This window comes from Anguilla anguilla, chromosome 7 (genome assembly GCF_013347855.1).
Source record: "Anguilla anguilla isolate fAngAng1 chromosome 7, fAngAng1.pri, whole genome shotgun sequence".
In the NCBI taxonomy this organism is placed as follows: Eukaryota; Metazoa; Chordata; class Actinopteri; order Anguilliformes; family Anguillidae; genus Anguilla; species Anguilla anguilla.
The window spans coordinates 25,471,223-25,543,311 of NC_049207.1; positions in this window are offsets into that span (position 1 = coordinate 25,471,223).

Consider the following 72,089-nt stretch of genomic DNA (forward strand, 5'->3'; position numbering starts at 1 on the left):
TGCAAAAACAGGATGGCCAGATTACGGTTTGCTAAGAAGAAACTAAAAGAGCCTGGAGAGTTCTCGAAAAAGGTCTTGTGGACAGATAAGACAAAGATTCACATGGTTCACTATCAGAGTGATGGCAACAGCAAAGTATGGAGGCCAAAAGGAACTGCCCAAGATCGAAAGTATCTCCCTCATCTGTGAAACATGTTGGTGGGGTTTTACGTTTGGGCATGTATGGCTGCAACATGTACTGGCTCCTTTGTTTTCATTGATGATGCGACTGCTGATAGCAGCAGAATGAATAGGACAGGTGTTTGGGGGCGTTTCTTCATTATGGTGAGAATGATTTGGTCATCAACTGTAGAGGTCTTCCTTGGCCTACCAGGACCTTTGCAATTACTGAGCTCACCAGTACTCTCTTCTTAATGATGTTCCAAACAGTTGATTTTGGCGAGCCTCATAATGGCTTCCTTGGCTTTCAATGGCACAACTCTGGTCCTCATGTCGACAATGCCAACAGACTCCAAAGGCAATCAAAGGCCTAGAATCAACACTAGACATTGAAAGCTCTCTTACACTTGCAGTAAAGAGGCAATTGAACACGCCTGACTAATTAGAAACACCTGTGAAGCCATTTGTCCCAAACATTATGGCGCCCTGAAATGGGTGGGCTGTGTATAAAAAGTGCTGCTAGTTCTACATGGTGAAACCAAAATAGATTAAAATACCCTTTAATAAAAACTGAGAATCTGCACTTGAACCACATATGAATAGTTTGATTACCAATCTAAAATAAAGGAGTACAGTGCAGAATAAAAAAATACCTATATAGCTTTGTCCCAAACATTATGAGCTCATGGTAAATATATACATTTTCCATTGAGAGCCAATGATTGGTATATTTTGCAATATATTTCAAAATATTGTTCAGTGCTTTTCTTAATTGTACATTGTGCCTTCATTATTGCACTACAATAATTACACATTTCAAGAGACATTGTCTTATTTCGGGAGTGTCAGTATTATGTCTCGATATCTTTGGTGTGCATAATTGCAATGCACAAATGTAAAATGTATTATTTTCATATGCATATAGGAATCAAAAATGCCAATATATTACATCTCCATATATGGAAAAGTAGATTTTTTGCGTGAAGGGAAGTTTTCTGTTTCTGTGGACACATCAGTCTTATTGCTTATAGAGACGTGTGTAACCATGCAGGGTAATAATTAGGTTTCCGTCCCTTTCAGTACTATAGCCTAAGGCAAGAACTCTTTCCTGTAGAAACAAACAGCAATTAATCCAGATTACTCCGCTTGCATAAATCTTGATTATGTTCACGTGCACTTCAGAGTTGAGGTGTTCAGAAGGGCTAATCTCCTATGCATCATGAGCTTATTACATTTCTTGCACATGTGTTCAGCATCGTTCAGCCTTCGGCGGTGTGTACTTGTGTAGTGGCCATGAACGAATGGGGAGGATTATCGTCCGTGCCGTGCGTAAACGGCGGGAAGAAAAACTAATTTTCTTCTATTTTTCATTCACTAATGAGCATCATGGTTTTATTATTTGGGGGGTTTGAACTCTTTTAGTCATTGTGTTAAGAAGTAAGGTTTTTTCAGATTGCAAACCATATGGAATTAGCCATGTTTGCCGATTGGTGTGTGAACATTACTCACTTCATGATGGAAGAGAGGGTCTCCTGTTCACACAAAATGGCCCCGTTGATCTGCTATTTCATTTGTCAGTTTGCTAACATTTTTGTTAAAAATAAATAAATAAATAAAATATATAATTATAAGAACATTTCCACTTAACATTTGGGTTTTTTTTCATGTGAGCACAATGTGTTCCTAATCTGAGCCTTAATCTCTCCTCCTTTTTGCTACGCCAAATATGGCCACAGCCCCTGGACCTCACGGGCCTCTATTTGATAGCCATGATGGTGAGGTCATTTCCTGCCAAGGTTTTATTTTTTGTTGCAGCAGCGATTGTTTGATGTAAAGCTTAGCCACGGCGTGCTAGCAAATGGGCTATGCAGTAGGCAAAAAGGCTGCTAATGCCTGAATTAACACAAAGCCCCAGAAACAACCTCTGTGTGTCCTTAAGATAAGCCACGGCAAACAAACAACATCATGGCTCCCTGTTTTCAGTGCAGGAGATGGCATGGGGGGGGGAGACATATCCTCTTTAATAATCTGTCCTTCTCCATGATGTTGGACCAGGTCCATCACTTGCACACGGGTTTGGTTGGGGGATGGAGTGGCGGAGAGACCGTGTCTGACTGCAAAGGGGCATTAAACCCCCCCCTCCCAATTCCGCCAAGCTCGGATCAATTAGCTAGGGGAACAAACACCTGGCCACGGGCACAAAAGGAGTTAATTTGGCTGTAAAAGAAAAACAATATGGGGTTGTGCTGATATAAAATTACCCCATGTATAATGGTTATCATTACGCCATTTATCAAAATTGGCCAGTTAAGTAAACATCTGGCTTCAATAGCAGTAGAGTAGTCTGTAGGGTTTGGCTGTTCTTGTGTCCTACATATTTTCTAGCTTTTTTTTTATCAGTGCCTGCTGTCTGCGATTTGATGAAACTAAATAGACTGAAATTCGGCTGATTGTGTTTCGCAAAAACGACGGGAGGAGGGGGCTATCGCAAATGAAATTTCTGATTGCGTTTGGTTTTACGTTCTTCCTCGGACGGACGGACTGAACGACTCAGGGGGAACGCAAGCATGACCTTTTCCTGTGAAAGGCGAAGGGGGCTAGGCGGGGGGTGTACCGCTAGCCACTGTTTGACTGGTGGGAAAAGGGGGGGGGGGGGTTTAATAAGCCAGGCGCTGGAACACCGTGTACCGTATCTCGACTCGGAATTCTGAGCGCCTTCATTGCCGTGGCGACGAGCAGCCCATCTGAGTCAGCCAAGTCTGTTGAAGTACAACCCCCCCTTCTCTCCCCCCCCTCACCCCACAGCCCAAAATTGGAGTTCCTTCTGTGGCTGCTTGGACACCTAACTGCACGTACAGAGCAGACTGGTAATCACCAATGTTACTGGACAAAAGTAATCTGTTATTTTCTAAAATGAATCTTCACTCCTGCTCCTTGTTAATGGCCCTAGAGTCACTATTTTACTTTATATATAGCAGATTAATAACCAGGTTAAACTGTTGAAAATGCGTTTTCTTTGAAGTATAAGATCATGTTGAGGATATTGAGACACTTGCTGTTCTAAGGATATTTCGATGTAGGCTGCATTCTAGGAACAATCAAGGAAACCAGACAATTTATGTTAGACAATTTATAACATTTGCTCTCTTTTTTTTTCTGGAAAGTGCTAGCGACTCAAAATTGCCAAAGATTTTTGGTAGTTGGCCCATTCCTATCCTGTCTCAGACATGGCTGAGTTCCCATGGTGTAGGTCATGATGTCCCTGGTCTGTATCACATACCGCATCAAGCGTACACTCTGATCAGCAATTTGCCTCAGAATACCAGCTGCCCTGGGCTGCTGGGTGGCTCACAGTGTTAGGACAGTGTTCTAGTGCGTGGATGGGCCCCACAGTCAGGTATCTGTTAAGGCGCTGTTCCAGTGTGTGGATGGGCCCCACAGTCAGGTATCTGTTAAGGCACTGTTCCAGTGTGTGGATGGGCCCCACAGTCTGGTATCTGTTAAGGCACTGTTCTAGTGTGTGGATGGGCCCCACAGTTAGGTATCTGTTAAGGCACTGTTCCAGTGTATGGATGGGCCCCACAGTCTGGTATCTGTTAAGGCGCTGTTCTAGTGTGTGGATGGGTCCCACAGTCTGGTATCTGTTAAGGCACTGTTCCAGTGTGTGAATGGGCCCCATAGTCTGGTATCTGTTATGGCTTTATTCCAGTGTGTGAATGGGCCCCACATTCTGGTATCTGGTATATAGTACCAGAACATACTTTGTGTGGACATTTGCAAAATGAATAAATATGGCACATATACTGTATCAAAATTGCTTAGCTAGTGCATTGTTGATGTAACTATGATTTAAAACAAATCATATATATCGCAAGTTGATATTGTGGCATGGTTAGCCAGCGTATGAATTTACAAGGTTGATGAAACCATTTGACTGGCAAATGACCACGTTACAGCTGACTAGACATGCTTAGCTGATTGTTTCTTCTTGGCAGGTTGGCAGGTTGTACACCACCATAGAATGTGCATTCTGCCACCTACTGTACCGGAGTGCTTAGCTGTGGACCACTTCTTATATGGTTACGGTCTGACTCAGTCCATATTGGAGCTCGCCCATCCTGCATACTGCAGCAAGGACCTTCTCAAGAAAAGGGCAGGAAAAAAATCCAACTACAAAAAATATATATATATTTAAAAGACTACCAGCTGTCCTCTCACTCACTCACTCATCTCAAAGTGCCTGTCAAACACCTTTCAACCATGTTCACAGGCAGTGTGTGTGCTTTCTGTGCTCATGGGCAAACAGCTCCATTTGGAAAGAAAAAAGAGAGAAAGAATTGCTAATGGAGATTTATTGTGGGGACTGGAGGCGTGTGAAAGCGGAGGCTGAGATTGGGCGCAGGCAGACACCACGCTAACATCGCGCACTCTTCACAAACCGTCACACGTTTTTTTTTTAGTTTTTTTTTTTTTTAAGGGGGGGCAAGAGAATGCGGAGCTCTCTCATTGGCCAAGCCCCAATGCGAGAGAGTGAATTATTGGCTGCTCATTCATCACAAAAATAAGAGAAAATAAAAAAAACAGCATGAGCAAGTTTAGAAAGTTTTACGTTTTACCCCTTCACACACACACACACACACACACACACACACTCTTCCCCTCCCCCACCCTCTCCAGCCCGCTCCACAGCCCCCGGTCTGCGGCAGCACGTTCACCTTAAAACATCTTTACTGAACATTACACAGCGCTGCGGCCCTGTACGGCAGCCAAATTTCTATCAGGGCCGTGATTTATGGCGCTGGATACATTCCTCAGCCCCACTGGGAGCCATTTAGCACGAGTACAAGGATGGAAAAGCGGTGTGCATGCAGAACTCCAGCGACATGTTTCAGTCTGGCCATCATTATATGTATGCGTGCACGTATGCATGTATGTATTTGTGCGTGTGTGTGTGTGTGTGCGTGCATATATAGAAGCTTGACCACACGAGGAAATTTAATTAGCCTTAGCAGTTAGTCAATTGTAAAATGCCTCATTAAGTCACACCCCCGATTGATAATATTTATCCATTTGATTTTTTTGTCAAGCAAATACCTCCAGGAAATGAAGCATTTCAGCTATGCCTGTGCTGTCTAAAACATCAACAAGGTTAATCAGATAAAAATAGAGAGAGGGGAAAAAAACCTGGCCTGTAACCCAGCTGTTGTGGAACTGTTGAAATGGCCACAAAACCCCCTTTTGTTGCTGCAAACATGCTGTGGTCACCTTCGGAAAATTATGTTGGAAGTTAACGAATTACCCGCCAAAAAAAAAAAAAAAATCTGGGTTCTTTGCCACCCCAGCCCCCCTCGGTTGAATCGTATAGAGTTAAAATTGCATGCAGGTGCACAGCAGAGAGAGAGAGAGAGGCAGAGAGAGAGAGAGAGAGAGAGAGAGAGAGAGAGGGACTAAGTCAGCCACTTCTTTTGTTTTCTGTGTTGTCCACGAGGGCCAACTGAAAGCGTAGCCCCACTGGCAAGGCGTGTGCACTGTAGGCAAGGTTACACCTTTAGGACACAACATACTTGTGGGAGAAAGGGGGATGGGCTGGGGTCGGTGAAACCCACTCCCCACCGTAAAAAGTGTGCCCTGACCAGCAGGTCCCCTCTCACTCTCTCCCAGAAGAATATTTACGTGGGATTAAAAAAAAAAAATTAAATCCCAAAAATATGGAGGGGAGAACAACTATTTAGCAACTGCTATAATGTAGCCGTGCACACGCACAACATCCAGCAATGCTTCTTCTTTTTGGCAGATGTTCTTATCCAGAGCGACATGCGGAACTTACATTCCCTACATACAGTCCGTTTATAGAGATGTATATTTACTGAAGAAATTCAGGTATCTAGTATTTTGCTTAGGGATACAACAGCTGTGGCCCAGCTGGGAATCAAACCTGCCTCTCTGTCACAGAATTCCTTCTATGCTTCTCTTTCGTCCATGTTCTTATATCTAGATAAATCAGAAATAAATCTTTGTAGCCCTACTGTGCTTGCTCAGCGGAGCTGAGGGAGAAATAAAAAATGTAAAAAAACAGCCTTCGCGTTCAGCGTGGCGAGCTTTCGGATCCCGTCTCACGTTCAGGCTTTCTCTGCCCTAATGCATCCCAGTCCTCAGAGCGTGTTAAATACAGGCACGAGGTGGGAAAGGTCCTGCACGCTGTGGGAACAGCCCTAACTCCTGAGCGTAAACGCGTATCGCGGCAAGCTGGGACCTGGTGAGAAATCAGTAGGAGAGAGAGTACAGGCAGGGATTGTGTGTGTGTGTGTGTGTGTGTGTGTGTGTGTGTGCGTACATGCAGGCATGGGTGGGTGTGTGTATGTGTGTGTGTGTGTGTGGGGGGGGGGTTCATACTTTAACAGTTTTTCTTCTGGCTCACGGATTTATACAGAAACACAAGAAGTTGAACACAACAGACCCATAAACAGAGCTAATAAAACAGAAAGCAAGCTGAAAAGTGGTATAACTGCTTATAGAAAATACTCATCGTAACGTCAAAAGAGAGGCCCATTCAGGAATATGCCTCCCAGCAAATCATAATGTTTTGAAAAGGTGAGGTTTAGTCTTGTTGTAAACATCCAGCGTTTCGTAGAATGGGTCTCCATCCGTACCTGCATATTTCTGGCTTCCCTTTTTTCCTGCTTGTCCGCAAAGTGGCGCTTCGGCGATTGAGCAGGTTTCTGACTGGCGTTAAACTGATGTGTGCCTTAACCCCCTGGCATATTCACAGCCCCCCCCATCACCATGGAAACACCGCGTAAGAGACCACTGGTTCTGCTCCATTCCAAGGGGCTCTGACAGCCACTTCCTGTCAGCACCAGGGCCTTGTACTCCAATCTGGGGGTGCAGGGGTTTTTATTTTTTTTATAAAATCAGTAGAAATGTTCACATTCCACAAGGGGACCCTGTTTGTGTTTTGCACTTAAAGGCATATGCCTGTTAAAATCAGGGACCAGACTAAACTATCTGAGGTCAGGCTGCAGGGGTCATTAGTCTTGTGTTCTAGGATAGGTGCAGAGAAAATTCATTGGCTCGCTCTTATTCTATGGTATGCAGAAGTGCACTGTTCTGACCCTGTGCACGCATGGCTTCTGTGTTCCATGGAGTAAGAGTGAGGTAAAACTATGCTAATTGTAATTCTGCTGCAAACATTCTTAGTTCCCTTGCTTACAGCAATACAAGAACACCAACAGAAAAAAAGGCATTCTTTAGAAATTACCAGTGTTTTCGAGGAAAGAAGGCAGGGCTTTCATTGAAAATGTGACTGAATCATTGACTGCTCTGTCGTTAAGGAAAATATTTCACCCCCTGTGACCCCCCAACTCCCCCCCCCCCCTAACATTCTCTGTGACAAAACATAAGGCAAAAAAACTGTAAAGATTAAAACAGAAATAGCAGAGAGCTAAGCAGATTAAACTAATTGTAATTCTCCTGCGTTACTTATTGAACTTGTATTCTCTGGCCCACCGTCATGCAGTAACAAATAGAAAAGCACACTAATGCTCTTTCTGAGAATCAGCATCCACAGGCACAAACAAATAGCCAATAAATAAATAAATGAATAATTCAGTAAAAAATCTTTAGAAAGACTGAGGAACAAAGGGAATCAGCAGTGATACAGTGAATAAAATTTAAAAAAGAACAAAATGTCAGGAAGAAACAGGAGACTGAGCAAGGGAACCAGGTAAACAAACGCAGCCGAACAGTCGCTGTGACAACTGTGGGGAGATTGACTGCACTGGATCTCTGTGGCGATTTACCTGCCAGGAAGCCTGGAAAGTAAAACCCAGATGCGCACACACACACACACACACACACACACACGCACGCATACACACACAGACACACACACACACACACGCACGCATACACACACAGACACACACACAGGCTCTGATCTGGATTGTATCGGTTACATATACAGTACATTCAGGTATATGACATGGCCTTTGCTAGCTTTGATGACAGACTGGCTGGGCGGCGCCGGGGTCCGTTTCAACACCGGGGTTTGAAGTGAATACTTTACAATGCATTATGGGCATTCAGCAGGCACTCTTATCCAGAATGACCTACACTGATTTTACATGGTATGCATAGTATCCGTTTATACAGCTGGCATACTGAAGAAATGCAGGTTGAGTACCAAGGGTACAACAACAGTGTCCTACCTAGGACCCCACGCTACAACCTTTGGGTTACCTGTTCCTTCATCATTATATTAGACTGCTGCCTGCTCCTTTTGTCAGACTTCATCTCCTCTCTCAACACTGGAAGCCCTCACCACGCACCCCCCTCCCCAGCAATGTCCTGCAGGGGAGAAGCCTCTGTTTGTTCAGGTTGATTTGGCAGACCCAGGGTGGGGCCTGGGATTTTTTGGGGCCCTAAAAAAAAGAATGTTGTGTTGTGGCCCTGCAACCACACACCACACCACTTGACCTGCATTGTGTAGCCCAGGGACGGTTGTGGCCGGGTCTGCGCCGACCTCCATAGACCCTGGTGCAAGAAATTCCTCTCCTCCCGTTCTTCGCAAACTCTAATATTACGCTTGTGTCGGCTGCTTGACGCTCGCCCTCTTGCGGATGAGGCAAAAACGAGCCTGCAAGTTTACCTGGAAATACATAAAGGCTTTGCAGAGAACCTGGCTTGCTCAGTATGGGTAATATCATGAATTTTGTCCAAAAATTCTATCATTCACTTCGCACATTCGGGGAGGGCATGTACAAGAGGGAAAAAAAAACTTGTGAAGTATGTTAGACTTTCAGTGTCAACACACCCACTTCATTCACACCGACAGATTATTATTTATTTATTAAAGTTATTAATAACTATTGTAAATTATATTTTTTAACACTTTTCTTGTTCCCTGCTGGTTCTTCCGGCTGCACAAATGTCATAATTCATCATTCAGAAGCAAAATTAATAGACATAACACAGATAAATAAGACATTTTTTCCCCCTATTGTTGTACTAATTGAACATTTGAATACTGCCTCTTGTGAAGTAGTATATCTCTAATTATCGGTGAGATGAGAGCCACTCTTAACCCAAAAGAACCATCAAAGGTGACCATCGGTTCTCATTACCCATCATCCCGCGGGGGTCCTCTCTTTACCTCACGTACCCGTTCGTTCCCAGGCGAACGGACCATGTGCTTCCCATTACGGCAGCCTGTCGAGTCTTTACGCCGCAGCCCAACCGGTGCCTAACGACGGCTACTCTTGAATTTGGCGGAAGCCACAGTCCTGCCTTTCAAACTTCGGTTCTGCTGCACCACATGAACTCACAGCCCGTATCCCAGGTGCACGGTTGCATATAGCCATGTTGTATCAACTCTTACAGAGTACATTTCACTCTGACAGAGTACACATGATCCCGCCTGAGCTCTGTTAGGGTCGTCCCTGTGCGATGTTCCTCCGCCACATTTGCAGACCTTGAGTCTGACCACTGACTGAGGAAGTACTGGACTATTTAACAGCGAAGCACAACAACCTCTGTCTCTGCCCCAGCTAAGGGAAACATCATCATTGTCATTATTAACAGGCCTATCCGGGATTCTTTCTCGAGCAGGCATTTATTTACAGAGTACAACAATCCGATTATAAGGTTTGTTAAGCCCTGGCGCGTTTCTTTGTGTTATTTTTTATTTGCTGTCTAAATGAAAACAGGCTCTACCACAAGTGGGTTGTTACGCATCTTCTAGACTGGATCGCTTACTGCTGGATGAACCCTCGTCAGTCCCAGACGTTATTTATTTGCAGACAAAGTCTGCATGAAATAAACGATAAGGCGATTATGGGATTCACATGTGCGTCAAACATGCGAATCGCTGCCTTCGGTTGCCGTGGCCTCCGCTGACGCAGAAAGTCTCTGTCACTGTGGAGATTGTGGGAGACATTATTCCAATTTCCCCGTTAAATGTGAACATGTTCGCTCTACCCTGGGAACTCCCACAGCATGGTTAACAAATTAAAAATCCAAGGGACGGCTTTATAATGATGGAAAAACCGTTGACCTCAGTCGCACATTTTTTGCACAGGATGCGCAAGCCTCCAATGCATTTCTGACTCAAGATTATGCACATGTAGCTGAGACTCAAGACTCCAGATTCAGGAATATGCACATGTAGCTGAGACTCCAGACTCCAGATTCAGGAATATGCACATGTAGCTGAGACTCCAGACTCTGGAATATGCGCATGTAGCTGAGACTCCAGACTCCAGATTCAGGAATATGCACATGTAGCTTGGGGCGACATAGCTCAGGAGGTAAGACCGATTGTCTGGCAGTCGGAGGGTTGCCGGTTCAAACCCCGCCCTGGGCATGTCGAAGTGTTCTTGAGCAAGACACCTTACCTCTAACCCCTAACTGCTCTGGCGAATGAGAGGCATCAATTGTAAAGCGCTTTGGATAAAAGCGCTATATAAATGCAGTCCATTTACCATTTACCATTTAGCTGAGACTCCAGACTCTGGAATATGCGCATGTAGCTGAGACTCCAGACTCCAGACTCAAGAATATGCACATGTAGCTGAGACTCCAGACTCTGGAATATGCACATGTAGCTGAGACTCCAGACTCTGGAATATGCACATGTAGCTGAGACTCCGGACTCTGAAATATGCGCATGTAGCTGAGACTCCAGAGTCAGGAATATACACATATAGCTGAGACTCCAGACTCTGGAATATACACATGTAGCTGAGACTCCAGACTCCAGATTCAGGAATATGCACATGTAGCTGAGACTCCAGACTCCAGATTCAGGAATATGCACATGTAGCTGAGACTCCAGACTCTGGAATATGCACATGTAGTTGAGACTCCTGACTCTGGAATATGCACATGTAGCTGAGACTCTAGACTCTGGAATATACACATGTAGCTGAGACTCAAGACTCCAGACTCAGGAATACGCACATGTAGCTTAAACTCAATACTTCATATTTAGGAATATACAAATATAGCCAAGATTTTTAAAATAAAATTTAGAAGTTTACATTTTGACATTATTTACAATATTATATTTTATTCATCCTGCTTGAGTTGTGCTAACCCCCAAAGGATGTAGTGCATACCAAGAGGTATGGAACCTATTAGCGCTGAATCCCATGCATGCTGCTGTGCTTCCACTTATATTCATTTACATGCGATTCCTCCTCCCCGGCATTTATGCATCCTCACTAACACAGAATAAGTAGCTTGTGTGTCTCATTATGGTTTTTGCACTTTAAAAAAGTGGCTATCAAGCAACAGAAAAGTAATCCACCCTCGTAATCCATAAAACGCCATGAGGAAAAAATGTTCTGCTTAGAATGTCATGCGCTGACAGAAAATTTAGTAAATAAAGGTCCAGAAGCGGTTTGGGCCAGTTATCTCTTGTGTTGGCAAAGATAGTGAATTAAAAACAGTTCCTGATTGAAGGGTAAGAAAAAAGCCAGCATCACTACTGGCCCTGGAGGGTTGGACCTTGGCTGAGTCAAAACTTGCTTAAGGTTGATTCATTGTCAGTGCTAGCAGATAAATTGCGTATTGAGGTTGAGGAAAGGGCAAATGGTTTCCTGCATGGTTAAATGCTGCTTTTAGATAATTACACTATTGGGAGATCTACAGTGTCAAGAGCACAGGTGAGTGTGAATTCAATTATTTAATTACAGTCCCAGCCTCATACTTTAGACCAGGGGCCACACACCTTAACCCTGGAGCCACACACTTTAGAGCACGGGCCACACACATTAAAACCAGGGGACACGCGCATAGACCAGGGACAGAGCTTTCTGGAATAGTGGTGTCTCTGTGAGGACATTTTGGTTTCAGTCCCCTAATGACAGAGGACAAAATAAAAACAGGGATCAGGGATTCTGTGCATCTGAAGAGGACACGCACGCACACACACACGCGCACACACACATGCATACACTCACACACACATACAGGCACAAATGCACAATGACATTCTCCCCAGGTTTATGAGATAGAAAGTGTTCCCTCTTTCTCTGTGAAAGGGCTCTAATGGGCTGCTGTGGCTCCTGACCAAGTTTTCAGTGATAAAGTGAGGATTTGGCAACCGTGCTTCTTTGGGGGAATGAGACCAAGGTGTGTGTGTGCGTGTGTGCTGGCGTGTTTATGTGTGTGTGTTTAGGTGTGTGTGTGTGTGTGTGTGCAGATGAGCCAGGTGTGGAGCTGCTCTCAGGACATGGTCTCCTTCACACCTGCACTGCATTAAGCACAGAAGCCTGTTTAATGAGCAGCAGGTGTGGCGCGCAGACCTGACGGGATTTGCTGATCTGCTGTGTGTTTGTTTGTTGGTGCTCGGTTGGCGGGTTGGCGGTACACTGCTGCTGCCAGTCCTCCCTGCTTGATTATTTTTTAATCCTGTTCATTTTAGACACACACTCATGCATACGCACGCGCACGCATGCACGCACGCCAAAAGTTAAATAAATTCTGGAAAATGAGCTTTGAGCGCTCTACAGCACCCCTCTCTCTCCCTCTCATTTTCCCTCTCCTTCTTTCTCTCTCTCCCTCTCTTTCTCCCTCTTACCCGTCTCAATCCCTTTCTCCCTCTGTTGTTTTCTCTCTCTGGTTTTTGCCACTAATTATATTTCATGATTTTAATGATGGAATTGCTATATTTCAGATTTGTAGAGATGAGAACTGTCCTGGCAAGAGTACCTGTGCATGCAGACGCTGGGCTCAGGCTAAATGAGATAGTGGGTAAGGGCTAATTGACATCATATTCAGCTAATTGCCTGATGGATCGCTCAATGTATAGATCTTGTCATCGGCATTCTGCATGGATCGCTGTTCTCCTGATAACAAGGCCAAAATTCTACAATTACAGTTAATGTTCGAAGCACAAATTGTCTTTTGGCATGATTTGCCCAGCACACGTAAACAAGTTGGACTCACTCTTGCTCTAAGTGTACTACAGTGAACATAAGCCTAAAGTAAACTTGAGTGAAGGGAGACCTGTGAATATGTAAGAGGCCACGTACAGAGCTTCAGTACCCAAAGGATGTGATCTGTTGTATCGGCCCAGGCTCTGAAGGCTAGTGCTTTCTCCGGCACAGACGTTGGGCAGGGGTTCAGCACGGGGTTGTGGCCTGCCACTGTGTCTTCTCCACATTTTTGCTGATACGCATGAAGAGTTGGTGGAGAGGACTGCTCCAATCAGAGTTTGAGTTTAGTTTAGTCGCAAATTTTGAGCTTTGCTTTTGTTCTCAAGGGCTCCTTGTTGGATGTCTCTGGCACATTAGTGTGAATAGTCTCAGTGGCCATGCTTGATCTTGGCCTGATTTATGCAGCTTCAGTCATTTAAAAAAATGCAGTCTCCTCTAGTGAGGCAAGTCTCCATTCCGGAGGGATGTGAATTATCAAGGAGAATGGTGGCTGTCAGTTCGTCAGATATATATCAAGCAAATGAACAGATTTCCTGTATGGGTTGCCTGGCAACATCGCCAGACCCTGTCCATTCAAGATTTACCACTGAAACCACAGTGGCAAGGGTTCACTTTTAAAAGCACCTGTAATGGAGATCGAAGACAGCCTACCCCATGACAGTCCTGCGTAGCCCGATTACCAGAGGCCCGAGATGGACCAACTGCAGTTTAATCGCAAATGGAATCCGCATGCATGCTAGAGGAGGGTTTTTTTTTGGGGGGGTGGGGGGGGGGGGGTGCAGGGAGGGAGAGATTTATTACTCCAGGAACAATGGTCGTCCATAACTTCTTAGGTCTCCATGGTGATAAGTTTAACCTGGCCACAGCCACAAAGAGAGTGGGAGAGAGGGGGAGAGAGAGACAGGAAGAGAGGAAGAGAGAGGGAAAGAGGGAAAAAGAGGGAGTGAGACCTTTATCTGGCTGATAAAAATCTGGCCAGTTTGAGAACATACTGTTCTATGTGTGTGTGTGTGTGTGTGTGTGTGTGTGTGTATGCGTGTGTGCATGTTTGTGCATGTGTGCACGCGCGCGCGCTATGTGTGCTACCTAAAGATGGAAACCTGTGTTTGTACATGCTGTTCATGCGCGCTGTGTTTGTGTACGCTGTGTTTCTGTAGGCTGTGTTTCTGCAGACTGTTTCTGTACACTGTGTTTCTGCACGCTGTGTTTCTGCAAGCTGTGATCAGAGTTTATACCTATGAAGTCATATTTTCATAGCACTTAGGTTACCTGGCTATCTGTCCATTACAGCTGGAACAAGGCCTGTAGGAATGAAGGCTTGATGAAGAGAAAGAAGATTGTCTGAAGACTGCGGTAGTTTTGGTGGTATATAAAGATATTGCTAAATTGGAGAGGAGAAAAACATGCTCTGACTAACAGTAATTCAATCTGTGATTGGTTTGATCCATTTTTTCTTAAAGTTTTTTAATTGACCTTTTCTTTTGATCCCTTGAGAGAGCTGAATGCCCATGCAGCATGGCAGAAGCTAGCCCATTTTAGCATGTCTTCATCCATACTTACAAACATTTACTTGCAGGGGTTGGTTGAATTGTAGAAAGTAAATATCTGAAAAACACCCCCCTGAATGCCGTCTCCATACAGTTCAGGAGAAGTTCCCCTTGTTAGAACACAGTGTTTCCCTGTGCTAATGAAATGATGCAAAAAAACCCCAAAAAACAGCCATTCTTACATACCCATATTAAGCTCTTCAACCATTTGCTGCAATAGGTGACCCCTGACTTTTGACTTTTGTTTGCAATTTTTGTTATGATTTGAGAACACATACTCGCAGGACGGAGTCATGCAGACGAGCGATCGCTGCTGAAGGTCCTACCGATTGAGAAGATACTGATTAGGAAATTTGTAAAAAATGTCTTGTGTAAACTGCGGAGTGCTCGTAGCCATACCTCAGCCTCATTATCGCAAGGCAATCAAGCAGCCGGCAACGCGGGACCTTCGCTTAATGCGATTGTTGGCAGGACGGGCGGTGAATAATGCCGGTAATTACCGATGTCATATCAAACGGCTCGGTGGGACATGAGAGAAAGGGCTCTCGTCCTCTCAGGAACAAACCACATCTCGCAAACCTCGCCGCGCCATAATGACCAGTATGATTCACAAATACGGTCTTTCAGGGTGTGTGTGAATCTACCATAACAACTACTACTACTGCTATGTGTAATAATACTACTGCCACCACTGCTATTACTACTACTGTATCTGCTACCACTGATACTACTGTTATTCATATCCCTACAACTACTACTGCTGCTGTGACCACTAATACTTCTTCTTCCACCACCACTACTTCTAATCATAATAATAATGGTCATCCTAATCATAGACTTTAGCTGTAGTCTACACACAAACAAGCAACCAAAAATTCATACAGAGGGAAAAATACTTTGTAAAATTAGGGTAAAAATACATAAATATTCAAATGAATGAATCAAACTTATAAAAATGGGGGTATAATAAACAATAATTACATAAAAGCCATTTTCTTTTTAGTATTTTGTTGTAAATTTCTCCATAATTTTGGTTTCCATAATTTTGGAACCATAATGTTCTTGTATCTAATTTGGCTGCACCTCTATACTTTGACAGACTTACAAGATTTTGTGAGCCTAGCTTAACATTAACTTCCTGTGGTACTATATTTGTAAAGAAAATATAAAGATATAAGAATGGGAAAATTGCATTGATAGGGAATATACAGTAGGACACAGAGTGACACTCAGTAGCCACTGTTTTAGAGACATATGCTTGTTTATGTCAACATGGTGAGGAGATTTAGTTGTTTGACCAAACATTAGAATGGGCATGACGTGTGATCTAAACGACTGGGACCATGGTATAAATGCTGATGCCAGAAGTTGTGGTTCCAGCATCTCAGAAACAGCTGCCCTCCTGAGATTTTCACACACTGTTTACAGAGAATAGTGCGAAAAACAAAAATCATTCAGTGATTGGCAGTTCTGTGGGGAGATACGCCTTGTTAATAAGAGAGTATAACAGAGGCCGCCGAGTGTGTAACAGTTTGCACAACCTCCTATTAATGTTTTCAAATTCTGATAAAACCAGATTCTGAGCATCTTCTCTGATGATGCTCTGTCAGCCCCTGTACTTCAGCCATCTTAAGCTCTTGCTTCTTTTGGGGACGAGTTGCCTTCAGCATATGAAATGCATGTTCATTTGGATTCAGGTGAGGTGGAAGGCTTGGCCACTCGAGAGTTTTCCCCGTTTTTGGCTTTGAAAAACTAATTTGTTGCTTTGGAAGCATGCATTTGGAAGTATTTGCTTGAACTTCAGCAGATGAATTCTGAAGTGTACAGAAGCATCTCATCTTCTGAAGTTCAAGGAAATGCCTCCTGAAGAGTATTTCTGATCAGTCGGAAAGGGGTTTGAGGGTTTTTTTTCATTATGGTGAGAATTCTTTGGTCAACTGTAGTAGTCTGCCTTGGCCTACCGGGTCCACTGCTATTATTGAACTCACTAGTGCTCTCTTTCTTTTTAATGATATTTAATGATATGCCTAGTTCTTTCATTTAGGTCAGAAATGACCTTTCATGGTCCCCATCTGAAGATCAGGACCTGCTTTCAGAAATCTCCTCAGAATAGGAATATTGACCTGAGATATGTGATGCTAGGGTCTGTTAAGTTTTTAAACACATAAATGTTAGAATAAGGATTGGGATGACCTGAACCTAGATCAGCACTCCTTCTCTAAGACAGAGAGAGAAAGAGAGAGAGAGCAAAAGAGGACAGACTGCACTCTGTGGAAAATAGAAGGGAAAGCTTCCTCGCATCTCTTTGCTCGCGGCCAGACCTGCTTGCGCAGGTGATCCAGGTAAGACGCATTACAGGGTGCTCTGTTTCTTGGCTGTACACTTCGCAAATTTACATTCTTACGGGCTTTTTGGAAATAACAGCGCAAGCCTAGACAAAATGCTCCATTCACAAAACTCTGCCACTCCAGGGGTCTGGTTACACAGCCGACCGTGACTCATCCTGAAGGAGTGGCCTGAGCATGACATCGCTGGAAGGCTTTGACGTGCCAGCTTTGCATCGGACCAATTTTACAGGGTTTCGGGCATGAATTGGAGCACTGATTTGGATCTTCCTCAGTGCCGCTACGCATCTGTGGTCAGGGTTGATTGATTGCCTGGTTAGTTTGCCAGGCTAGACTGGTCTGGGGATTAAGGCATGTGCTGTGTTATGTTTCAGCTGAAGGGCTGAGGGCAGAGCAGCCCCCCCCTCCTTCCCCCTCCCCCCCCCCCCTAATGTGCAGAAAAGGGGCCCTCATTATGTTTCCATATCCTCTTAAGACCTGGCAATTCATTCTTGTCCCCTGTAGGAGACATGGGTTTCTGGTCTTAATCTCAAGAACCATATATTCTACGATGCTGAAACCTGCACTACAAGGGACAATCAATTAAATTAAAACAAATAATATTTTTGAAAATATTTTGACTGCAACTTGTTTCTGTAATCCAAGGCACTAGCATTATGTCAAAAATGTTTTTTTTTTGTTTTTTTAAACTGCCAGGTCTCAAGAGGATATGACCTGGACCTGATCACATCTGGATCGGATACCTGTATGAGCCTGAAATACAGTTTTTTTTATTCTTTAAATACTGGTAAAAATCTCAAAACACTCAGAACCCATGGGAAATTTCAATGTAACATGTTGCAATATGCATTGTCAGTAGTGTATGCCTGTGTCTGTAAATTTCAGTTTCATTTTGTGTGTGTATGTGTGTGTGTGTGCATGTGCATGTGTGTGAGTGTGTGCATGTGTCTGGGGGGAGGCACATTTGCAAAATTCTAAAAATAATTGCATAAAGCATTTAGCTCATGTCCAAGTCTGACCTTGAGCTTTGACCTCTGCCCCACACTGCGCACACTGGCCCTCTCTCAGAGGGAAAATGCTGGAGAGTGAGGCGAGAGGATGCCTGCTCCTATAAATAATCCCCACCACTGCTCAGGACCTGAGGCTGAGGCACTTTCGATGATGGAAATAACGCTATTATTATAGCCGCTGATAAAAACAGGAAGAGACTGCGGAACAGTCTGAGGAGTTTAAACAGGAAGTCCAGAAGAGAAGGGGCTAGGGTGGGAGGTTGGGATTAGTGGGTGGAGGGATGGGGGGCTGGGAGGTGGTGGGGAGGGGGTTGGTTGGGCGATGGGGAGGGGGTACTGGGTGGGAGGATTTCACATACAAAAAGCAGCCTAATTATTAGCGCTCCATGTCCTGGTGTGTCCCCTTTGAAGAGATCTCTCCCTGGAAGCATGCCAAAGGGCTTTGATTTCTCTTCCTTTAACAAAATGATACACTATCCGCCGAGCAAAGTTCTCATATACAGTATAAGAGTGTGTATGTGTGTAGTGTGTGTGGGTGTGTGTGCGTGTGTGTGTCTCTGTTGTGTGTGTGGGTGTGTGTTCGTGTGTGTGTCTGTGTGCGTGCATAGGTGCATGTGTATGTGTGTGTCTGTGCACGTCTATGTGTGTGCAAGTGTGTGTCTGTGTATGTTCTGCTTTTTATAAACCTACTCCCAGCCCCCTTTCTCCAGGTTTCCTAATTAAGACAGATTGCAGGGCTTATGGAAGCTAATATATTTTAATGCCTTTAGAATGACAGCAGCTCTGGAAAATGCGGCTGCAATCGGTCCGTCAGGCAGAGTGACATAAGACAGAGTGACGAGCACGGAGCAACGAGCATGGAGCAGCAAGCGGTGAGCTGCGGGAGCCGAGCAGCACACTGGGAGAGCAGCATGAGATGCAGCCAGTGGGGGTCTGGGAATAGCAGCTGAGACTGAACATTTTCACTGTGTACAATGACTACTGAACATTTTTACTGCCTACTATGACCACTGAATGTTTTTACCATCTACTGTTGACCACTACTTCTCACTGTCTATTACTGGTCATATTTACTATATGTACTATAACTAATGAACATTTTATGGTGCATTATGACTACAGAGCATTTTTAGTGTGTACCATGACTATTGATCATTTTTACTGTGTACTATGACCACCAGTTTGGGAAATGCCCACATTACGAATGAGACCAGTTATATAGCATTTAATTAGCATAAAAACGAGTGAAATAAAAATGTATCCATGATTCAACTAATTGACTGATCATGGTCTTCAATTAAATTATGGGTTTTTGTCCCAAGTGGTCCAGTGCTCCAAAAAACTTCTGTTCAGTTTGGAGCTCACTGTCCTGGCAGAACTCTTGTGCCCCCACAAAGGAACACCCTTACGTCTGCCTTACCCTTACTTACCACCAACTGTATATATGCTAGCGGGCACTCACACACAGACTGGTCTCACTTGTGTGCAGAACTGTACATGACCATACCTACAGTATGCACACTTAGATAAACCACACACACATCACTGACTGCACCGCCCGGCTGGAATTCAGCTAATGAATTGAAAAACCCTTGTAGAACCCATAGGGTGCCTGGAAGTATATCCACCAGTCACCATCGGCATTGCTATATCAGATTATAGTTAAGTACTGTGTGATTGGTTGAGCTCCTTTCTTTCTACTTCCAGCATGTAACTCGCAACACCTCTCCCTAAAGACTTATCCCAGCACAGTTTCACTCCTAATGATCTCTGATATCATACCACCCGCCTCCGCCCTCCCCATAATAAAGACCTGGAACATTGCTGCGATTCAGCCTGGCTCAGGGCTAGGAAAGAGAAGGGAGGGGGCGCATTTTTAAACGCAGCCATATGTTTCTCTACGCGGCATCGAGGTAGGAACCCCCCCCCCGACTGTGCTGTGTTCACCGGGATCACGTTGCCTTCCCCTAAAGTCTCTTGTGATTTTTGCTTTTTTTTTTTTAAACTTTAAATTTCGTTCTCCTGCTTGACCCCCCCCCCCCCCCACCCCCCGGCCCCCCACCCCACCCCCCTCCCCCTCGGGTGTGCCTTGAAAGACCTGCTCTGTGCCCCTGACTCTACGCATGTGGAATTAATACAGCTGCCTTTGGCAGGGCTCCTTCCTTGCAGGGGTGAAGGGGTGCATGCTGCCCCCCCAGAGTGAATAAACTGCAGGAGAGCTGATTATGCTCCTTCTTTTTTTTTTTGGGGGGGGGGGGGGGTGAGGGGGTGGGGGATGAATAAAAGAAAGGAGAAAGGAAGAGGAAGAGAAAGACTGTCCTGGAAGATAGAGAGGACTGGACGTCAGGCAGATTAGCCTGATTACCGTACAGGGGGCATTGGGGCTGCTCCTTATTGCCCCATTAATGTTCCCTTGTCAGTCAACATTTTGCAGCTATATTATACAATATGGTTGTGTATGTGTGAGTACATATGTATGTTACTGGCCAAATTCACAAAATTTTCTGTAAGTTTGTGGTGAATAATGATGTGTGTATTTTTTCTATTGATTTGCATGCAGGTTTGCATCACTGTTCATTTTTTAACCATCGCTCCCCAAACCACAAACTTTCCTGCCATTGTGAATGGGTCCAGATTGCACGCATTCAGTTTTACCACAGTTTAAAAGGCGTGTAATTGAAAATGTTTTAAAATGTTATGTGGCTAGCTGGGTACAGCATGTTCTGTATGTGTATGTATGCTGGCGTGGTTGCCAGATTGATTCTCCGAGTCCGGCATGCAGTACAAAGGTGCCCTCGGCCAATGGTTCCCAAACATTTTTGGTCAGGCCCTGTTTTGGTAATAGGGCCCTGCCCCCCCCCCCCCCCCCCCCCCCCATCCTGCGCTGTACAATTTTCCTTCAACCCTCTCTGCACCCCACACTTTTGGAACCTCTGCTATAGGCCGGGAGGAAGCAAGGGATTGTGGATAGGTGTGGTAGGTACTATGTGATGGCAGCTGGGAGTAGGGGTGATAGTTGGGGCAGTTGAGTATGGGAGAAAGGAGTATGATGAGGACTGATCCAGTATTAGCTCAATTATAATTAAGGATGGGTTTTTGTCACAGAAGTCACGGATGTCAGGGATTCCGTGTTGTTTTGGCAGATCCATGAATTTCCACATTTTGTTTCAATTTCCTTGATTTTCTCAGTTTTTTGTGCTTTATATGATTTTTCAGCAGTTCTGTATGGTGACTGTCAACATTATCATAGCTTGTAGTGTTACTTGTATAAACTGAAGCAGTTTAACACTATTGGCAAAGTTCAGCAATGTATACAGATTCAGGAATGTGCTGTGATTGAGATTCAAGTCCTTGTCAGTTGTTGCAATCAGATGTTTGACAGCCCGTCAACAGTTTCGATGCCCAGTGCTCCTTCCCCCATTGTGGAAACACTGTCAGTGACAACAGACTCTGCATCAAAGACTCAAACCTCACAATATACAACGTTATACTAAAACATGCCAAAAAAAGAAATAAAAATGAATGCAGTTAGCATATTTTATTTATGTAATTTGAGCATCCTCTATTTCTAATAAAGTCCTGTTAAATTAAAGGCAAAAAAAGCATGCTCTCTCTTTCTATGATGGACCAAATTAAATGCACCAACCTTTCAATGTGTTTTACTTATAGGCAGAGGTGTGTTTTGGCCGTTTCAAATGAATGAACACCGGTGAGAATTTTTGATAAATTTTAAAAGTAAGATTTTTTTAAATTTTTTTTTATGCCTGTCTTATCATAACTCTGGCAAAAAGAGACCATTAGAATTTTTTTAAAGAGACGTAAGCCACTGTGTGAACAACAGAACATGATGATTGGCTGAAGCTGTTCACACGTACCCTCTCGACAGAAAATAACTGAACATATGCGGTCCCCGATATAAAATGCAAAAGCGTCGCAAGAGAAACACCAAACAGAAAAATGACCTTCACTTTCATGCGACTGCAAGGGAAAAGGTAGGGAGATGAGCATCTCCTGGCTTCAGTTTGTAGCTTTCATCAGGACTGAGCATGTATTAGGTGTAGTCTTCTTTACACTCACCCACTCACATATGGCGTGTGAATCTGCGTGGATATCACTGAGGAGAGGAGGGAAAAAAAACCCATATGTGTGCCTGTTTCTTTTCATTAGCTCCAAACGAACAGAAGCCCGGCCAACTTTGGCAGATTTATTGAAATTTATGTCATGTACGATGTCCAGAAATGCAACCACATTTGTGTACGCTGGTTCAGTCTCAAACAGTACGATATGCAAGTGACGCTCTCACATTGAAATGTAATTCATTTATTTGGATTTTTATAAACGTGGAGAACATATTGGGAGGGAAAAAGACTTAAGGGGTTTTAGTTTTCTTCAAGGTAACTGCTGCAAACATATTTTCTGTCAAATAAAATACTACTGTATGAGCTTTTAGTGAGCTTTTTTGCAGCCTACTCCATGGTCTGAGGTAAAGGCTGTATATTTTATAGACGACTATGGAACCAGCATGTGTGTGGAACTTTATGCTGAGAAGATTTGAGAGTGCCAGAGGAGGGCAAAATGCCCCACAGCAGAAAATGTATTCAGATTAGAGAAAAAAAAAGAGAGAGAGAGAGAGATAGACAGAGAGAGAGAGAGAGAGAGAGAGAGAGAAAGAGAGGGAGAGAGAAAGAGAGGGAGAGAGAGAGAGAGATGTGTCAATATTAAATGCTCTGTTGCAGCCATCTGTGCAGCAGCCTGCCAGACATTTGGTATTAACACCTCTTCCTTATTTCTTGGCCATATTGGGTTGTTTCACGGCATTTCTAACACTATGAAGCATACATTCAGCGCTATAGATGAGGTCATAAAGTTCGCAGAGATAAATCTGCCAGTCTTTCTGAAACACAGGAAAGTGTGAGATGTGTTTTTTTTTCACTCCCATGTCTCTGGAAATCAGAGCAAAGGCTTATGTACTCAAATCTTGTTTTTTTGCTTATAATAATAATAATAATAATTTATTTCATTTATAGAGTGCCTTTCATATCATGATTTCATCTGAGTGTTATGGTGATTGGGGGGACATCGTAACACGGTAGCCATTTTCCACCTGAATGTTTGGTAGCTGCGCTGAAGAGCATGCAACAGATATCTAAAAGCTTATTATAGTGTACATTGCCATACATTAATCATTCTGAACAGTAGGTGAACTGTACGTTTTCTGTACATGATGAGTCTTGTTTTTAGATCCTTTGTCCTCCTGAATGAAACCTAAACAAGGGATGCAAAGAGGCGGAGGAGGATGAGCAGGTCACGAGGAGGAAGAGTTTCCCAAGACGTGGTTCTCTACCTGCACTTGAGGTGCCAGGACGGGATGCAGGCATGCTGATAGAACCACGTCCGAGGGCAGGCCCATGGGGCTGGAGGGTTGGAGATTGTTTTGGTGGGGGTGGGCAGTACTTCATTTAAAATGGCTGATCATCCTAATGACAGTCCCCTTATCTGAGCAGGTTCAACAGACTGTGACAACAAAATGAAGATACAAACAGAAACACACACACACACACACAAACATATACATATACACACATACAAGCACACACACATATCCACCCCAACACACACACACACACACATCCACCCCCCCCCCACACACACGCACACAGTCTCTCTTTCTCTCTCTGTCTCTCACATACACCTACACTCTCTCTCAAACACACTTGCGCTCTCTCTCTCTCTCTCTCTCTCTCTCTCTCATACACACACACACACACACACTCCATGCAGTTGAAAGCGGTGTGCTGCTCTGACACCTGCGTCCCTGTTCTGTGATGTGGGAGAAGGCCGCCAATCTCTATTGATCAGCCCCTATTTGGCATTGCTAGGGGGGCTCCAGTTCATTTAGGAGCCCTGCATACACATGAGCATTTTCATAAATACACACAGCTGAGGCCGTTAAACCAGGGAGAAACGCAATTAAATTTTTCACCATGCCCGAATTTAAAGGCTTAGGGTTGGGGCTCATAAATCTCCTCCGGCATACTTTTTATTTATTAAATTTTTTTAATAGATGCCTTTAACATTTCTGAGGCTATTTCATATGGGGTTTGTTTTAACAAGCATATCAAATTTAACAGACATACAGTTGGCAGTAAGACGTCTTTGGAAAGCTATGCTAGAGAAAATGTGTGTGTGTGTGTGTGTGTGTGAGAGAGAGTGAGAGAGAGAATGAGAGAGAGGGGGGGGGGGGGTTATTTTTAACAACCTTTTGCAGTTATACATATGCCCGCAGAACATTCCCTCATGTTCACTTGACCATGGATCCCTCACTGGCTCCCCCCACGTCAGCTTTGATTGTTATTTGTGAGCTTTGAGGTGCACACTGTTCTTTTTGAGCGAGGACCGATGGCAGAAACACACCAAAAGGAATACACTGGTTGTAAAACGATGATTTATGTGATTGCTCTCTATTTCTCTCTCACTGTAACTGTAACTGTAGAGGTTGAATTTTTTATGAGTATCAGGACTTGATGTGACTTAATCAGGGGTATGGGAAAGTTGGAGAGCTCATCTCCACAGATTGTCATTATTATTAATGAACAGAAAAACAATCAGAGATATTGATTGGCCATGAGATACAAGGTAGGTTGGGCCCGTTCACTGTTTCATATTCATCATACACCTGCAAATTGTCTATTGTCATTTAATTCCACACAATGAACAGAGAAACCTTTTCCACAACACAGCCTTTGGGCTGAGATAAAAATCCTGCTGTCTACATAGTTAAATATGAATTAAATTCTAAATAAACTCTTACACAGTTAATACAAAATTCTATAAGAATGGCGTACTAAATTACAGTTACCACTGAACATTTCTTTGAGTAACTCCACAAGGGCAGTGGTGAATCTCCCGCCAAACTTTGATCTTCCATTCTACAAACAATAATATGCGACCGATAAGGGGATATGCTTGCCAAACTAAGATAAACAACAGATTACTTCTAAATGTGTTCTATAATCAACTGAACGAACATCGTAAGGCAATACACTGAATAATGACTTTACAGATTGGATTTTGATGGAGTCTGTTGTGATCACTGATGAAACTACAAGAAGGTTTTTAGCTGGTATTTATAAATTTATAACTTGCTCCGTTATGCGGAATGGTGACTTTCCTGAAGGCGGTTAAGGAATAAGGCCAGGGCGTTTTCTTCTGGTCCCGAGCATCACCAATGTACTGCTTAACACCACCCGAACATTATTCTTCGCATTACAAATTGAGGCCCATAACACCGCCTGCGTCGCATTGTGATGCACAATCATGTGCCGCGGTGCATTTCCAAAAAGGATCATGTAAGAGCAATAACCCCCCCCCCCCCCCCAAAACTTTTATTAACAACAGACGCCATTCCATAACTTATTTAAGGGCATGGTGTTTCCATAGCTGCTTGGTTACATGCCATGCTGAAACCCTGAAGGCCAGAGGCAGCCATACAATGCCTGCAATGTTGGTCTCAATGAAATATTAACTTCTCCTCGTTCGCTCCGCGCTTGACAGCTGCTGTCGATCGTACCGCCGTTTAGCAGGAGCGCTCTGGAGCTCTGGGCAGGGAAGCGCTCAAATTTAAACCTGAACTGTGTGGCCAGGGATGGCTGTGGCCCTTATTGACTGCATGGAGCGTTTATCCCAGTCACCGGCTCTGGTGCCAACTGCCTGTCAGACACTGTTCTAAACCGCAGATCGCTTACACGTCCCCACAAGAGATCCACTGTCCATGTACTGCTTAACTCACCTCCATGCGAGATCCACTGTCCATTTACTGCTTAACACGTCCCCATGCCAGATCCACCTTCCATTTACTGCTTAACACGTCCCCACACAAGATACACTGTCCATTTACTGCTTAACACATCCCTGTGCGAGATCCACTGTCCATTTACTGCTTAACACGTCCCCATGCCAGATCCACTGTACATTTACTGCTTAACACGTCCCCACGCAAGATACACTGTCCATTTACTGCTTAACACGTCCCCACACGAGATCCACTGTCCATTTACCACTTAACACATCCCCACACAAGATCCACTGTCCATTTACCGGTTAACACTTAACACATCACCATGAGAGATCCACTGCCCATTTACCGCTTAATGGAAAACAGGACTTCACAAAGGCCCACTCTGCTGTGTCCTGCGGCTCCTTGGTCTACCGCCATTCAGCCGCCATCACTGGTGCCTCAAGCAGATCTCCCCGGTGTTTGGATGCGGTGTCGCATCTTTGCCCGCTCTACATCAACCGATATCTACCGTGTCCGGGTGAGCGCTTTCGATTGGGATGCCGGTCACAGTACCGCCTCGTTATCGTTTCCTTTTTTTTGCAGTAGATAAGTGCACTCGATGTGTCAGTCATGAATGTGCAGCAGCTGATCACAGCTATCTGGTGTCCTGCGCTCCTATTCGGCTTCATTTGCATGGATCCATTTGCACATTGCTGTTGTTCTTGTTTAGGAAATTAACAAAATAAAAAAAGTTACAAAAGAAATTTTGTAATAAAAACATTATTCAAAGGATTTTTAATGGTTTGTCGTACACCTGCTTATTGATAGCCAGTCCACATTTGGCTGTTCAAAATAGAAATAGAGGCACGGAAGGCATATAAAGGCATAGAAATGATCAAGGATGGCAAATAAACAGTACAGCCCTCAACAGAGCTGTGGACATGATGTTGCATCGAAGATCGATCCATTCAGGAACGCTCCGGAAGGCCCCCCTCGACGCTCACTGCCTGCTTCACTGCCCCCCCCCCCCCCCCCCCACCACCACCTTCCCTACCGACTGACCTCCCAGGGCTGGCGGAGATAAAACAGACGAAGCGGATATTGACCGTGACACTCCCCAGCTCAGTATTTACCAGTGTGGAGACCAGCAGGGAAGCGGCACTGTTGGAGGAGGAAGAAGGGACTGCAGGCTGCCATTGCCAGCGGAACAGCAACACAAGATGGCGGCAGGGGGCGGGGCAATGGGGTGGCACAGTCTGATTGGCTGGTGGGCGGTGCCTCAGCCTGATTGACTGGAATGGAGGCAGATCCCACTGTTCTCTCTGGTAATGTGGCAGAGCCAGGCAGCGGTTGGCAATACGGGCCTGGCACCACCACAGAGGGCTGGCTGACGGCACCCTAATTTAATTACCCCGGCGGTCGGGAGCCCGAGCTCGAGCCCTGCCCCCTTCCTCACCCGAACCGCACTGGGCATCGTTCCTGAGACAGGTCCTGGGCATGCATGCGCTGTCAGAACTAAAACATGAGATTTCGCTGTGGGATGCGCCTTTTCATTTGCAAATGCAAAGGACAAAGACAGACAAGTAAGTCTTCTTTCGCGGCAGTGGGCGTGTCCCAAACTCCCGTCGAGTTTTTTTTTTTTTTGTTTTTTTTTTTGCCAGAGTGCTCTCGGATTACCTGTAATCTCCCGCGGAGCGGTGGCGTCTTAAATTTAATCTTGCGTTTGTATTCTTACAAAGAGCTCCACAAAGGCAGACAAATGCCAGCGGCTAACATGCTTTCCCTTCACGCTGAAGTTCTTTTTCTGTTTTGTCTTCTTTTAAAAAGTTAAAGAAAAAAAGGGAACGTTTTTTTTTTTTTAAACGAGATTTGCTTCGCTGGCGTGAAGCCTTTAGAGTAACCCCGGTCTGAAGCCCTGGCGCGGTACGGACATTGTGTGCTTCCCGCAGGTCCTGAAAGCTCTGCTATAACTCTGTTAGTCCCCCACCTTGAGCCGTTCGGCTCTCTCTCTCCATCCAGAGCAGCCACATTCACACTTCTCCACTAAAAACAATTTCTGCTGAGAAGCTAATCTTCGGCAAACTAACTCTGTCAGGTTGGTCTGATGTAGTCTGATGCCTGCATAAGTCATGTATAAGACAGTTTAATGATGATTTAAATCATTATTTAAATTTATTTTCATAAATTGAAATTGATTGGGGAAACTCCCTATTCAGTCTCAACCCTCCCGTTACAAAAAAAAGAAAAAAAAAATTTGTTGTCATTCTAAGACAACCAATAGATTCTCACGTCCTCAGGCCCCGAATCACACTTCGGGTTTCGTGGATGGGTACACAGAACCACGATGGCACCCAGGTCCCTGGAGCAGCGCCTGCCATCCCCCAGAGGGCCCCCCGTAGACCGCACCCCACCCCCTCCAACCCTTCACCCCTCCAAACAAAGTCACCGTTGTTCTGACACGCCCGCTCATGCATGCTACCATTAATCAAGCCTCTCCCCTGGAGGAATTCCTCTCCGCTTTCTGACACCAGGGCACGAACAGTCTGTCATCAGTGTCAAACGATCCTAGCCTAACACACAGGCACACTACACACACACACACGATAAACACACTCACACACACACACACACGCACACACACACACACACACACACACTGGTGGTTTAAGCGGGTGCAGGTAAGGTGAACGTTGCGGCAGGCGTGACCAGGCATGAGTGAGTGACAGAGAAGCCTCTCATAGCCAATCAGCTTTGAAAGATTTCAAAACTTTACGGTTCCCACATACTGCCACTCGCTATGATACCATACTGAAACCAGTGCCTCACCCACCCTCAAAGCCACAATCCTAACCTAACACACGCGTGCACGAACGCACACATGCACTTACGCACACGCGCGTGCACACACACACACACACACTCACACGCATACCCACACACACGTGTATGCATGCACACATGCACTTACACACACGCTTGTGCACACACACACACACACACACACACTCACACGCATACCCACACACACGTGTATGCATGTACACATGCACATACCCACACACACGTATGCATGCACACATGCACTTACGCACACACGCGTGCACACACACACACACACACACACTCACACACACTCACAAAGACATACAAACCACACACACCCAGACATACACACACATAAAAAAAAAAACAGGTGATCGAACGAAAGGAGCAACGACCGAAAAGCATGAACATTTTGGCGTAAACGTACGTCAGGTTTTCCTTTTTCCACAGAAAGGGGAGGGAAAGAGAGCGGATAGATGAAAAATGACTACTTTGAACAATGAGATTATGTCAACTGGTATCATATACCACAGAAAAATTAAAGGGAAACAAAATGCTGTTTTGATTATGTTGGATTTTCATGACCCGTGACACTATTCATGACACTAGTCTCCTAAGACCCAGAAATCCATTTTCATCCTCAGTAGGGAGTCTCTGATGTACCCTACAAGGGACATTAAATAAAAACATAATAAATATTATTTTTGAAAACCTTACTGTACATTACAGGCATTTAGCAGATGCTCTAATCCAGAGTGACTTACACAACTTTTCATGTACCATACCAAACGGTTGCCACCAGAGATGGGCCAAGCCTCGGCATCTGTGCCACATACAGCCTGGACCTCAATTAACGCAGCCTAGCAAACATCACACACACACAAAAAAACTATATTAACACCTGCAGCAAACAATGCGACAGAGCTGTTCCCCCTAATGCCACCACCAAGCCCCACCACGCAGAACACAGTGACCTCTAATTGATGACCTCATTCATTTTTTTGGTACAACCAACACCAATGGGCAAAAAAAAAAAAAAAAAAAAAAAAAAAAAACCTGTTCCCCACACTGGAAGATTTTGCTTGGGGAGATGAAAGAGTCTGGTGTCATGGAGTGCATGAATCCCAGAGTGACTCGGGGGAAGGGGGATGGGGATGGGGATGGGAGAGGGGAGGGGCTTTTTCAGACTGTACATACTGTACTGTACTAGCTGATGGAGTCACATTCCAGATTAGCTCTAAGAGGATCTGTTAGCCCACCGGCTGAGTGCAGAGCACAGAGAGTAAGTCACGCACAGGAGGTGGGAGGCGAGGGGGGGGGGAGAAACGAGCCCGCGTTCTCTACCTGTACCTCCCCCCTTCCCCCACTCCACCCCCCGCCCTGTCCAGACTGCACTGCGACGCCCCTGAGGCGCTGCCCACACCCCTCCCCAATTTAAAACAGATTATCCAACCGGAGCTCGGCTTGGATAACTCCTCCAACAGATCCTCTTTCAAACCTTTCTCATTCACCTCCTCTTTATTTTGCCCTCTTCTTGTCCTAGAGGGAGGGAGGGAGAGAGAGAGAGAGAGAGAGAGAGAGAGAGATTGGGTCTTCTTTATTACTGTGGAAAAGAAACTGAGACCACAATACCCACTCACAGACACATACAGAGCAAAAAGAAAAAAATAAATAAAATAAGAAAAAAACAATTATATATATGTAACTATGTAATATACACACAAGGAGAGACTATTGTAAGAAAGCTGAAGAAACACAAAAATGGTCATGAAAAAAAACTACACAATCACAAAACAAAAAAAACAAAAACCATAACACAATTGCAGAAAGACGATCTTATCACAACTTCAAAACAGCAATTCTAATTACCCCCTCACTCACTGTACATAAACAACCCTCCACTCCCCAAGTGTCCCAGAAACCCCGAAAATTATCCACCAAAGTCCTCCTAGTGCAGGTGCTTGCAAACTAGTCCTCCTAAAACATGTACAGGTTCCAATGAGCCCATGCCACTCTCTTTGTTTTTCTGAGTCAACAAAATGGCTGTCTTTGCCTAACCCAACAAAAAATTCAATAACACAACCTTTTTTTGGCGACACTACGCCTGTAGATAAATATTTCACGAGAATACTCGCCACCCAACACCATACGCCACTCCCTAACTAAGCGCAAGACACCGCCATTCCTGACACCCTGCAAAAACAACACGCCTCTCCCACTGCTGGATCCAGGTGTGCCTTGTGTCTGTTTGTGGCTGAAGTCCACATGTACAATTCTTCACTACAGATCACCTGATCTTTTGAGTATTAACCTGAACCAAAGTGATGGAAAAAGAAAAGTGTGGAAACAGAAAGGAACTGCTCAAGATCTAAAGCAACCCCCCTGCCCCCACCACCCTCATATGTGAGACATGGTGGGGGCAGTGTTAAGGCTTAGGCATGTACGGCTGCCGCTCACTCGTCTTTGGTGATGATGTGACCGCTGATGGCAGCAGCGGGATGAATTCTACAGTGTGCAGGAACATCTTATCTGCTCAGATCCAACCAAATGCCTCAAAACCCATTGGACGGCCAATACCTCAGGACACCTGGCACCTCCCCCTCTTCGCACCTGCGCTTCCCGAACACGTCTCCTGTCTGTCCTGGCCCCACGATGGTGGAATGACCTCCGCGTGGAGGTCTGAACAGATGAGACACTGACCTCTTCAGGCTACACCTCTCCCCATCCCTCCCTACCTCCCGGTAATCTCTAAACTAACTGTAAGCTTAGGGTTGTAACTAGGTAGCTGTTTCGTAGGTGACTTAGTTAATGCACTCGTCTGTATCGTCTTATAATACTGCTTGTATTTTTGCGTAGACTGCGTTGTTGCTGTTCTCGTTTGTGTTAGTATTAATCAGTTCATCCCTTAGTGTCCAAGTTGAACTATGCGGTTGTTCCCTGCACTTGGAACGGTACTTCTCTCTAGGGTTTTTCGACACACTTGTTCCTGGTTATGGTTATACACTTTGTTGTACGTCGCTCTGGATAAGAGCGTCTGCCAAATGCCTGTAATGTAATGTAATGGACAGTGCTTCACCTTGCAACAGGACAATGACTCCTAACATTCTGTTAAAGGAGCCAATGAGTTTTCAGGACCCAAAAGTGAAATGTTCTTGACTGGTTAAGTCAACCACCCATTCTGAATCCAATTGAACATACAGATGCCCCCAATATAAACTGGAACTGAATATGGCTGCAGTACAGACCGGGCTGAGCATAACCAGGGAAATTGCCCAGACTGGTGATGTCAATGGGTCACAGACTTCATTCAGACAGCCATCAAATTTGCAACCAAATATTAAATATGACGTCGTTATTTCTGATTATGTTGATTAGTCCAATTACTTTTACTCCCATAAAATGGCAGGAGTATGTATAAGAAGGGAAGTTATTCCTACACAGATCACCCAATATGCATGTAAATGTCCTTGAATCAAAGCTGAAAAAAATATTAATTGTTTCATTGCAAATCCAGTATTCTGAACAAAACACAAAACTTGTGTTACTGTCAAAGTACTTACACACTGCATGTTGTATATAGAGATAAATTGAAAGAGAGAGAGAGAGAGAGAAAGAGAGAGAGAAGGGATGTGAAGAGACAGAAAACCTGTGCAAAAATTGACTTTGATTTAAAGGACGGCAGCCCCCTTCCCCCCTCCATCTCCAACCGTCGGAGGTCAGGTAACACGTGAAGGCGTGTCTCCATCTGCTGACTGCGCTGGCGAGAGGTGGCAGAAGGTTCTGCTAATGAGGCTTGATTTCCAGCACCACCTGCTACTGATCTGGATCCCCGTTCAAGGTATAATCACTGGGTACCTCTACAAGAGAGTCGCGGGATCGCAGCCGAGGGGAGATTCATTAGGGAAGGAGAGGAGAGGATAGGCTGCAAAATGCTCTGCTCCCAAAACATCTCTCTCTCTCCTCTCTCTCCCCTCTCTCTCTATCTCTCTCTCGCTCTCTCTCTCAAATTCCAATTCAAAATCCAAGAAGCTTTATTGACATGACATATATATATATATATATATATATATATATATACATACTGTACACACATATTGCCAAAGCATGTGAACAACAACAAACAAAATAAACATATAAACAGAATTCTTTGTGTGTGTGCTCGTGTGTGGTATTTGTGTTTGTTAGCTAGTGTAATGGCATGTGTAAATTAGGTGAAACAGTGAAAATGACATTGAACAATAATTAAGAAAAGTACACGAAAAAAGGAGAAGGTGTCATTGCTTATGTGTTATCATTATTCACTGTAGCTCAGTTTGTGGCTAGTGGTAATGTATTGTGCAGCCAAAGCCACGCATTCCCCCTCTCTCCAAAGAGGAATGGCAGCTTCTCTACCTCAGAAAGTGTCTCGAATTCAGGGCAGATTTCTTTCATTTTAAAGAAGCTCTGTCTCTACCTCCTGAATATTGCAGAATGAGCACAACGTGTCGTCTCTGGGCAGCCAGGTCTGCTGGTGTCTACTGGAAGTGGTTCTAATCTGGGCTCATCTCTTGGTATTTGAAGTATTGATAGGAGTGGGGGTCGCTGTTTTTGAGACGATTCCAAAATTTAACTGCCCTTTTTTGGGTGTTAATCAATAGTGGATATTGGCATAATTCTGCCTTGCATGCATTGTTTAGTACTTTTCTGTGAACATGGAGGATGTTTTTATAAAGTTCTGCATGCAGGGTTTCTATGGGGTGTTTGTCCCATTTTACAAGGCTTGTTTTGTGTGTGGACCCTACACTTCACTGCCATATAATGCAATTGGTTGAATGACTGATTGGAATATTTTAAGACAAATTTTGATTAGCAGTGTAATTTGGGTAATTCTCTTTATGGCATAGAATATTCTACATGCTTTCTCCTTCAGTTCATTTACTACAGAGTTAAAGCTTCCTCTTGAGCTTATTTTCAAACTTAAATAAGCGTAACTCTTAGCGTTTCCTATTGTTTTATTTGCTAATGTGAATCAGTATTTGCTTCCCTGAGATCTGGATCTTCTTTGAAATGATGATGATTTGGTTTTAATCATATTCACTGTCAGGGCCCAGGTTTGACAGTGTTTCTCTACCAGGGCCAGGCTCTGCTGCAGTCCATGCTTTGTGGGCGACAGCCGAACCAGGTCTTCTGTATAGAGAAGAAATTTTATTTCTTTATTGTCAAGGGTGAGTTCAGGTGCTGTAGATTGTTCCAACACTAACACCAATTCATTGACATAAACGTTGAATAGAGTGGGACTCAAGCTGCAGCCCATGCCTCACTCCCTGCCCCTAGGAGATGAATCTGTTCTTTTTGTCCAAGTTTGACTCTGCGTTTGTTTCTGGTGTATATTTGTTTCTCTAAACAAACAGAATGCACATATAATACAGAATACATATTTGTGTGTTTGGGTGTGTGTGTGTGTGTGTGTGTGTGTGTGCATGTGTGTGCGTAGTATGTGTGTGTTAGCATATATAATGTCATGTGTGTAAATTAGGTGAATCTTCAGTGAAGAGAGAGGTGCTGCGTTGTTCCTCTATCTTTTTAGTCTCTTCTTTCTCTGTTCAATTTTTAAGTTTCTTTATTGGCATCACATATATCTGTACTGCCAAAGCATATGCGCACCTTTATCCTATACACCCTCCAGCATAGCTCAAGCATAAACCATAAATGCTTCATTAAGGTATTGCTAAGCAGGCAGACTTTCAGTAGGAGTTTGGCCAAGCACACCATTATAATTAATATGCCAGGACTCAGAAATCAAACCATGAGCCATTTCCTCACTTCCTGTACGATATATCTCAGTCAAAATGAATGTCGGTATAAAATAAAGATTAACCCCAACCTCCAAAACAGTCACCATGTCCAGGAGATTACTGGTTTCTTTCCTTCCATAAATACAAACTCTGACCTCTGAACTCTGACACTGCAAGTCTCTCTAAAACCAGCCTGTACAGATTAATGTGTGGCCACTTACCATATAGTAACCTCATACTTCTCCCGGTGCTGCTCAGCTGTTGTTACTTTACTTTGCTAGCATTTAGCAGATGCTCTTATCCAGAGTGACTTACAATGCATATAAATATCGGGGTTTGAAGTGCAATAATTCCCTAGCCGGGCAAAGTGTAATGCCAAGAGAGATGGCAAGCACAATTTGTCACCTACCGTATCTACACTTCATACTGCAAAAATGCAGAGACCGTCCCTCATAGCAGTATACACTGTATGAAAGGGGAAGTACGCCAGAGGCAGCCATTACTCTGTCTGTTTCCAGTTCCCAGCATGCTCTCCTGCAGGTACTCAGAAGCTCGCTTATCTCTCATCTGACTTTGATAATCTCACTTCAGATGGGGAGAAGATGTGGAGGCTGTGGAAGTAGGGTTGCCAGATTTAGAATTCATCAAATTTCAATCAATTATTCGGACCGAAGATTAACATTGTCCGGTTGGGACCACAAACCAGACCTGTGCAAATACTTTGAAAATTTTGAAAACTGGGCATCTGATAATCCTATGTGGAGGACAGGAGTGCTTTTCATACCGTGTTTATTCTGTTTCTCTCGCATAGCCCTATTGCTGCACTGCCTGCTTCATCAAATGCACAACTATTACAGTATATATTTCAAAAATATATCACGGTTGCAGCTGTGGCTCTCAAGGCTGAGAATTGTTGAATGGAATGAAATAAGATAAAGATACCCTGTTAAATATTTTAAAATGATATCACAGTTAAACAACATTATGTTTCATATATTGGATAAAACTGAACTTGTACTTGTAACACCCCCAATCCCCCACCCACCCAACAAACAGGCTCTAAATTCAAATGTATACATGATCATATGCACATACAGTACATGCATACACACACTGACACTCAAAGCACACTCACAAGCACACTCACATGCACATGCATGCACATGTATGCATGCTCTCTCACACACACACACACACACACACATGCACGCGCACACACACACGCATACAAACACACACACACATGCTCAAGCACAGTTCCTCTTAATAGCCCACACAAATACTTAAAAACACAGAAACACACACAGACACAGAAGCACACACACACACACACACACTCACCCTCTCTCTAAAAGAGTATCCTCTAAATGGCCTGCAGTTAGAACAAGCACTTAGGCACCTAACAGGAACAGTACCCATCTACCACGTCAGCACCTTTATAACAAGTTGAGTGTTAATAAAAACGTTCAGGAGAGACGAACGAGGCACTCCAGAGCAGGACGCATAATGTGATTTAGCAAGGTTGTTTGGGACACTATGTACCAGCTCTAGAGCACTCCCTTGTGGTTCTGTCTCCCAGGAGACTGAAGCAGAGTTCTGCAGGGATCTGAAGGCAGGTTAGAGAGCCAGGGATCACACACCTGTCACATTCAGGTAAGGTGAAAACACTCAAAACATCACCAAGAAGAACACACACACACACACACACACAAACACGCACACACACACAGACAACATACACACACACACACACAAAAACACGCGCACACACACATATACACACACACACACACACAGATCCTGGTCAGATCTAATGAAGACCCTACAGAAACAGTGTCTCCATTTTGTATGAGATTTCACCACGGTATGAAGCATTACTGTACCAGTATGCAGCCTACTGCTCCCACCCTAAGGTCAGTATATCTGACATCCTCAATTAACAGTGCCCACCCTGTGAGACTTACTGACCTTAATGTGCGATCAGCAGTAATCTAAGATGCATGAGCTGTGTATGCCTCACATCCTAAATTAACAGTGCCTACTTGCTTAAATTACTGTTGCTCCCACTCTAAGGTCAGCATATCCCATGTCCCCAGTTGGGACAGCACCTCTTGACTGGGCAGTTACCCATCACTCACCACCCACTTTAAGGTTGCTCCCAGGCCAGGGTGGCAGAAAAAGGAAATCAATCATGCCTGTGTCATAAAGATACGCCATTGTAAGCCTCTCTTGTGTTGGGCGGCCATATTCCCATCTCAGATGAGGGAACTGGGTCAACGTACCTGGTCACAAAAGAAACTTGCTTTTACAACTGACCCTCCAGGAATGGAGTTCCCGACACCTGCCACACATTTATAAAAATGTTCTTAGATTCATACTTGAACTTAGTCTTAAGATAATTTCCGATGGTGTGCTTATGTAAGATACTGAGCATAAAAAACCTTGCTTACGCAGGTTCTAAGAAGCCTATTTGTAACTTATGTGCCTATGATCTATAAATCTCAAATTAACTTAAAATTGACAGCACCTGAACGTGCCTTACAGTCAGCGATTTCCTCTTATATAATGCTAGTACAAATGAGGGTTTAGTCAGGAATAACCATGGGCCAAAAGAGAAAAGCAAACTTTTTGGAAGACGAGATCACGGCGATGGTAGAGGAGATTGAAGACAGGCAAAACATGTTATTCAGTGGACTAAATAATGGGTTGACAAACAAAGCCAAACAGGTAGCTTGATAGTGTGTTGCCACTGCAGTGAACAAATTGTTCATAAAGCTAATGCAAAGTTCACCACAGGCTTGCGTCTCAAACTGCAAAACCCCTACATAGCCAGAAGGAAAATCACTTACATCAAGTCTAGACTTTGTGTAGAGACAAGATAATTTCCACATCAAAGTAAGGTTTTATAAATAACTACTTATACGTGATTTTCTGCATAAGTCATACTTAAGATCAAAATTGATCGTAAGTCCGTTTTACGAATGAGGCCCCAGGAAGAGCGAGCCTTCTCATGACCTAAACTCACCTAGACCCAGAGACTTGACGAAGGGCAATGACCTGTTTTCACCCAGCATACTTAATGCAACAGGATTCTGATATTGAACCCAACAGCAGGGATATGACCCTGAGTAACTGCAGTGAAGTCACAGGCTCAGAGTTCACTTTCAGGGATCACTGGGTCACTATCAATAGAACCAATACTAAATAAATCACCACAAATGTCTCTCAGATAAACACATAGATTCTGGATTAACAATGAATATAATTGATTCATTTAACATATACTGTGTATGTTTCTGGGTATGGGATGCCAAATGTAAAGTATAAAATGTCACTTTTCCCTGTGTTTTTCTCAGATTTAGCCGAAATATGGCATTACCCCCAAAATTTAAGCTAAATATGAGACTTTATTCAGATTAATTTTTTCTCAGACATGCTAATTAAACCTTATAGTTCACATTTTCAGATTTAATTGACACATCTCAAAATATACAGGCTAAATACATAGCATCAATACTATATCTGATAATAAAAAATACATATTTAACTTACTAATCTTATATCTATCTTTTATTTATTGTATATCTCTGTTTCAGGTGAATATTTAGTAAAACATAAATACATAATTTAAATCTTAAACTTTCAAGAAGGTCAGCTAAATATTTAGTTTACAAATGGAGATTTAAGATATGACATAAATATCTAATTTGGAGCTTAACATTTAAGATATAAATAAATATTTTCAGCTAAATATTTACATTTTTAGCCAAGATTTGTAATAAAATAAATATTAAGTTAAATGCTAAATCTTGGTTTTAATAAAAAAAGATTTAATATATAAATACATAATTCATAAACCTTTAAACACAGATTTGCGGTTAAAAAATGAATTACATATTAAATCATGGTTTTGAAAAACTAAAATTTAAGATATAAGCTAAATCTACATATAGTTAAAATATTTACTGAGGTTTAAGATTTAAAATAAATATTTATATTACTAAATATTTGCATTTGAAGCATATTAAATATACATTTTTTAAGTTAAATATTTATATTTTTAAAACAGATTTAACATTTAATAATGCTAATGTTAAATGTATTTAGCCAGTATGTTTTGAGATTTATCAATTCAATTTTAAAATATGAACTAAAAGGTTAATTTAGCATGTCCAATAAATCTGACAAAGCACAACTCTTTGGGAGAACTCCATATGTAGGCTGAATCTGGTTAAAAAGGCAAAATAAGATGTCTTTTACAGTTAGTACAGTTAGTGTAGCAGGAAGAGAGATAAACTGTTTGATTATTAGATTATATTGCCTTCTACAAGTTTCAGTGATGCAGTGTTTTGAATTAACTTTATTTGTCACAGTGCCATGGAACATTGACAGAAAATAAAGGATGAAGGCTTATATTTATGTATCAAAGTAAAAAAAGAGGTGAAAATAGAATATACAGGGTTAATTTTATTATTTTGACAATATTCTGTATTACATATATATATATACACATAAGTTGTCTCTTCAGCATATGAAACATATATTCGATTGGATTGAGATCAGGCAAATGACTTAGCCAGTTTTTGGCTTTGAAAATCTCCTTTGTTGCTTTAGCAGTAGATTTGGGGTTATTGTCTTGCTGTAGAATGAAGCACCATCCAATGAATTTGGTGGAATTTGTTTGAACTTGAACAGATGATTTCAGAATTCATTCTGCTGCTACTGTCAGCAGTTACATCATCAATGAAGACAAGTGAGTCAGTACCAGTAGCAGTCATATATGTCCAAACCATAACACTCCCACCACCATGTTTCATGTATGAGATGGGGTGCTTTGGATCTAAGGAAGTTCCTTTTAACACTTAGCTCTTGCAATCACTCTGATAAAAGTGAACCTTAGTTTTCCCTGTCCACAAGACCTTTTGCTAGAAGTCTACTGGCTTTTTTGGGTACTTTTATGCAAGTACTGGTCATCATGTTTTTACAGTGGACTTGTGTTGTGCATCTTGCAGTGTAGCTTCTGTAGTTCTGTTCTTCTGCGGAAAGTCACTGACACATCCACGCCTGCCTCCAGAAGAGTGTTTCTGATCTACCCGACAGGGTTTTTTTTCTCCATTATGGTAAGAATTATTTGGTCATCAACTGTAGAGGTCTTCCTTGGCCTACCAGCCCCTTTGCAATTACTGAAGTCACCAGTGGACTCTTTCTGCTTAATGGTGTTCCAAACATGTAATTTTTGTAAGCCTAAAGTTTGGTCAATATCTCTGATTGTTTCTTTCTTATTTCTCAGCCTCATAATTGCTTCCTTGACTTTCATTGGCACAACTCTGGTTCTCAAATTGACAAATGGCAATAACATACTCTCGCATACCTGCACTAAGGAAGCAAGCAAGTATAATGTATAAAAATGTTCTGGAATTTCTACATGGTGAAACCATTACCTATAAAAATATTATTTAAAAAAAGGTGAGAATGTGCAGTTTAACCACATGTGAATTGTCTTATTATACATCTAAAATTGTGGAGTAGAGTCAAATCAAGAAGAAAATGTCTATGTCCCCAAACATTTTTGAGCAAACTGTATATACTGTATATACTGTATATATCCACTTCTGTAAATTATTGAAAGTTGAAAGGATTCTAAAACTTGACAGTATAAAATTTGTCTATTGTCTGATGAGGAACAACCACAAATGTGCTAAATTATGCGATGGCTTCAATCACCGTATCGCACGCATCAGGATACGTTAATTTTATAAATAAATGGACGAGAGTTATTTTCACGGGATCGTAATTTTAAAATTAGGGCTGCCGCGTGCGAAAAGAGATCCATCATGCAGAGGGGACCGAGAGGGGGCATCTTTTGTGCAGTTCTGCATTTCAAAGGTTCACTTTTGACCTGTTTTTTTTCTTGGTTGTCGGAGCCAAAGCTGGGAGACTTTGCAACAGGAGGCTCCGGTTGAACGCAGAAACCTTGGAGCGCGGTAACGCAGAGCCGGAACTTCCTGCGCTTTAACAATGAGAAGGGCGCCGCGGTGCTCTCGTTCGGGGCTCCTTTCCCCGGGCTTGATTTCTCGATATCGGTTACGCGCCGCCAAGCAGCGCCGCCGCGCAGACGCGCGTTCGGAATCCTTCCTGTCGTTACCGACTGTTAAACGAACGTCGGCCTCCAGTCAGAAGGGCTGTCTTTGAAAAAAGATTTGCCCTGCCCTCTACTGCCTGATATTCATAGTGCAGGCAATAACAGCTCCACAGGAATCACTAGGAGACGGAAAGGAACACAAATACATCCTTTGAAAGGACATGCCCTCCCTCCTATTCTGGATTCACTTCTCTGTATTGACTTTTTTTGGGGGATGATCCTATTTTTTCCCCAGAATATTATGTGTCTAATTTTATGGTTGACGATAATAGTGTCTCTCAATTAAAGCTACGAGTCCATTCATACATTTTTAAACCTGTTTATTCCTGGTTAGGGTTGTATGGGGACCTGAGCCTATCCTTGCATGCATTTGGAGAAATAAACCCTAGACAGGTCAGCAATCCATCATAGGCACAGTTGGCTCCTAAGTTTTTTGGAACTAGCCAGCCAGGCTGGTAGTCAAAAAATTCCACTAGCCCAGCTGAAATGTGCTTGCCCTGTTTTTAAAATCCATAAATGTTTACTAATGTTATTATGCTGCCATGAAAACATATTTTGTGGCTAGAGATTTGATTAGGCAGGTTTCATTCAACTGTCTTAAGCTAAACCCCGCCTATTTTTTTTTTACGGTAGACTGATCATCACTGATTATGATCTTCAATCATGTCGCATTACAGAACAGACTCCATTAAATTGCTGCTCAGGAAATCTCACTCGCCTAACAAACAAAATATAAATTACTCGCCTCTGGCAAGCGGGTGAGCTTAATTTCCAACCCTGGTTAGTTGATATACTTCATTATTGGTTGTATTTACCGTAAAATGTTTTCTGCTATAAATTTACTGATCAACAACGATTTTCACAGTTCAACAGGAAAATGTTGACTCATCCATCAGTGCTTCTAAATTGAATTTTATACTCGCACTTTCAAACTTCAAGGAGCATCTGCGAGCAAAACACTCTGCACAACCCTGCATAATTAAACGGCCTGTGCATAGCCAGTCCCTACCAGTCATCCAGTGATCCGAAAATATTCTCACTCTTGTCCTCATACTTTCTCGATGAATAGTTTTTTGGTTGATGTGGTGGCAATGGCAGGGGCACAATATTTGCAAACATATGATGCATTTCATAGCTTAATGTTATTACTGACACAATCGTAAAGAGTAGATGACAGTAGATGAAACCGAGGCTAAGCCCTTCAGATTGATTGGTTCACTGGGAAACAATGGAAAGCAGCATGCCAGGAAGAGCTGGCCTGACACACGTCATCATGACACTGAAAATTAAGGTGACACCACAGACAGACATCGACATACAGAGACATGAGAGATCAATGCTCAATTTAGCATGATGCTGTGTCTGTAGTCCGTTATGCACTTTGTAATTGCTACTCACCCAATGGGCTAGTGCTCTTTTTATGGTACTCACACAATGTCTATTCCACCTTCACCTTCATTTCTGCTGGGGGCAGGTTGGGGCTAGACGAAGGTTAGCAAGGTAATAATCTACTTGGGGGGCCATCTCAAGGTCAGAGGATCCACATAGCTTTGGCAGAGAGAGAGAGAGAGAGAGAGAGAAGCAAGAAAGAGAGTGACAGAGAGCAGGATTTTAAGAGAGGGCAGAATGATATAGAAATGGAGTGACAGAAAGAAGGATGATGAGAGAGGAAAGAGATACAAAGAGGAAAGTGAGATATATAGCAAGAGAGTGAGAGAGGGGAGATACAGGCTGGTCACACTGCCTGCTTACTCTGGTTAATTGGGTCTGTTTTTTTGTAAATGGAAGCCTGGAGCAGCACTGGTTAGTTATTAATTTATATAGTGGATGGTAACCTTTCATTCAACTGTCAGGGGAAACATAGTCTAAGTACTGTATGTGTGTGTGTGCGTTGTGTGTGTACTGTCTATGTTACATATGCACATTGGTGTACAACACATGTCTCTGTGTGTAGAGCGCAATGGGGACACTCCGTGGATGTTGGAATCTGTGGATGTGGACACTGCCATCCTGAAAGATGCTGCTCTCTGCCGATGGTGAATGCTGTAACACAGGTGAAGATGATCCAATCAGTGACAAATGACATTGGTTGTGCTTCCTAAGAGTATGAGTATACCCAAGCCATGTCAATATACAGCCCAAAACCTTTACAGAACCGCCAAGAACCTGCACCGTTGTGTTTCCATTTCACGTGTAGAAGGGCTGAACAGCAAACGCTCTTTTGTTCTTTGATTGTCCGTGCCCTCGTCTTCGCTCTCTGTGAAACCGCTCGGCAGCTTCGCTCACAGCCCTACTCCCGTCAGGGACACCTGCGCCCCAGCGCCCGCAGCGGTGACGTGTCGCGGCAGCCGAGAGAGCGGCCCCCGGTGCAAATGTACTGTCCGTCGCACGGCAACGACGTGCCTCTGAGTCCCGGCTCATTGGTCAGTGACACTGAAGGAACCCTCACGTCGAGAGATTAGGGTATCTGAGTATCACACAGCGCCGACACAGATGGGGTGACACACGTGTAACATTAATCTACGTGTCAGAGAAAAGCTCTCTCTCTCTCTCTCCGTGTCCACAAGTGGCATCCAATGGTTTCTACTGGAAGCTACTGGAGTTTTACAGGGACACACAATGCCAGGAGTGCAACTGTAAGAACTCATACTGTAGGTATGCGTGTGCGTGCATGTACTTTAGTATGCGTGGGTATGCATGTGTGTGTGAGTTTGCGAGTGTGTGAGTGTGAGCATGCGCACGTGTACATTTGTGCATGATGTGTGTCAGCATTGTTATTGAAGGTCCACAGAAAGTGTTTTGGGGCGTGAAGGTTCTCCCATAGCTAACTGCTGACTCTTCACTCAGAGGTAACTCCTGCGGTTTGCGTTCCCTAATTGAGATCAGTAGGGGCATGCGCAAGCTATCGTGAAACAAGCCGTGTCCTCATACCCCCAGCTGAACCACTGCCCCATGAGCTGGGAGGCCCACGCCGTCCCACGAGTCACTCTTTCATTTATGTGCTCGAGAGGGTCCCCGCCTAACCCCCCACCTCGCCCCGTCTCTGATCTACGCGCTCTGGTGACGTAGCGGCGGAGGTGACGTAGCTGCGGAGCTTCAGATCTGGCCCTGAGGCTGTGTTTTAGAGTCCCGCCTCCATCTCTCTCCATTTCTCCTTCCCTCCAGCGTTTTTGTGCGCGAAAAGGCGAGAATTTCCGCTACCAGCTGACACCTGCGGTTATTACTGAACACGCTTTTCATTCCTGTCCACCTATCAGGGTAAATTCAAAGAGGAAAAGAATTTTGCCTGTCTTTCTTTCTTTCTTTCTTTTTTTTTTGTTTGCGCAATTTAGAAATTACTTGGCACCGCAAATTCATTTCCTCGACATTTATGGAAAACAGATTTCAGCCATCGTTTTAGCCCCCCCCACAGCCTCAACATGCCTGAGATCTTCTGTTCATACTCTCATAAAGTTTTAAAGAGTGAAATCATAATGGGACATTCCACAGCTGTTGGATTATAATGACAGAGTGTGTTAGATGGAGGCAAGATGATACACCTGTTTTCTCGTATTGAAGGAGGGTGTATTGAAAGTACAGTCAGATAGAACAGATTATAGATCATACCTGGAGACATAGTACCCTATAACTTTCCAGCTAAGCAGGGCTGGGCTTAGTTGGCACTGAGGTTAGGCAGGGCTGGGCTTGGTTAGTACTGAAAGTAAGAAGTGCTGGGCTGAGTTAGTATTATATTAATCAGGGCTGGGCTTGGTTAGTACTAAAGGTAAGCAGTGTAGGGCTTGGTTAGAACTGAAGGATAACAGGGCTGGGCTTGGTTAGTACTGAAGTTAAACAGGGCTGGGCTTGGTTTGTACTAAAGGTAAGCATTGTAGGGCTTGGTTAGAACTGAAGGATAACAGGGATGGGCTTGGTTAGTACTGAAGGTCATGAGGGCTGGGCTTGATTAGTACTAAAGGCAAGCAGTGTAGGGCTTGGTTAGTACTGAAGTTAAACAGGGCTGGGCTTGGTTAGTACTAAATTTAAACAGGGATGGGCTTGGTTAGTACTGAAGGTCATGAGGGCTGGGCTTGATTAGTACTAAAGGCAAGCAGTGTAGGGCTTGGTTAGTACTGAAGTTAAACAGGGCTGGGCTTGGTTTGTACTAAATTTAAACAGGGATGGGCTTGGTTAATACTGAAGGTCATGAGGGCTGGGCTTGGTTAGTACTAAAGGCAAGCAGTGTAGGGCTTGGTTAGTACTGAAGTTAAACAGGGCTGGGCTTGGTTAGTACTGAAGGTCATGAGGGCTGGGCTTGATTAGTACTAAAGGCAAACAGTGTAGGGCTTGGTTAGTACTGAAGTTAAACAGGGCTGGGCTTGGTTAGTACTGAGGCTGAAAACCAGCAGATACTGTGGCTATTCCATTGCATTACATTTATTAGGCATATCCCATTATCCAGAGCGACTTAAAATGCAAGAGATGCAGTGTAATGTAATATACAGTATGCAATGTACCGCACTATGGCTATTGAGGGAGTGACATGCTAGAGTGCACTCCCTGCCCCCTCCCCTCCTCCCCCTCCCCAGGGGCTTCAGTACATCAGCAGCTTGTGTTTGTTAAAAAAGCGAAGAGAACATAAGCACAGGACCACATGCTAACATGCTGCACATTCTTTGATTACGTGCGTGCAGTTGTTCATCAGAGCTGCGGCTGCCGGCTCAACCTGTCTCCCTACCTCACCTTTCATCCCCCCCCCGCAACACCACCCCATTCCCAGTCCCGGAACGTCACCGCGGCGACAGACTGCATCCATCTGTTTGCTTTGTGCCGGGCCAGAGCCTGCCGAGAGAGAGAGAGAGAGAGAGAGAGAGAGAGATTCAGATAGTGAGAGAACATGGGTGAGAGAGACAGAGAGGGAGCAAAAGATTGATAGAGAGATATTAAAATCTTCAAAACTCATACAGTGACAATTGTTTACATAGTTATTGGTTTCACTTTTACTTACCTGTGTTAGTCTTTTTGTTTTTTAAAGTATCATAACAGTAATATAATTATTGTTATGTTCATGTTTGCATGTTCGATAATCCTTCATGATTACGTATTTTATGTTTTGTGCTTTTTGTGCTTTGGACATTGCCAGCATTTTGTTTGGTGGCAGAAAGGTTCTGTTTATGCCCCTTACCTGGTGAGAGGCTGTCCTAATATCAGGATCCTTGGCGGGACGTCCCGTAGCGTTTGGAGGGTGCGTGACCAAAGAACAGGGATCGTTTAGCGACCGCGGTCCTAAGCACAGGGGGTTTGGGGGGGGGTGGGTACACTGAAGCAGATTGGAGAGAGAGGCCTGGACTGTGTGGGTAAGGGGGGGGGTGGGGGAGAGGGGGGGAATCCCAATATGTTCTTGAGGAATTAGAGCACAGCCAGATGGCACAGCCTGCCCGTCTCTTGGAATCGCACCCGGCAGAAGGCGAGAGGCGTTGGGCACCATCACGGTCAGAGCTTGATGTTCCTCTCTCCTCCCTAGAGCCGTTCATCCCCCCATCCTTCTCCTCATCCTCATCCGCCTTTCAGCAAGAAAGCGTCTTTTTCTTTATTCCTTTCTTTCTTTTTTTACGCCTTTGGCAGCTGCTTCAAAAGCAAGAATCCCCCCCTCTTCCCAAATTAATGATTATGTTACTTAAAAAAGGAAAACAGACAAGGACTACATTTCAGACTAACAGATAACTATATGCCGTGTGAGGATACACGTGCTGTGCATTAAAATTCCAAACGTGTTTTTTTTTTTGCATTTTTTTAAGTCTCGCTGCTCGGGGCCTTTATGGAAGCGTGTTTTTGGAAAAGTGTGGCAATCGATTTTGAGGGGCATCGACATGTGCAGCTCCCATGGATTCCCAGGACAAGCGGCGAACAAAAGTTTGTGCACCTGTCCTTGCTTTGCGCACTGCTGTGATTCCTGCCTTCCTGCCAATTGGAAGAGGGGAAAAAATGGAAAAAGTAGAAGCATGAAACCATCTGGATGCTAAGATGTAGCTTTGAAAGCTAATTGGATTTTTCTTCTTTTTTTTAAAGTGAAAGTTACCGTAATTTTGAATGTAAGGATGAATAACAAGAGAAACTAATCCAAATGTTTAGAAAATTCTGAAATGAATTTAATGAGTGGAGTGAAAGAGTCCCCTAAAATGATCCTAACGCACGTTTCCTGTGATTTGAGGGCGGGCAGGGGTCATTTTTAGGTGTAGGGGACAGGTCTTGCAGACTGTAGAGATGCATTAAGCTCACTGTTAATTTAAGTTGAGCCATCCCATAATGCGTAGCGATAACACCGTTTCTGTGCATGCTCAGAGTTTGCGTAGGGTCCGGGTTGCCCAATCCTGTTCCTCGAAATCTACCATCCTGTAGGTTTTCATTTCAAGCCTAATTTGACTCACTTGAGTCTACTAATTATTAGCTCAAGGAGAACTGTAGCTGTTGAATTAGGTGTGCTTTGTTAGGGTTGTAATGAAAACCAACCGGACGGGTTTATAGTTTAAGGTCAGGATTTATGCATGTGAAACAGTGCCTAAATTTTTCCCGCTCTTTCTGAAAAGGATCAGGATTTAGGCCAGGGGGTTACATTTTTTTGGGTCTGAAGGCCTATGCTAATTTATCCTGCTTGGGACAGCTGAGAAGCTGTGGCTGTAGATGCCCTGCTTGATAGGACCAGTGGAAAAAATCTGTTTCCTCACTTCAAGTCTCAGCGCCTCTCTGTGGGTACAGAGGCAAAACCAGGCAAGATAGGGGGGTGGGGACCATGTTTGGTGAAAAATTCCTGGGAGACGGGAGAGTGAAGTTTTTTTTTTGGGGGGGGGGGGGTGGTTGGGGGAAGGGTTGGCAGACCTTGGCAATCTGCAGCCGTTGCTGAGGCGATAATGGCGGGATTAGCGGGAATGCTGAGAGAGCGTACCGTGGTTGGACAGTACGTGATGCTTTCTCTCTCTGCCTGCAACCCCCCCTGCTTCTACTCATCCACCACTCTCATCATTATTCATCATGTTTGATGTGAGGATTAGACAGGCAGGTTGCCTAGTGACAGCCACAAGGAGCCCCCCCCCCCCCCCCCCCCACCCTCCACCCAACCCCCAGCACACCTGCGCCAAAGCAGACCCCCCACCCCCGCTTCCCTCAAAAAAACTGACATAGATTTGGCACATCTCAGAGGTCCTCTACTGTGGGAACAAAATTGGATTTAAGGCTGAAGAGACTAGACAACCAGCGGACTCTGTCCTGTGTCCCTGTGTCCATCCCAGCCTTGGGAGGTTCCAGTTGATCACTGAGGGTTTCCAGCATTAAGAGTTCACTGATAATGTTCACACCAGAGCCGCTCAGCTCTAGCAGTCACAAGGCCGTAGGCAATACTCGTCAAAGTCTCCAAACTGCGTCCGTGCAGCATGGCTCCTTCCTGTGTTCCTGCATGGTCGCACAGATACTCCAGATCAGGGGCGTCCAATCTTATCCAAAAAGGCACTACCAAAAAGGCACTATGACAACTCATTTACCTAATTAACTAATCATGGTCTATAATCAAGATCTTGATGAGGAGAATCGGGTGTCTTACTGCTGGGCTAGAAGAAAAGCCTGCACCCACACCACTCTTTTTGAGATAGGATAGGACACCCCTGATCTAGACTGAGCAGATACTCAGCTCATGTATTTCTTCCTGTCCCCATTTTCTAAACTATCGATGATACAGAACTACCATCAATTACAGTACAGGACACATGTTGCCATGACACTGTCCTTCACCAAGGATCTTGGTGAGATTGAAGACATATCTTACTAGAAGTTTTCGGCTCAATTATCTAGAGAAACTTTCAATAAGAGCATGAAACTGAATTTGTGTGTGTGTGTGTGCGCAGGACAGTCTATGTGCATGTGTGCACGTGTGTGTGGACACACAAACATACTGTATATATATATATATATATATATATATAAACATACAGTAACAGTACAGTAACAGACACACACACACACACACACACACACACACACAGATATGCCACATTTGTAGTTCCATTCTGATATGTTGTTTTTCCTGGTGCAAGTGTAATAGAGCTGCAACAGTGGTCCACTTAAACTCGGCTTGGCATTGAAATGTTGAATGCACGCAGGCAAACATTTGCTATTGCTGTTGCAGAGGATTAATCAGAATTTCAAGTACATTTTATTTTCATACCAATTAAACCTTTGGAACCCAGCAACAAAGAATGTGTAATTATAGGCTTAAAAAGTAAATAACCACATGTGTTCATTGGGGGATATAATGAAATGACAAAAGTAAGAACAACGTTTTCCGCAGCATCATAAAATGTAGTTGCATTTAAAAGAATGAATAACTATACAAATTTAGTTGTTGTGTATTAAATAACAAAAAATATTTTCTCATTTCTGTTTATATGTAACACAAAAGAAGATTACGAAAAGTAAAATTTGTCATTAATTTGTAGACAATGTTACACTAAATCCCAAATATGAACTCCCTTGTCTATTGTCATTATCGTAAAAACTTAATTCCACTTTACATGTATGCTGATGATTCAATACAACACATTTTCCCTATTCACAGAAAACTTTGGGTATAGGACTGGCATGTAGCAATTTAAGAAACCTTTAAATGTCATAACCCATGAATATGAACTTTTGCATATCCCAGCAGTGTCCATCTTAAATAACATCCCTAAAAATGCCAACAAAAATATTTAGGGCTGACGACCAAGGTTAGCAAACAGAACAGCTGTGAGAGCAAACGTGAACACGTGTACGGTGTGCAGCTGGATCTGAGCAAGGAACAAAAGAGCGTCTTCAGATTTACAGGATGTCTGAGGGAGGGGGAGAGTCACTTTCCGCGTAAACTTGAAATCTTAAGTAGCAGGGATCGGGATGCGTGATCGGTAAATCGGTAAAAAACCAGATCTGCATGGTGCCCCAAAACGTGCTTTAAAAATGTAAATGGAGGAACGAGATTTCCTGTGGACTCACTGGTCAGTTACTTCTGTGTCTTTTCACAAATTCACTGAACCTCAATTAGTTTGAACTCAGCTACTCAGTTTATGACTGGTGTAATAAACTACTCAAATTGTTTATTCCAGGTGTAATTGCTCAATTAGTTTAATACAGGTGTAATAAACTACTCAGTTTACATCATGTGTAATAATTTGTTTATTACCAGTGTAATAAACCACTCAGTTAGGTTATTGCAGTTGCAATAAACTACTGAATTTGATTAGTGCGGAAGTAATAAACAACTGGAATAGCTCACTTACAAATAATATATTTGAACATTTGGCAGCATGCAGCTTGCTGTTATAGGACATAGACAATCCTCATTTAAAGGGGTCTGATTGAATTCATCACCATTACAAATGACAGGTTGCGCCAAGCCTCTCTCAGTGAATTGCAGGTGAGAGCTGACCTTCAGTTGCTTTGACAAGGGACTTCAACCACAGCATCAAGGACCAGTAAGACATTCTCCTTTTCCTGTGCCACATTTCTTAAGAAATGTTACACACTCAAGGCCTAAATTGCACAGTCCAAATACAATACAATTAGCATCAGCAGCATTCAGGTTACAGGCAGGTCAGATGAAAGTGAATTCATTTTCACAATGTTTTCAGAAGTTGGAGAGAAGGCGCGTGGACGTAGAGGGGACACTTGAATTGGAGGTGTGCATGCGTCCTGCAGCATGCTTTCGCCTGAACAAATGCGATTAAACCTCACAGTATTGCAGCCCCCTTATTCATGCAGGGATCCGGTCGCAATCTTGACTGCCCATCTGTCAAAACGGGCAACAGCCACACCATCTCACGTTTGTGATTTAACGCCGGGCCTCAGCGGCGTCCGGTCGATACTCTCCGCGCGAGCTTCAGAATTTAACATCCAGCTACAAACCTGCCACAAAACACAACGACTGAAAGGCTCCCGCCGTCTGACACGCTATGAATCTTTTCTGCGATAAATATCAGCACCTGGAGTCTCAACGTATGCAGAAAGGCTGATATATGACATCCCCTTTTGTCACAAACTGCTGCAAACTGTAATAAATGGACAGCCATTGATTCCTCGAAGCACTTTCCATGATTGTGCAGGATAGCCACAGCTCTGGTTTATTTCTTTAAAGCGCAGTGCACATCAATCCAAGGCAGATCTGATTAGAACCTCTCTATCGCTATCGACTAGCCTGGGTAACCCCGTGACCTTGCAGTAATATATCTGTACTGGACACTGGCAGCAAATATTTACAACCGCTATTCTGAAAGACACTCTAGCAAACGTTGGATCCAGCATGATAAGAGAACAATATTTGTGTTTAATATTGAAATCTAATTTATATGAGTGATGCACGAAATTAGCAGCCCTATATTAATGACCACAGCCTTATACAATGCCTATTCGAGTCTGAGTGCCCTAAAATACTTGGAGAGAGAGAGAGAGAGAGAGAAAAAGAGAGTGAGAAATTAGTGAATAATCACACAAATGTCTCATTTTACTCATTTTAAGTGTTTTTGGAAAATTATAGCCTGAATTGTAAACTATTTGGTAGTGCTTAATGTAGCTCGAGTGCGTTTTCCCCCAGACTCCCCCAGCCAAGCAGCATCTCGGGGGTGAGCAAACAAAGATCCCGTCCCTCTCAAGGACAGGAAAATGCAAGAGTCCCAGCCAAAATGGACCTGCAATAATCTATCTCCTGATTCTTTTGTTTGGTTTTTATTTTCATGTGTGTTTTTGTGCGTGTGTGTGTATATGTGTGTGTGTGCGTGTGTGTGTATGTGTATCTGTGCGTGTGCATGTGTGTGTGTATGCATGTGTGTGTGTGTGTATGTGTGTGCGTGTGCATGTGTGTGTGTTTGTTATTTAAATAGATCGCAGTCCCCAACAGATAGCCGTGAGCTCATTATTAATGTGCGATATATGGCTCAGCATGAATTGAGTTGTTGGCACTCTTTCAAGACTTTTGTTAGCACGACACCCATTATGGTAGTCTCTGAAGGTAGAGGTCTACCAGGGCAGGGCTAAGCTGGGAGCTTCATTCTAAAATAATGAGGTATATTGTTAATGTGATCTAAACACTCTCTTTGAATGGCTGGGTGTCACTAAGACAGGTTTCTCTCTCTCTCTCTCTCTCTCTCTCTCTTTCTCTCTCTCACCCACACACATTCCCTTCTCCCAAGCCCTATACCATAGAAAATTATGCATAATCTATACACATAAAGTGCACAACGCTAGGCCTCCAAGGGCCTCCTTATTAGCCGAACGCAGAGCACTTTCCACAATGCAAATTGTAAAAGCTTCTTTTAGATTTCATTGCGAGCTGAAGCGTTACAGCGTTGTCCTGTAGTGGCTGCATATTCCCCACAGTCCAAAAGGCTATATTCTCTGTTTTCTTCTGGATGAACCCTCAGCCTTATTCTCACGCACTCATGCAGTGCCAGTAGTTCTCTAATGTAAATTGACAAAGTGTGCAGACAACCTTGGCACAAGGTCCCTTAGCATCAATTGTGCTACTGCAGGAGCCCACGTACATAGCGCCATCGTGTCAACACTGACAGAGGAGCGGAATAAATGTTCAGTGCAGAACTGAAGATGAAATCTTTAGTACATCAATAACACTGGATCAGTGTTGAGAAGATGGACTGCTCAGAAGAGCATTAACACTTGCGCATTGTTGAGAAGATGGACTGCTCAGAAGAGCATTAACACTTGCGCATTGTTGAGAAGATGGACTGTTCAGAAGAGCATTAACACTGGCGCAGTATTGAGAAGACGGAATGTTCTATACAGAGCTATGACATCACTAGCAGGGTGCAGAATCTCAAACAGAGAGCACAGCTCTAATACGACTGTGGCACTGCGTGCCAGCCCAAGTGCCTGGCAGTCCACTCAGCTGATGATCTCACTGTGACAGCAGAGTGGTCAAGGTCAGTGCGGTCTTTGGGAAGTGTTGCGGTGGCCTTCGTCAGCACATTTCGGGGATGGGAGGGGGTGGCGGTGGTGGCGGGGGGGATGGACGTGCTCCCTCCCGTTGGCAGCTGCAGTGCCGGCGGTTATCCCCTCCTCTGATCCTGTGCCACTTGGCTGCCTCCGTCAAGGTAGGGCTGCAGTCCGCATTGCTCAATTCACAACAGCGCCCTCTTCAGGATCACTGTCCCCCCCCACAGCATTGTCCCACTCCTGCCTGCCCCACCCCAAGAGACTCATCTTGTCCTCTGGTCCATATGGTCGTCTGCTCGAGGAGTCCCATTTATACCCTTCATTTACACATTGTTTCTACTCTAAATGCTCAAACACCCTCATTAGTTCTGGTTCCCCCCGCCGTGATGGAGGGATGGTTTCTGCTGCAAATTCTCACACACCATTGTTAATAATGGCCGCCCCTTGCGTGAGGGAGAGATGGTTTCTGCTGTAAACCCTGCTATACCATCATTAGTCCTGGCTTCCCCCGTAGCGACTTCTTAAAAACGCTCATTTACAGGGCTTGATATTTTTTGGCTCACTAGCCACTGTAGTTAGTGGTTTTTCGAAGTCACTTGCCACGCAGCATTTTCACTAGGCAAAATCCCCCCCAAATAAAAGTAAAAAGTATACTAGAGAATGTAACTGCATGCTCTTGTTTGGACATATTTTATTTGTAAAAAATGGCAAAAACTATTATAGCTATCTAACTTGAGTAAACTGTGTGTGTGCATATGAGAGAGAGAGCGAGAGAGAGAGAGGGAGAGAGAAGGGGAGAGTGAGTAGACAAATCACTAGTCTACCCTTACTAAAGCACAACCTAAAGGTTATCTTTAACAAAACATGCACTTCAAGATTGTTGAGCACTGCGTTCATCTTTGCCATGAATATACTCATGTGTCAGTGCAAAGAACGAAGAGCACACGTGTCCACAATTTTTAAAAATGGCTATGAAATGTGTCCAATTTTGTGTTGCAAATAATAATTATTTTATTACTTACCTATTTGCCGAACTGAGGACAACTGGCTATATTGGATGGTATTGAGCCTTGTGTGAATATAATGTGCTTATATTCATTTAATAACGTCAATGTTCAAGCTCTGCAGATGCCCTTTTATTTTTATTTTTTTACTTTAACTTTAGTTTTAAATTGCAAAAGCAAAATACCACTGAGAAAATAGCCACACCTGTGCAGGCTCATGCATTGTATGACATAGGGTTAAACCGAACACTGCGATTAGCCTACTTTCTTCTTTAATTTTTTTTCTCACAGCGCTAAGTAACCTAAAGTGACTCTGAAATAATGGATGTCCATCTCAATGTTTATGCTCCTTTACCAATTTATTGCTGTTTTCTGTGTTCAGTGTGGTAATCGTTGTCAATTCTTATCACAACCGCAGAATCTGAATCTGCTCTCTCCACTAGCGCGGAGTGTCACTAAATTAAGAGTATAAAGCCGTAGAGTATATGCAGTTTGTATGCGTCGCCGTGTTTGGGAGTGGTTCAATTTCAGCTGAGTTCTCCTTCTTATCAATTACACTCCCAGCTTTACTGAGGAGGCAGGACACAGGAGAGCAAAGAGGACGGGCCAATGGGATGAGCACACCGTGTGCACCCAGTGGTTATGGTGATATCACCTCAAGTTGATTCATTATTTCAGATGTCTTTTGTAACCTACAATGATAAAAAAAAAATGCAAAAGGTCACCCGCCAAAGTGGGTGGTAAAAGTGACGCACGCCACCGCCAAATTCTACCCGGGTTTGGCGGGTGGTGAGTGTTAATTTCAAGCCCTCCTCGTATACCATTGTTAGATCTGTGTCCCCCCGCGGCGATGGGGAGATGGTTTCACAGCTTTTAGGTGTTTTCACTTCCCCTTCCTATTGGGAACAGCTGTGCAAGCCGGGTGACTCATCTCATTTTTTTGGGGTGGGCGCCTAGTTCAACATCATTTTATGATTAATGGTTTGCAGCACAGGAAGCAGAGAACAGAAAATTTTGAATGAATCACTCACAGGAAGTTGTATTTATATCCATCCTGGACTGAATATTCCCCATCTTTAAGGAATTAAATTGGAGGGGGAAAGATGCAACTTGTATAGCAGTATTAGTTGTGCAATACTGATATAGCCAAGATTGAACTCAACTGACTCAAATTTGAAAAAAGTGGAATTATTAATTTTTCAAAGTGTTTTTTTTTTTTTTTTTTTTGCTTATTTTATTGTTTTTGTAGGGAAGCCTACTATTAGCATGTCATCTGCAATAACATTTTTGGCTAAAATAAAGATAAGTTTAAGTACCTATCGCAATTAAATGACCAAAGAAGAAAATGTGAACATCTTATGAGTACCTTGGGTGGTATTCAGAGCATGTTAAGCGTTTAGATACCTCCCAGGTCCCAAGTAACATTTCAATAGCACTTTCCAAACAGTCCCGTTCACTGTTCCAGAAAATTCTACCAAAGTTAAGGAGGGTTTTGGTTATAGCCTTATTTAGTATCCAATAATATGTAACCTATGTGTTGATGTCTAGAAGACTTCAAGAAGGTTAAACATTAGTTGATCACTACTAACATAGGTAAAATTAACATGACTAACCATCCCTAATTCAAATGATCTTTCACCATGAAACCAAATCAAATAATATTCTAAGATTGTTCCTTTAATGTTCAGTCACAAGGCGGTTTTGTAGTTTTTTTTTTCTTTTTGTCTTTAGGGCCCATGGCATGGTTGTAAAAAACAAATGGTTAGTTTCATTCGCTGGCCTCAACTTGTGGTGGAAACGGCATGCAGAAATAATACTGAAAAACTGAATAAATTCACACATAATTCAATAAACAAGATATTTCAGAGTTCAGATTTCAGAGTTCAAGACAAGCTGCTAAGGCAGTGAAGAGGATTTCAGTTAGGAGAAAACAAAATGCCCCTGACAAAAAAAAAAAAAAAAAACATTGTGTAAATTAACTTTAACTGAACGCACAGATTAGCAGTGACTCCCATCCATTTTGTAAAACTGAAGGAAACCAGAGCAAGAAGAATGTCTCATTTGGCTTATGGGAATTGCAGTACCTCTCTGAATACCCCTGAGGAACAGTACCGGTACTACTACAAATAACAGTTTAAATAAATTGTACTTTTCATACTGTCCTTATCATGTGCTGAATATCCAAAGAATAAGATTCACAAGGAGTGGGTAATTCCCGCCAGTGTGCATGCAGGCACCTATCATACTGTACCACCATCAGTGCTAGCTCTAGGTCCCCTAGTGTTTTGCCAATTGGTACTATGGCGGTCTGGCTAGACCACTAACCAGCTACTTTGCATTTCCTCGACAGCCGATCCTCATCTCCGCCACCTCGGCTCGCCTGTCCGCCAGCAGACCCACGCAACACCGACTTCTAAAACGGCTCGCGGCTCACTGTATGCCAGATGGAACGCGTTTCCTCATTCTCCATATACAGAGTGTTTTGTGGTTTTTTCCCTCCCCAGGTAAGAGATGAATGAAGTGATTTAAATGAGACAGGAAAGGCTGAGAACACACTGATAAACTTCATGTAAGGAGCCGGGCCCCTTAGGTTTTTATGCCTGTCTGCTGTCACCTGTACTGAGATCCAGGCCACCTGTGGCCCAGCTGTTCAGAACATTAAACATTTACATGAATGCTGAGCTGTGACTTTATCTAATTGCATGGTGTGTAGTGTAATTGTTATTATAATTTGTCAATTTATTGCTGTATTAATATAAGATACCCTTGCCCGTAACAGCTGATATTTTTACAATAATGTCCATTTAAACAGCTGGATGGCTATTTTCTGTAGATTTAAGATGTGTTTGATTTTCAGTGAAGCTCATCAGAATGTTAGTGGCATGCCATAGAAGCGAGTACTGTCACCATTACACAGAATTTGTTTTACTTTTATAATTACGCTCATATTAAAAGTAAACTGCCAGCATACAATATCATGCACACACACACACACACACACACACACAATGCACGCAATTTCCGAAATGAAATCGCCCTTATCTTGAAACGCATGTGACGTGACCAGAACCTTGGCACATTAAAACTTGTTATAAATGAAATAAATTAAAAAGCTGTGTTATACTTTCCAATCCCTCAGTGAAGCCCATGGGTAATCTCAGAAGAAATGTGCCAAGAATTACCGCTTAATTAAAATGTGCACAGTTCATGACGGCAGGGAGAACAAACATAAATACGCCTGGGTCGCCCAGGAAACACGGAGGAGAGGGGTCCCAACAGCAGAACTGTACCCCAAATTAAATCTCAACTCACTGGAGGTGATCAGGACTTTTTAAAGGTTCCACTCTGTGACTTTGGGTTATGAAACCCTTCTTTCCCCCCGGCTGTTTGAATAGTAATGCCTGAAGTTCAAGCCAAAGTACTTGAGCGTTGAGCTTTGAGCTTTTTCTGAACGGAAAAAAAATGCTTCATTCGATAAACCTAAAATTTTACTTCAATTAGATTTTCTCAACTGGAAATTTTTAGGTTAATGCAAATGAGGACATTCTTTTTCAGCGTGTAGAAGAAGCGCAATATTCCACCACAAGTAAGGTCAGTCGAGAAGCTGTCATTTCAAAACTGGGATGGAGGAGAGGAGACTGTTGCTTGGCGGCTAGGAAGGGGTTGGAGTCCATCCAATGGCTTTGTCCCTTCAAAAGTTGGGGATGAATAATGTTCTATTAAAAGGCGATAGGGTCTCCACCCCCTAAAGCTACGCCCATGCTGAAGTTTGTAAATTAAAGAGCACATGCTGATTTGGAAAAATAAAATAAAAAAAATATGAAAATGCCCTCCTATGAAGAACGCACACGTGACCATGTTCTTTATATGACATCACTGCGTGGTTCACAGCAGAGGTAGGGGTCAGTGCCATCGTCGCTTCTTTTATTGCCATGTAGTGCTGGTCACACAGAACATGTGTGTAGAACATGTTGTTGCAGTCGTTTTTTATGGGCTGTATATTTTATTTTAGTCCTGTAATTTCACCTAACCCCCATTACATTACATTACATTTATTTGGCAGATGCTTTTATCCAAAGCGCCGTACAAAAATACGAAAAGTCATTGGAACAACTACAAAACGGAGGTCCGATAAGGTACAATACTCATTTTTCACAGTTATTCATAGCCAAGAACAGAAAGTCCAGTTCACACAGTGAACATTACTCAGACCCAACCTATGCTAAGTCAAACTAGGGGACAGTACATTCTACAACATCAGGACAATGATACAAAGTACAATAAGTACTGGAATGGAGGTACATGTAACATGAGTGCCACGAAAGAGAGGAATTTAATGGTAAACGGACTGTATTTATATAGAGCTTTTATCCAAAGCACTTTACAATTGATGCCTCTCATTCACCCATTCACACACACACTCACACACCAACAGTGAAAGACTGCCATGCAAGGTACCAATCAGCTCGTTGGGGGCAATTAGGGGTTAGGTGTCTTGCTCAGGGACACTTCGACACGCCCAGGGCGGTGGATCGAACCGGCAACCCTCTGACTGCCAGACTAAGGCTCTTACCTCCACAGCTATGTGATAGAAATGATCTGCAGAGTGGTGATGGTTAGTTAGTCCAGGTACAGGCTGTACCTGCCATAACCTGTAGAAATACGAGTCAATGCCAAACCAACATGATACAATGTGAAACCAATTCAAGCTAAATATTACAGATTGTCTAAAAGAAATGTAGTCACTACTGCATCGCTTTTGACGCATTAGTCAACACACCTCCTTCGTTTGCCATGTAGGAGCTGGCTGGCAGACGTCAATGTATAACCTAATCAATAACTAGCTAGGTATATGAGAGTGAATACAGTACAGTATGTGTGCCAAGTTTATGCCCACCTTGTGCTGGTGTTGTACATATGCGTAGTTCCCGCTCTTAAAGGGAATGAAAAAAGGTCCTTTGATTGGCTATGAAAGAATTCAGGTGCAACAGACCCACTGATAATATATATTCATCGACCGCTGCGCAGTGCTTTGAGCAGTGCAATTATCGCCCCTTGTGACGAAAATACCGACATTCAGTAGCCACGCCTAATGCACCCACGTGCCACGCCATTGCACCCCTGTGCCCTGTGACATCGATTCCGGAAAATAAAGCCCCCTATGTTCGTTTCAGCCACAGTCGGTGAGAAAATGTAATCACTGTTGTTTATTTATTTTGGCTATCTACCTCACACTCAGCTGGGTGCAGAGTGCACTTACTTGGGCTGGAAATCCTGCGCATGTTCCAAAAAGATCCGCATTCATTTGGAGCACTCCATCAAGGTCAGCCATCTTAGAACCACTCACAACCCAAAGGCAAAGTTAGATCATCAGAGTGTTTCATTTTTAAGCAGCTCATCTGACTAAATATTCGACACCCTCATGAATTACTTCCAACATTAACTAAGCTGCGCTGGATGCTTTTAAAGTGCTATTTTTAAAAGTGCACCTGTGCTTGTTCTCAGTGTAGCACAGCAGTTTCCTTTAGCAGCACTATGGCTACAACCGTAAAGATTCCTGGGACTGTTTCGGAAAACCACGTACTGTTTTCACCTAAAAGTCATGTAGAATAATGGCAATAACTCATTATTTAATGGCCATCCCATAAAATAACAGGATTTATTTGTTTTTTTCCCCCTTCATTAAATGGTTTTTCACTGGCGACATTTCTCCCAGTCTTCTTAGCATTTTTTACAGGATCTTTTACAGTGCAGTGGAGTGGAGTGTGGATTGTGATTGGCTGGAATTGAACAAGTGGTGTGGAACATGGATTGTGTTTGGCTGCGGTGAGTAAGAATGAGACAGAAGAGTTAACCATTGGTGATTAGTAATAGAGTAATAAAGTTAACCATAATTATGTATAACCTTTTATTTGTCTTTCCATCATTCCCTTAATCATATTTATTATTTTTTTTCATTCTGACCAGATATCCCAACAAATATTTATAATCTCACCAAAGCAGTACACTACGACTTCTGCAACCTAACTGGACAGGTCATGTTTGAATGGAATTAATTATTAAACAGCCAAAGTGCTTGCCTTCAGATAAAGTACGTAACAGCTTTGTAATCTGGAGCCATTTGTGCCTTTTCCAGGCTTGTGTGTCAGCTCCATTTCAGTCCATTCAATTCAGGAAATGAAATCTAATTATATTAAATGAATGAGCTGGAAAGGGGCTGACCCCTTTTTTCAGAGCAGACTTTTTCTGAGGAAATATTTCTTTCTTTCCTCAGGGAAGCAATGTGAGCTGGATGCATAAAGAGCTAGCAGAAGGCTAGGCTGTGCAGTCTGTCTGTGAATTCTGTCAGGGATGGTGTCAGTAGAAGACTGAGCTTAAATAACTCCCTGCTGGATTTTTAGCCTTGGTGACACCAGATTGACTGGCTGAAAGGCCGCTTATTAAATATAATAAGTCTCTCCATTCATGGGTGACAGGTCGACATTGAGCTGGAATCAGTAATGTTCCCCAGTGCTAATGTGAAAGGTGTTACCCCGTCAGAGCGCGGGAGCAATTATTTGAGTTCACAGAGTTTATGCTACTCTTTAACTGCCACAAAACTCAGCTGAGAAAACTCAGGACACACATATATATACACACACACAGACACACACACACACACACAGGCACCAACTTCCCAGCTGAAAATTCTTACTTAAACCAGCCTAAGATAGTCAAGTTGGTTTAAGCTTTGTTTTTGACAGACTTAGCTGGTCTACCAGCTGTTCACCAGCTGACCAGCCTATATAGTCAGCTAGTCCACCAGTTTGACCACCAGCTTACTCTACCAGCTTAACCAGCTTTGACAAGCTTTGTCCAGCTAGAAACCAGATTGGATCAGCCACAGACAAGCTATAACCTGCTAGAAGTGTTGATAACACGGCTTTAAACATCTTAAATGTGACTTGTATTGTTTATGCACAGACATTAATAAGAAAGCAACAACACAGAAAGTCTATCCCCACGTGGCACAGGTGTAACATGTGTTACAACTGTGCCACATGGGCATCTTCACGACATGCTTTAGGTTACACTAGGCTACTCTAACACACAGATTCACTATAGCACACTCTTGGCTTGAAGAGAAATTAACAACATGGACATCTATGCTCTTTTGAACCACAGGAATTTTGTCCTGGAAAATGCTGTAGAAATGAACAATTCATAGTTATTTTTTGTTGTGAGAATTGCACCTCTCCTTTGTTACAACTGTCCTGCACATACAATTGTAACATCAGACTATGTTTAACTTTGTTTAAATTGTACACAAACCATTTGTGATCATCTCAAACATAACGAGACATTGTAGCGGACATGTGTATGCTCTTTCTAGTTTAATTTCACTGCTTTTGATCGCATTACTTTTTGAGTAATCGAGTAGGAAGTGAAAATTGTTACAATTGTGCCTGTTCTTCCTCTTCATAGGCTAGGCACATATGATTTTTGAATAATAAATGTATTCTTTTTATTATTTCTTTTTTTTTAAAATTCCACTCACTTTAATGGATCCTTCCAGGCAGCAGAGGAAACACGAGAGTGCAGCTCTGTGACTTTAAAAAATGCCTTAGTGCGTGCATCGCGGTAACAAGAAATTCACTAATTGCCACCCTGCCTGGATAAAGCTTGAATGATACGCATGTTCAGGCTAGAGAATATTTAACTTGTGCGGTTATTTTTTTTTTAAAAATTGTCCCCTTTAAATATTGGGGGCTCAAGCTCCTCAGCGCTCACATAGCTGGTGCCTATGCACACAAGCACAAACACGCACACACACACACACACTCTCACACACACACACACACATACACACACACAACACATGACACAAGTTATTCCCATTTCTCCACCAAACTGCTTTTTTTGTGTTTTCCCTCTTAGCGCCCACAGTGGAGCTGCTCTGTTTGGCAGTTACTGCGTGTGGATGAAGCTGGTCACTGTCCAGAAAGCATACCCCACGCCACGCGGCCCCTTGCGTTCTTCCTGCGTGCAGGCACAGATTCTATAGAACTCAGCAGATATACTCCCACGCTCCTTCTGTCCCCTCCCCCTTATCTACAGGAGGTGTCCTGCTGGTGAATACATGTACAGAACATCCATTCCTACAATACTGTACCTTTCAGAAGATGCAGTTGATGCAGTTTGGGAAGATGTATCAAATTGGACTTTTGGGCTTCAACAGTAAGCAGAACCAATGTTCAATGTTATAGAGCTGAGAATCTGTAAAATCCTTGACAGCAGGCATCATGTTGTACAATGAGAGCTAAATGTCACTGCTAAAAGTCTCAGCAGTCTTCATATTGAACAGCTAGGGCTAAACACTGATGCTGAAAGTCTCAGCGGAGACTTGATGTAGGCCAGGGATAGGCTACTCGTGTCTGACCCTCAGGGCCAATAGTACTGCTGGTTTTCATTGCTCCCCTATAATCAGGGGCTGATTAAACTTGTAGAACCTGGTGAGTGTAATCTCTGGCCAATCAGTGACATTATTGGACTATGGACTTTCAGGCAAAAAAGAAAACCAACAGTACTGCTGTCCCTGCGGGCCAGATTTGAGTTTATTTGTTATACTGTAGGCCCAACAGTTACTGAGCTCTGTTTTTTTAACATTGAATGTTCTGTCTTTCATTAAATTATAATATGGCTCCAGTCATTCCTGAGAAAGTCAATGAACTCACGTATAGTTGGTAGAAGTATAGTAGACGATGCAGACGTCTTAGGTATCCAAGCAGAATGTTTCATAAATGCTTGAACATGATCAGTTCTGGTCAAACCAGTGGTAATGGCCATGATCTTGGTCATGGGGCATTGTCATGTTGAGAGATGACTCTCTCAAAAGGAAATTAAATGTTTTAAGGTGGGATGAAGATGATCCCTCAGAACCATTAATTACCGTTCAACATTAACCTTGCCTGGGTATGAGTGGACCCAAATCACACTGGGGAGACCCACCAGAACCACAGAATCACCAGAACCCTTCAGAAGTTAGAACACCATTTTGTGCCCATATTTGTTTTGCTCACAACGTGCACATGCACACGAGCAACACAAGAGCAAGATGCAAAATACCACAGAATCAAAGTCACCCTCAAAGCGTATATCTGCAAAATGGATACGGAAGAAACCCGGAGGATTTCTTCACCAGAGAAACAGCGGGGTTTTTTTTCTTGTTGTCGTTGCTGCTGCTTTTGTTTTCTCTCTCTTTGGTGCCACTGGGAATGGATTTTGGGCCAGGCCCAAGTGGTTTTATCGACTGATTTATTTATTCATACATGAGGGGGAGGGGGACGGAATTAAAAGGGGCAGAATTACACCCCGCTCATGGATCTCCCTGCCCAGCATGACTAGAAGAAGCTTATACTCATCAGGACGAGAGCCAGAACCTCTCCCTCCCTCAGCTTGCTCTTTAATTAACCTGCACGCGGTCTGTCCTATGCAAATGTGCATTGATAGATAAGGCCCTGTGGATGATTGATTTATGTCCCGAATGTTGTTTCCATTTCCATACCATTACCATCTCTAACGACCGGGCCGTCCGAACCGAGCCAAGTCGAGGGCGTTGGCTCCGCAGACGCGGAGCCCGTGTTAATGCATGTTCGTGCGCGCAAACGTTAATGCCCAATTTTTCCTTTTTTCATTAAAAAGAAAAAAACCGACATTACGTATGTGCCATTTCCATTTTACATTCAAGACATTCAGTAGATTATGCAGATTATATTGTTTCTAACATACAATCCATTTATACAGCTGGATATTTACCAAAACAATTACCTAAAAATTATCATAAAAAGTACCTTGCTCAAACGCACAAAAACAGCATCGCCAAATGAGAATGAAAGCCACAACCTTGGAGTTACAAGACCAGTCCTTAATCATGTAACACTGCCACCACTGAATATGGATGATTGAATGTGTACCGAAGTGTGTACAGTCAATGCTTGGGACAGAACTGGCCTGTGTGCTGCAGTCTTGAGGAAGGTCCAGTCGGGCGGGGGTTATGGTATGGGGGGCGGTATGTGGACTATGGTATGGGGGGTAATGGAATAAATGCAGTAGTTCTCAAACAGTGGGGTTGGGACTGTGAGCAGCTCGGAGAGGACACATGCAGATCATGTTAAAAATGTTCAAATAAATCTTAGTGTGTTGGGCTACATTTTAAGCGGTGGGTGATGAAATGCAGGAACACAAACACATCTCTCTCCCTCCTGCCTCTCTCTCTCTCTCTCGCCAAGTGTGACAGCAGGCAAATACAGGCCCCATTTGATGGGTTGTTGTCATGGAAACGATGGATGAAGGGGGATTGGGGGAGGGAAGCTTTTTTTTTGGATCAACAAATGATGCTAAATTAATGAATCGCCATTAATAATAATTCACATATGGAGTAGAAACGGAAATTACCATGTTCTTGGCTGCAGGTGAGCACGCCTCCCCCCCATACCCCCCACCGCCACCCCCTCCCCTGCTGGTCCTGCCGGGTACTGGAATAGTGGATTTGATCAAAGATGGCCCAACTTCACAGCCAATGAGACGTTGTGTCTTCTGTAGTCCAGAAACAGAAACAGATTGTGTGTGCAGACATATAGACATGTTTTTCATATGCAGAACCAAACAAAGATCACACATATGCACATTATTATTATTATTATTATTATTATTATTATTATTATTATTATTATTATTATTATCATTATCATAAGCCTGTCTTACAGTGCCATTTGGATACTGGACTCTAACCACTGAAGCAATGGAGATCTGTTATAATTTGTCTCTAGGTGACGATAATCTGCTAACTAATGAGCTAATGAAGGTGCCTTGGGGGACCCAGGGAGCCACGTCTCTGTCTAACTGGGAAGCCACTCCTCCCATTACCTCAGGAGGAGCACAATCTGGCAGAGTGCTGGACCCTGCTGGAGGCCTCTCACTGGGTCCCGCTCCTCCTCTCAAGTGAATGAGCGGGACTGAATCCGGCAGGGGGTCCCCTGCTAGGTGCATGCTGAAGTGCCCTTGAGTCAGGCAGCTGCAGGCCTCCCCCATCCCAACCCTCCACCCCCATCCCAGAGGTTGCAGGTTCAATTCCCAGGTGCGGCACTGCCATTGTACCCTTGAGCAAGGTAATTATCTTCATTTCTTCATTTGCTTCAATAAAAACCCAGCTGTATGAATGGATTGTACGCTGAAAAAAAGTATTTCTTTACTACTGTTTTAGTCTCATAATGAATCCTATTTTGTTCTCTCAAATTGGAAATATTAGCTTGGTTTAAGATACTTTTCACTTGTCTTACCTCACTGGCAAATATTGAAATGAGTAAAACAGTCTCATCTCATTGGCAATCTTTTTAGCAAATATGTCATTTTCGAGTCTAAATATTAGACTAAGACTAGGTAATATTGATTTATTTTTGGTTTTTTCTGGGTACGTTAAAATATAAAAGCTTTGTAATTTGCTCTGCATGAGACTGTCTGTCAATTAACTACTGGTTAACAGATGCTGAAGAGCAGTTTTTCGGGATGTTTTTTTCAAAATTCTAAGTCAGTGTTATAGAACTCCATTGCATTCAGTTACCAGCAGAGATTGTTACTTCAGCATTAGATATATTCAGTTAAGAGCATTCTAATTACATATTTGTTAAAGGGTTATGGCGTTTTAGAACACCTGCTGACAAATTCTGGAGTCCAGAATTAAAGACGAGAAGGCCTAGCTGCTCACTTGTAATTTGTTGTAATGGAAACAGTCATATAGTTTGCTTACCATCGTTTCAATGCGTCTTCAACTCAGTAAAATTTACAATTCTTTTTTTAATTTTTGGAAAAGGTGCCAGGTTCATCCTGTCGGCTGCCGCACTATCGATCTGAACCGGGCCTGAGATTCGGTTGAACGTCCCCATCCGGGATCACCTGCGTTCCTCTCGCGCGTGGCCTCAGAGTCCTCCCCCCCCGCGCGTAAGAGCGGTTCTCCAGACCGCGAGCCGTCACGTTTATCTCACCCCGGCAGGTTCCTCCTGCCGCCGTAATTTGGGGAGTCAGTGAAGAGGGGGGCCCGCGAGGAGCCGCCGTGAGCGCGCCGGCAGGTTTCCACGCCGTGGCCGCCATCCAGCGCCGGGCCGGCAGCGCCGATTGGCTGGCCCTTCCTCGGGCCCCGGCACCTGGATGAGCCACGGGCGAGGGGAGCGTTTTCAGCGAAACCGCCAGCCCCATCACCTGCAGTGGAGAGGGGAGAAAATCATTAAAACGCTTCCAGCCAAAAATGACTGGGAATGGGTCCCAGTTTCCTTTTTTCATTTTCTCCCCCCCAAACTATGAAAATCTATTTCAAGTATTACTTTAGAACTTCCTGTTTTATGGAGTCTTGCTTTGATTTCTAGCACCTTGTGTACTGTAGGATTCCGAGCGTGTGTGTATGTGTGTGTGTGTGTGTGTGTGTATGCTTGTGTGTTACACAGAGAGAAACAGCGAATATGCATGTGTATGTGTTCATATGTGAACGTGTGTATGTGTGTGTGTTAGACAGAGACAGAAAAATAATGTATGCGTACGGTACGTGCATGTGTGTGTGTGTGTGTGTGTGTGTGTTAGACAGAAAGAGAGAGAGATAGAAAGATTATGCATGTGTATGTGAGTGTATGTGTGTGTGCGCACATGTGCGTGTCTATGCGAGAATGTGTGCATGCATGCGTGTGAGAGTGTATGTGTTTGGGAAAGTGTCAAAATAAGAGTGGGTCATAAGTTGACACCACACTGATTCTCTGGAGACGGCTCTTTCCTGCTTTCTGCTCTCACTGGTGAATAATATTGTTCCAATGCTGACTTCTGTTATCCACTTTCCATTTAAGCAGCTAAAGCCCATATAAATCCTATGTAAAGTTTTTTTCACAGAAAAGATTCAGTGAACAAAGCCAACGGTGAAACATTTGCCACATATTGGATGTTGGAATAGAGCATTCATAATGACTTCAGCTTGTTCTGTCAAAATGTGTGTTTTTCTTTGGTTACTACTGGAATTAAGGTTGGATCACTCCAGCACTTTTGGCCAGGGACTTAAGCTAATCACGGCCATCGTTAGCCTCTTTGTTGCAAGAAAAACAGCCTGGCAATGCTACTGTGGGTACCATAGTTGTACTGCCCATAGCAAGTGCCAATCAAACACAATAATAATTAGGACCCATTTTTTAAAAAGTGCATTTGTTATATTTGGCCATCTACAGGCACGTCCACGAGAAAACAGTGCTTGATTAATGCAGGGCCCCATTGCTTTTTTCCTGTACCCCTCTCCTATTGACTAGGGAGTCCAGATGTCAGATATTGCAAGATAGATTTACAAATATATCACTGTGTTTTCAAAATAATTATCCTTAAAATATATACTGTAGTGTATTTCATGTAATTATCAATTTATCATTAAATCCATACCTTTACAATATACGGCAAAATATTCTGTTTCCATAAGTGGTTTCCATAAGCAGAAGAATTTTACCGAAACTCCTCACATCCCTCATGGAAATAAAATATGCTGCAATTTATTGTAGGTATGTAGGGTTCTTTGAAAACATAAAATTTATTTAGCAAAAATACATATATATTACACATTTACGGAAAGTGATCCAAGCAGGCTGATGGGAGGGAATGGAGGACAGCAGTCCTGAATCTACGGTAAGAGCAGCCAGATGGCAAACAGCCTGAACCGACGGTTACGGAAATGCCAGGGACTGACCCCTGAACCTAAATTCTGAATTCATTATTATTTTTTAATCCCGATCATTTTTAAATAGAAACTTTTGATGAGAAAGGCGTGATGTTAAAAAAAAAAGTAAGTAGCCTTTGGTATATTAAAAAGGAAACCTCAATTAGGAGAAATGCCACCTTTATTTCAACCACACCAATGTCTGTTGCTGCTGTGTCTGTTGACCTGTGATGTCTGTTTTTCTAACGATTGATGTGGACGGAGTGTAGCACAGTGGGTAAGGAACTGGTCTTGTAACTGAAAGGTCGCAGGTTCGATTCCCGGGTAAGGACACTGCCGTTGTACCCTTGAGCAAGGTACTTAACCGGAATTGCTTCAGTATATATCCAGCTGTATAAATGGATACAATGTAAAAATGCTATGTAAAAGTTGTGTAAGTCGCTCTGGATAAGAGCGTCTGCTAAATGCCTGTAATGTAATGTTGTTCGGGATGCTACAAATGGTGATGCTTTCTGGTACAAATATTCCCAGGAATCTTTCCACCCTTGCCAATAAAATGTATATTTCAGGATTGATGGGACCTGTTAAAACCCAATGTGTTTTTGCCTATTTTGGGCCATGGCGAAACAAGGCAGGGAGGGGCTGGGTAGGAAAGAGGTGGGGCAGAGCAGGAAAGGAAGAAGGCCTGGCCCAGCATAACTGACCTGTAGGGGAAAGCCCACCCCCCCCCCCCCCCAAGGTTCGCCAGGCTTGTATTCTAGATCCCCCCCACCCCCGCTGCTGTGACAGCTTAGACACACCCGGGCGCGACCTCACAGACCCTTCCAGAGGGGGCCCCCCAGGGGGGCTGAGGGGGTCTTGGGGGGGGAGCCACTAATCTCTCCAAAGCCCCCAAGCAGGAGCCCACAGGCCTGTGGGCCGAGGTCGGGGATGGAGGGGAGAGCCAGGCCCTCAGAGGCCCCGATTTGGCCCCAGATCAGACAGCAGGGCAGGGCCCGGGGTAAAGCACCCCATGTACCTGCGGCCCTCACCAGATGCCACTTCTCTGCCTGTGCCAGGGAGGGTTCAGGGTAAGGTGGAGGGGGGATGGGGGGCGCATTGATTTGGGTAAACTCACACATAGACACACACACACTTATCTGAACACACACTTGAATATTTGCAAACACACACACACACACACACATGTACAAACGCACACACACATACACACACTTAACTGAACACATACATGCATACCCATACAAATCCCCAAATACACACTAAAATGCAAATATCCTGAATGCTAATACACATGCAAGCACACACAAACACACACACCAATGTGCAAAAAAGCCATACACAGACAGACATACAAACACACACTGTGAGGGCGGGGAAGGGTGAAGACCAGACGCGACCAAACAGGGGATCTATAAGTTACCAAAGGGCACTCCAGTAACCACTGAGTCTCGTGAGAGACGAAATAAGGGGGTGCTATACTCCTAGGGGACGTATCCCAAATAATGAATAATAAACCCCTAAACAGGTAACTGAGGAAGAAGGAGTATATAAGGAAAATAAAGGAATAGGGAAAAGAGAAATGAAAAAAATAAACAACTTCGAACCGAAGCTGAGAAAAAGAAAATGTCTTTTCAAAAACAAACAGAAGAAGTTCTGAGGCCAACTAAAACCAGGGGGAAAAACTGGTTAGTAAAGGGTAGAAAGGTTTGTGCCCCAACGGTGACACCATAACCCCTTAAAACCACCGGCCTCAGAATCTGGACCTATACCGTCCTAATACCTTTTTCCAAAAAAACAAACAAACTGAAGTCAGAATTCTTTTTTAAATCTCTTTGTTCTTAAATTCCTTATACCTTGCTCAGGAATACGACAGGGAACTGGCTAGAGCAAAACACGTTACACTCAAGCACCGTTCCACTGCCTACTGACGCTTTAAATACCCAGCCACAGGTGTGGCTGGTAATCAGCGGGAGGTGTGAGCAACCCCCAGGTGAAACCGATCAGAGGTAACCCTGCAGGAATGCATGGAATGTTCAAGCAGGAACAATCCTCCCACAGGAACCAAAAATAACGATTAGCCGAGTGGCTAATCTGCAAGCTCGAACTAATCGTCCCCACAAACCAAAATAACGATTAGCCGAGTGGCTAATCGGAATGCTAACCACTGAGCCGGTGCAGGCACAGAAAAATGATCTACCTGCACAGAAACCGTGACAGTACCCCCCCTCTAAGGACCGGCCCCAGACGGGCCCTCGGACCCACGAGAGCGGAAATCCCGGATCAGTTCAGGATCCAATATGTCCCTAGAGGGAACCCAACAACGCTCCTCCGGACCATAACCCTCCCAGTCAATGAGAAATTGTACCCTACGGCCCACACGCCTCTCGGCCAGAATGCGACGCACCGTATAAACTGGTTCCCCATCCACGAGTCTAGGCGGAGGTGGGGGTTTGTCCACAGGAGCCAACGCGCTTACTAGAACTGGCTTAAGACGAGAGACATGAAAGGTAGGATGAATTCTCATGGACCGGGGCAGCTGTAGGCGAACTGTGACCGGGTTAATTCTCCGAAGGATCTTAAATGGACCAATGAAACGAGGAGCGAGTTTACGAGACTCCACTCGTAGAGGGAGATCACGAGTAGAAAGCCAGACACGCTGACCCACCCGATAGGAGGGCGCCGGTCTGCGGTGTCTATCGGCAAGCCTCTTTTGACTGGCTGACGAGCGTAGAAGTGAAGTACGAACTCTCCTCCAGGTGGACCGACACCGCTTGACAAATGTCTCTGCGGAGGGCACCTCGATGTTCTTCTCCAATTCTGGGAAGAGTGGAGGTTGATAACCACATTGGGCCTCAAACGGTGAGGTCCCCGTCGACGCGTTACGTAGCGTATTGTGCGCATACTCTGCCCACACGAGTTGACGGCTCCAGGAGGTCGGATTGGAAGAGACCAGACAGCGGAGAGTGTTTTCCAACGTCTGATTTGTGCGTTCCGTCTGTCCATTGGTCTCCGGGTGAAACCCTGATGAGAGACTGACCGACGCCCCCAGAAGCGAACAGAATGCTCGCCAAAAACGCGCGGTAAACTGCGGGCCACGATCCGATACTACGTCTCGAGGTAATCCGTGTAATCGGAAGACGTGGTTAATAACTAACCGGGCGGTCTCCAAAGCCGACGGAAGTTTAGGCAACGCTATAAAATGAGCCGCCTTTGAGAATCTATCCACGACGACTAAGATGGCAGTGTTGCCATCAGAGGGTGGCAGTCCAGTGATAAAGTCCAGCGCTATGTGACTCCAAGGGCGACTAGGAACGGGCAAGGGACGTAAAAGACCCGACGGTGGAATGCGAGAACCCTTGTTCCGAGCGCAAACCGAGCAGGCCGAAACATACTCCCGCACATCCCTCTCCATGCCAGGCCACCAAAATCGCCGGGATAAAAAATCCTTAAATCTGTGGACACCCGGATGACAAGTCAGATGCGTGGAATGTCCCCAACGCAACACCTGGGCGCGTACCCTAGCAGGGACAAAGAGACAGTTAGGAGGACCTCCACCCGGATCCGGCTCAGACCTTTGAGCCTTCCGGACCACTGACTCAATCCTCCACATAGCAGGAGCTACAATCAGAGTGGAGGGAACAATGGGTTCTGGGGAGCGATTGTCATCTGATTGGTCATAGATTCTAGACAGGGCATCAGGTTTGATATTTTTTGAACCCGGACGATAAGTAAGGATAAAATTAAATCGGGCAAAAAACAGAGACCAGCGACCCTGCCGTGAATTCCGTCTCTTAGCGCTCTGAATAAACTCTAGGTTTTTATGATCTGTCCAGACAGTGAAAGGATGTTCCGCCCCCTCCAACCAATGCCGCCACTCCTCCAGAGCCAGCTTGACTGCCAAAAGTTCACGATCCCCGACGTCATAATTCCTCTCCGCTGGGGAAAGAGACCGTGAGAAATATGCACACGGGTGCACCTTGTTATCTAAAGGGGACCGTTGAGATAAAATGGCTCCCGCGCCAAGCTCAGAGGCATCCACCTCCACCACGAAAGGAAGTGCCGGGTTAGGCGTGATGAGAATGGGCTCAGAACAGAACATAGACTTTAAAACCCGGAAAGCCTCGTCGGCTTTGGGTGTCCAAGCAAAATGAACACTGGCCTCCTTTTTGGTCAGCACAGTGATCGGTGCGGCTACTGCACTAAAATTGCGAATGAAACGCCTGTAAAAGTTGGCGAATCCCAAAAACCGCTGCACCTGTTTAACCGATGTGGGTGGGGGCCAATTCTTAACCGCAGAGATTTTATCAGGGTCCATTTTAATAGTACCCTCGGAAATGATAAACCCCAAAAAAGAGACAGATTTGGCATGGAATAGGCATTTCTCTGCCTTCACGAACAGTTTAGCCTCCAAAAGGCATTTCAAAACCTGCCTGACATGACTGACATGCTCAGCAGGAGTGTTGGAAAAGATTAAAATGTCATCTAAATAGACAAACACAAATCTCTCCAACATCTCCCTGAGGACGTCATTGACTAAGGCTTGAAATACCGCCGGGGCGTTCGTGAGGCCGAATGGCATAACTAAATATTCAAAATGCCCGTTATGAGTGTTAAATGCCGTTTTCCACTCGTCCCCCTCTCGTATTCGCACTAAATTATAGGCATTCCGAAGGTCAAGTTTGGTGAATATAGTCGCCCCCTGGAGACGTTCAAAAGCTGAATTCATAAGGGGTAAGGGGTAGCGGTTCTCGACCGTGATGTTATTAAGACCTCTGTAATCTATACAGGGTCGCAGACTCCCGTCCTTTTTCTTAACAAAAAAAAAACCTGCCCCCGCCGGCGAAGTGGAGGGTCGAATAAAACCATTGGCCAGGGACTCTTGAATATATTCCCTCATAGCCTCGCTCTCG